At 40.4% G+C, this 72,089-nt stretch overlaps 2 protein-coding genes across 2 annotated transcripts; one reads left to right on the top strand and one right to left on the bottom strand.

Moving 5' to 3' along the window:
- The first annotated feature begins 18,499 nt into the window (after positions 1 to 18,499).
- Positions 18,500 to 49,496, top strand: LOC148026987 (integral membrane protein (Protein of unknown function DUF92, transmembrane)). The gene is made up of 6 exons (XM_087691528.1): positions 18,500 to 18,782; positions 23,240 to 23,356; positions 23,568 to 23,790; positions 48,749 to 48,997; positions 49,078 to 49,209; positions 49,299 to 49,496. Exons 1-5 carry the CDS (start codon positions 18,634 to 18,636, stop codon positions 49,207 to 49,209), a joined length of 870 nt encoding a protein of 289 aa, XP_087547654.1. The 5' UTR covers positions 18,500 to 18,633; the 3' UTR covers positions 49,299 to 49,496.
- LOC148026988 (uncharacterized) lies at positions 22,009 to 22,734 on the bottom strand. Its single transcript, XM_087690651.1, has one exon. The coding sequence runs from the start codon at positions 22,732 to 22,734 to the stop codon at positions 22,009 to 22,011; it is 726 nt and encodes a 241-aa protein (XP_087546777.1).
- Positions 49,497 to 72,089: the final 22,593 nt, after the last annotated feature.

Below are 72,089 nucleotides of genomic sequence, written 5' to 3'. Positions count from 1 at the left end.
CTCTTTGTGGGGTTGGTGGTCTTGTGGTGACTTGGACATTGAGCACTTTCATACAGAGACCTGTGTCATCCTGTATCCACTTGACAACAACTCGTGAGAGTACATGCAAGTCATATGCTTCAATCATAATGAACAGGTGTAGCTCAAAAAGACATCACTTATCTAAATCCCATAGTGTTGATTTCGATGCATATCACCTACACTTGATTACCATTGCTTGTGTGTGTGCTGGCTCTTTTTTTTTGTATTATCTATACATAGTCACAAAACTCATTGTTTATTTATGTACACATTTATGAATCCATGTCACTTCGTGAGGATAAAAACCACTTGTAGAACTCAGGATTGTACTGGAGAGTGGCACATGCATCCAGTACTCGTGGCAGCCTACTCAATAATAACAAATAATTTGCAACATCGAGTAGCATGGTACCTTGTCCAAGTCTACTTGCAACATGTAGCTCCTCCTCACAGTGAGAATTTTATCAATCAGAGAGTTCTCTTGGCTAGCTCCAGCTAAGTCCGTACCCTGAACAGTAGTTAGTACTCGAAAGGAAGTTGGCGCCACATAGGTTGGGTCTCTTTGTGTAACGTTTCACTCTCATTCCCACCCACACTCTAACATTTCAAGGAAACATCGATGCCCATCAAGTTTTATTTGCGTGCAATGAGTCGAGGACATATTCATCAAGTTAGTAAGCTAAGAAAGTTAGTAACAAAAGCTAGTTAGATAAGGTTTAGTGAGAAGTAAGTTAATAGGTTAGTAATACTTTAGAAGGTTAAAATGCTAGTTGTAAAGTTAATAAGGTGAGCTTAACAACAAGTTTAAAAGGAAAAAAAAAACTTACATGTCGTGCAGCCGCCACACGCCCATCGTCGTCGTCGCCATCTTGAGAACGCTACCATAGCATACACCTCGGTCGCTGCCACTTTGGAGATTCACCACCTTGACACCATTTATCATCACGATGATGATAATCATCATCATAATCATCACCATCAACTACAGGCTATCGTGGCAACCATGGATGAGCATGGCGGACATCTGTACGATGGGTGGAGAAGAGGACGTGGTGCGCAATGGGGAGATATCGATTCCCCCTCCTCCCACAGCCTATATAAAGGCTCTATTCTTCCCCCCCCCCCCCCCCCCATTAACACATATTCTCCATGTGGTTGGAACGATCAGATACTGTCGGGCTACCAATTGTGAATATTAGAAGGAGAGAGGGAGAGAGGTAGGGAGAAGTTAGAGGAAAAGATGACGATTAGTAAGAAAGAGAGAAGGTGGGAGTTAGGAATGACAAGATGCTGCTAGGTAGAAAACAAGGGAGAGAAGAGAGAGAAGAGGGAGAGAAGAGAGAGAAGGCGAAGAAGAAGAAGAAGAAGAAGAAGAACAACAACAACAACAACAACAACAACAACAACAAGAGGAAGAAGGAGAGAAGAGAGGGAAGGAGAAGAAGAAGAGAAGAAGAGGAAGAGGAGGAAGAATGAGGGAGAGAGGGAGAGAGGGAAGGGGAAAAAGAGAGAGAGAGAAGAAGAGAAGAAGGGAGAGAGAAGGAGAAGAAGAGGGAGAGAGAGGAGGAGAAGAAGAGGAAGAGAGAAGAAGAAGAAGAAGAAGAAGAAGAAGAAGAAGAAGAAGAAGAAGAAGAAGAAGAGGAAGAAGGAGAAGAAGAAGAAGAAGAAGAAGAAGAAGAAGAGGAAGAAGGAGAAGAAGAAGAAGAAGAGAAGAAGAGAGAGAGAGAGAGAGAGAAGAAGAGAAGAAGGGAGAGAAAGAAGGAGAAGAAGAGGGAGAGAGAAGGAGAGAGGAGGAGAAGAAGAGGAAGAGAGAGGAAAAGAAGAAGAGAAAGAAGAAGAGGGATAGAGAGAAGTGGCAGATTATTAGGGGAGGATATAGGGAGAGTGAGAGAGAAAGAGAGAGGGAGAGAAGACTATGAGATGGAGAGGGTGAGATAGATGGAAAACAAATTGGGGAGAGGGTAAAAGAAGAAGAAGAGTTATGTATGTTGAAGTCACATTGTTTGGCCTTAGATTCCTTGTGAACCCGCGTATCACTTCCTTCCGCCAAGGCAAGAGCGGTCGATTTACCTCAAGGGTTGCAAGACCAGGAACGCACAAGGATAGCACCCAAGAGACGAGTTACAAGGAGCACAAGTGCTAAAGTTGCAAATGGAGCTAGGAACATATCCAATGCAAGAGGAGACATGAATACCACCAACCCTCCAGCAACTATAGCTCATATCTAGGTTGTACCAAGATTTAGATTCTTCTCACGCAGCTTGAATTCTTAAATAGAGGTAGAATTGCATGCATTTGCCATTAAAGGGCTTAGGATGGGTTGATCTTCTACCCTAAATAGGTAGCCATGATTAATAAAGGTCAAGGTGAAATCACTTAGATCATTTAAAGGATCTAGAAGGAATTTGTTAAATTGACCTTGCGAAGCCCTAACTCAAGGGGGAGAGCGAACTTTAGGGTAATTGATTTATGCTAAGCATGTTGCTCGGAACTGTTGAAATGGTTTTAACAAAGGTTGATCTTGTTAAAGATAGAAAAAGTGATTGCTAGGCAGAGTGGTTACTTGCTGGATTAGGAAAGGATGTTTTTCTAGTTAAAGGATGTTAAGCTCGTTGTTTTAGCTTGATTTTTTTCGAAAGGATACTTAAGGATTGGTTGTGGTTTTGGATGAATATCCAAGTGATTATATTTTCATGGCGGGAACTGTAAGGATAAATTGCCATGGGAAAAAAAGAAATGTTTTCCCTAGTAAATGTTATTAAGCTGGTTGCTTTAGTTGTGGATGATTTCCTAAAGGGATAATTAAGGAAGGACGGCGTTAGCTACCCCCTGCGAACTGCCAAACCCTAACCAAGGGGGTTATGAATCCGCACCGGGAATGTGGACCGAACCCGCCACGAGAGGTCTCTCCGTGGAAATTACTTAGCATAGGAGGACGCTTGGGTGCCAGGGGGGCTCTGGCCGTAAATCCCAATGCCTCCAGACCCTACACAAGTGTTCTACGTGACTCGAGATGGGATCTCAAGGCCTTGATACTAGTTACAAGGCAGAATCTTGGTAGGATAAACCCTCGGGTTTTTATTGCCAGGAGACGGAAGGATTTTTCTACGGAGGCAGAAAGGGACACTTAATTCTCCTGTATGGTTAGGAGACAAACATTAATCTAAAGATAAGTTAAGGAAGTGTTTGATCTTGTTATCTTGTCTTCGTGTCTGCGCCCTAAATTACGTAAAGGAACCTGTGATTAACGAGTTAATTAAGGAAGTTGCTTTTATGTGTCAAACATAATGTGGTAGGTAATTAGATAACTAAAACAACCCCCGAGGGAAACGTGGTGGATGTGACCAATGGGTCTATCCTACGGAAGGGTGGTCTCGGTTAGCCGAGAGCTTTCCTTAATGGAATTTATTTGATGAGAACGTTAGTTAGACAAGGATCTTAGAACTTGTAAGTTGAAACCGTTAGTTAGACAAGGATCTTAGAACTTTTAAGTTGAAACCCTGATTCATACCGTTTTAGGGGACCGAAATGGGACTATGCCTTACGGGCAGAGAGGTCGAGCGATGCCTCTCTCTCGTTTCCCATTCTCTTTGAACCAAGTGCGGTATGAGTCTGCTTGGGTCCAGTTGTATCTACGCAAAGTGGAGCGGCTTTCGACCAACGCTAGAAGGCTATTAGGAAGACTCAACTACTAGGAACCCGGATCCTAGTGGGAACGGCCGGATAAGTTCCGTTGCGAGGCAAACTTGAGAGACCTTGGGAGTGCCGGGCAGTGTCTTCTAGATTGATCTCTCGATGCGCTGCTAAGACGTGTCCCGCAATTTGAGGGGCGGGCATGTTACACTTTGAGACCGCCATTTAGCCAGTCGCTCCTCTGAGACTGTCATAATCTAGGCTCCAAGTTCAGGCCATTGTAGCACGGTTGTCGAACCAATGTTTTTCAAATTGACTTGGACCCTCTGATTATCACTTTAGTTGCTCTATCTCTAAGAGATTTGGTTGGCAAAGCACTTCATTGAATGTCACAGTTAAGCGTAGCTCGATGGCTTCCTTATCAGAGATGAGTTATATGCATTCATGTAGGAGCTTGTCATAGTGCTTGTTAAGTTATTATTGCTATTGAGGCTCGAATTGCACTATATTAGTACTTTTATACCTTAGTACTAGCATACATGTAGAACCAGCATATGGAAAGTGACCTAAGATGTCATATGAAGCATTCAGGTTTTAACTTGACATTCAGGCGCCTTCCTGACAATCAGGAGTCTTGTGTCTTTGTATTCCTGCGTGATGAGAACTGTTGTATTCTTCAGGATAGCGCCTGATTCTAGTTGTTTATGTCTGGTTCTAATAATGTGTATCTATGTCCTGAATATCTGCGTTGTTTACTGCAAGTTATTGGATCAGGAGTGAATATGATGCTGATAAACTGCGTGATCGTTTTCAAGACAGTGGTTCAGCAATGACGAATATAATATGTAGTTCATGTTTGTATATTGTTCCTGAAGATTAAATATACAAAATGGCTGTAAATTGTGTCAGGAAGTTCCCTGCAGTGCTAATCTCCTGCATTTCCTGTTATGGTCCTGATGGTCCATAACACTTTGGCGATCCTGCCCACTTTCATGAGAATATTTTTCATGATTTAGGTATACGGCTTGGAAGGAATACCTACACAATTTGGCTGCACGAATTTAGGATGCTAATGGCATTGGAGATGTACAATGTGCCTTGTATGGGGAGTCTTTATGTCAGAGAATTATCCTCATTCCTCCAATCTTATTTTCACAAGGAGCAGATCTCGAGCATTGAGAGAGGTATTGTTAAGACAGCAACAGCAATCTATGAGGTCTGATGACATAGATGAAGTGGTGCAATTAGGCAGGCTAGATGAAGAGGAGTTCACAGATGTTGGACATAATCTTTTGGGGGTGGGTTCTGCTGAAGGCATTTCCATAGTATATCATTCTCCTGCCACCTCCACAGAGTCCATCCCTACACCTCCAACCCCTTCCAGCATACCAGATGTATTAGATAATGAGGAACCAGTATTACCTCCTGACTATCAGGGTACTCCCCCAAAATAGGCACTTGAAAGATTGCAGCATGCAGTTCTAGGGAGAACATTCATGTTAAGGAATGCAGGGGTTTTAGTTAATAAATCTTTGAATTTTAATCCTTTACCACCTCAAAGGAAGCCTAAGAAGAAATACACTATGAATCAAAATCAATTGTTCAACCCCAAGGTGAGGGCATCTAAATTTTCAGGCAGGAAGAAGGAAGATCCAGATTGTCATGTAGCTCAGTTTGAAACAAGGTGGACAGCAAGTGGATTTAATCAATTGTATGGAGGTCAGGTTAAAAAGCAGCAGTTCACAGCCACTTTGCAGGGAAAAGCCATGGACTAGTTTTTCAGTTATGGCATGGCAGCATTTAACACCTATGATGAATTGAAGAATGCATTTTTGGGCAGGTTCAGGAAAGACAAGACATCAGGAGATATTTTGAGGAAGCTAAAGAGAATTAAGCAAAAGAGGATGTTGGTGGAAGATTATGCTCAAAATTTCAGGAACCTCTTGAATAGGTTGAATAATGCTGATGCACCATCAGTGGAAATGCAAATTACTTATTTTATTAAGGGTTTGCAAAGTAAGATCAAGAATCCAATTGCTAATGTAGAATTCGGACAGAATGGTACACTGGATACCATGATTAGGGCTGCTATAAGAGTGGAGAGAAGGCTGGGTACTTCTCATTCAAAAAGACATAAAGAGGATGATTCTTCAGGATCAGAGTTTGACACAGATTCAAATTCAGAATCTGAAAGTGATATTAGTGATTATGATAGTGAAAATAGTTCAGATTCAGAAAATGATGTTAGTGATTCTGATAGTGAGACTTCTCGTAGGAAGAAACACAAGAAGAGGAAGGACAAGTCAGGATCAATCAAGTCCAGAAGGAAGAAAACAAAGACAGGAATGAAAGAAAAGCAGAGGAGACTAAACTAGATAGAAAGATCAAGCAGAAGTTGAAGGATTTAGGTCTTTCAAACACTAAGAGGAAAGAAAAGTATTGTGAGATATGCCAAATAAATGGCCATGAAACAAGGACATGCTGGTACAATCCTAATGTTAGGATGCCACAACAGATGCCAATGGGGCAGCCTAGGCTGAGGGCTTTGCAGCCAGTTGCAGTAAATCAGGTTATGACTGACATAGTACCTCAAAGACCTTTTAGGGGATCTGGAAGAATACATGCAAGACAGCCTTGGGGAAATTTAAGAACACAGCAGCAGACTACTCAAACGGGAGCATGCCATTATTGTGGGGGTCAAGGACACTTTGTCGGACCAAACTGTGAACTTTGGGCAAGGCATAGGACTGAGAGAGGAATGCCAGTAGCAAGGAACTGCAATGACGAGAGATCTGCAAGAGCATCTCATCTAGAGCATCCACCTGCCCCAGTTGCAGCAGTCCTAATAGAGTTACCTGAGCACGATGAGGAATGGCAAGGCCCTGCTGATACATGAGCTGTTAGTGGAAGGGAAATACAGCAAGAAGAGGTTCAAGAAGGTCAAGAGAGGGGTTCAGGTAACTTAAATGCTGCATGTATGCATATTCAGTGTGATTGTTTTAATTGTATTAAAGTTGAGGATTGTCCTGATGAAGCTATGGTATTAGCGGTTACTAGAAGCCATGTAGGCCGGAAGCTTGATTGGCAGGAACAAGAGGAAGCCAGGAGAAAGGTGACAAAACAGGTCAAAAGACTGCAGAAAATTGCAGAGAAAGACAGATTCGAAGAGCCTGAACATCAGGCAAAGTCAGGAACATTGTTTCATGATGATCAGGATCAGTCTCCTGAAGATAAAGAATTAGGAAAACTTCAGGAGGGAGGTTCAGCAGAACTATTTCAGGCTCTAGCAAAGTGTTCCTTGCAATTAACATTGGAGCAGATTTTGGATTTGATCCCAGGGTTCAAGGAGAAGTTACTCCTAAAGATCAGGGAAAAGCAGCAGGAGGTTATTGAAAGTATATCAGTTCAGGATCAGGTACTTCCTGACTGTCAAGCAGTTATACCAACTCAAAAGGAGGTGGTAGATTATCAAGTGCCTACTATTCAAGCTGAATATCATGGGAAGAAGTTTGATGATGTCCTATTGGATGGGGGTTCTGGAGTTAATATCCTTTTTGAATATACATATTTAGCAACTAAGTAAGAAGAGTTGCTACCAGCCCCATTTCAGGTCAGGATGGCAGACTAGAGGAGGTTACAACCTCTGGGAATTCTCAGGAACCAAGAAATTCAAGTTGCTGGTCTGAAGTTCAGGGTAAGCTTTGTGGTATTAAGAATGTCAGAGATTGGAGATTCTTACAAGATGCTGTTGGGAAGACCCTGGTTTAAGTTGGCTAAATTGAAGCAGGATTGGGGGAATGATTATGTTTGTATACCATGGGGATTGAAAGAGATCATATTATCAACTGTTAATAAGGTAATCTTGAAGAGTTCTTCTCGACCTGTGGTAGCTCAGACTATTAATTTGGCTAATGAAGTGGAAGATGATGAGAAGGAAATGTTTCTTCAAGCAAATCCTTCTGTAGTTCCAGTGTTTGAAATTGATGTGGATAATATTATTCAGAAATATCAAGATTCTTCACTATCTACGAGCTATAAAGTTCGGGACCATTCAGTGGTTCAATATGTAGGAGAAAACCAGTTAGGACAGCAACCTAAAGCATTTCCTGAAAGTCAGGAACAGCCTGATGTTCAGGAGAACTCAGGAAATGAAACTTATAATAGGATTCAGGATCAAGGCAGTAGTTATCCTGAAGAATTTCAGCCAGAGCAACTTGGAAATCAGCCTACGGAGGTGGATAAATGTAGGGACACTCCTGAAGTACTTGATGAAGAGGGACAAAAAGCAATTATTCAGGCTGAGTTGAGATATGAGCATACCTTGAGAACATCTGCAAGGGTGGTAGAAGATGAGGTGCAGGAAGTAATTTGGATCTTGAAGGGCAGGTTAAACACATTAAGGTCAATATTTTTGTGGAACAAGAGTTCAAGCAAAACCTTGTTCAGTTGTGCAAAGAGTTTCAGGATATCTTTGCGTGGGATTACACAGATATGAAGGGTTTTGATCCAGCTGTTTGTCAACATAGAATAAATCTTAAAAAAGATGCCAAGCCAATTGTTCAAAAAAGATATAGGATGAATCCCAATTATGCTAAGCAGGTCAAGGAAGAAATTGACAAGCTTCTGAGGGTGGGATTCATCAAACCAGTTAATGAGGTCACTTGGTTATCCCCTATAGTGGTGGTACCTAAAAAGAATGGCAAGATTTGGGTTTGTGTGGATTATAGGAAATTGAATGCAGCTACTATTACTGATCCTTTTCCTCTTCCTTTTACTGATTCTCTTCTTGATGATGTGGTTGGTCATGAAACGTATAGTTTTTTGGATGGTTTTTCAGGCTACAATCAAATAAGGATGCATCCGGATGATATGGATAAGACAGCCTTCATTACTGAATGGGGAGCATATGTTAGTACGGTCATGAATTTTGGATTGAAGAATGGGCCTCCTGAGTTTCAGGGACCTGCTCATAAGACCTTTGGGCCATATTTGACAACTTTTATGAGGGTGTTTATTGATGATTTCTGTGTTTTTGGCAGCACTAAAGATCATCTTCAACACCTTAGGTTATGTTTTGAGAGATGCAGAAAAATTGGCATGTCCTTAAATCCATTTAAATCCGTATTTGCAGCAAAGAGAGGAGTGATGTTAGGCCATATTCTCTCTGAGGAGGGCATGAGCATAGATCCAAGAAAGATTGCAGTGGTTCAGAAAGCTAAAGCTCCATCCAATGTGCGTGAAGTTATGAGATTTGTCGGGCAAGTGAAGTGGTATAGTAGGTACTTGAGGTATCTATATCATATATGTGCTCCTCTTACTAATTTAACCAAAAAGGGGATGCGGTTTGTCTGGAGGGAAGATCATGATAAGGCCCATATATGTGCTCCTCTTACTAATTTAACCAAAAAGGGGATGCAGTTTGTTTGGAGGGAAGATCATGATAAGGCCTTTGGTATTCTCAAGAAAATGCTTGTTGTGGCTCCTATATTGTAGCCTCCTACATGGGATTTACCTTTCCATATTTTTGTTGATGCTTCTGATCTTGCTGTGGGTGATGCCAGGAGGCATATTTCACGGTGGATTCCGTGCCACGGTGGATTCCATGAGGTTTTACGGTGGATTCCGTAAACTTTGATGACCGGGGCTCATACACAAAGTGGATTCTTTGTGCGAGAAGTTGATGGGGACGCCTATCCTTTTAGGGCGTTTCATTAATTTAGTGTGCACATGGGTGATTCCATAGCGGGTGATTCCGCAAAATGCATATTAAATTAATAAATGTTTATGAGTTTAGAGTGCGCACTCGTAATAAATTAAGGTTAGGATTGATTTCTAACCAGTTGATTTATTTATGTAGCTGAAGACTGCTAGGTATTCACTTTTGTCGGTTTAATTGTATTATTTTACTAACGATTGTGAATGCTTCAGTTGATGTGTAGAGATAGCAGCAGTGGCGAAGGAAAGCATTGGAGGATAGCGAGTATTCGATTTATCACTTATATTTTGATGGGCGCATACCTCAAGCATGGCACCTATATTTTATCGTGCCTATTTATTGAGGCGTTGGATATTTGTTTATTATTTTGTATGCGCATGGGTGCACGATTATGTTATTTGTACTTGGACATTGTATTGGGTATGCCTGACTTTTTGGGCACCGTCCATTAGCTTTATTTCTATTTTGTGCTAAAGCAAACTCAAAAGCCAAAAGCTTGCTATTTTGTAATTTGGGCTATTATTTGAGCTTGAAGATGATCAATACAAAAAAATACATGCTTTGTGGAGCGCTCACACAAGGCATGGGGAGAGATTGCACCCAATTGGTCTCTTGTTCATGTCGTGCATGCTTTTTACCTTGAGTTTTGTGCAAAAAGTAGAGTTCTTTTGTTCTTGGGGACCTTCCGGCATTCACTACGCGAGCGTACAGCATCCGATCTGCACACCAGTGGGAGCTGTTTTGATGCAAGATAAGGTGCCTGGATGGTATAGACCTATTTACTATGCAAGTCGGAGATTGAGTACTGCTGAAAAGAATTATTCAGTAATGGAAAGAGAAGCACTTGGTATGGTGTACTCAGTTCAGAAATTTAGACATTATTTGCTTGGGAATCAGGTTATATTTCATGTGGATCATCAGGCCATTGTTGTTCCTGATCAATAAACCTCAGTTAACAGGTAGACTTGCTAGATGGATGTTGCTATTGCAAGAATTTGATTTCAGGGTTATTCATACTCCTGGGAAAGAGCATGTTGTAGCTGATTATCTTAGCAGATTGGACAATGCTGATATGGAAGCAGGAGTTCCTAATCAGTTGCCTGATATACTGAACTTTTTGAAGTTCGGGCTATAGATCTTGACTCTTATTATGATCAGTTACTGCATTTCTTGCAGGAAGGAGTGATGCCTGCACACCTTACAGTAGATCAGAGAAGGAGATTAGCTTTGAAGAGTCGGTCCTTTCAGGTTATTCTGAATCTTTTGTACAAGAGAGGAGTTGATAATGTGTTGAGGAGGTGTGTTCCTGAATTTGAGCAACCAGCAATTCTTCATGAAGCTCATTCCGGACTGTCAGGAGGTCACTTTTCTGGAGAAATTATAGGCAGGAAAATACTACAAGCAGGTTTATGGTGGCCTACTATGTTGAAGGATGCTCATCAATATGCTAAGGAGTGTTTGCAATGCTTAAAGGAAGGTCAACCTCTTGACAGGGATAGAATGCTGGATCATCCTGTATTACCACTTGAACCATTTCAGAAATGGGGATTTGATTTTGTTGGACCTATCAAACCAGCAGCTAAAAACACATGTAACAAGTATATTTTGGTTTGCACAAACTATGCCACAAAGTGGGTGGAAGCACAAGCCCTCAAGGATAATAAAGCAGTTAGTGTGGCCAAATTTTTTTATACTAACATTATGACTAGGTTTGGATGTCCTATTGAGCTGGTCAGTGATAGGGGTAAACATTTTTTGAATCAAGTTATTTGGGACCTGACTGTCAGGCATATGATCCTTCACAAGAAGTCAACTCCATACCATCCTCAGGCTAATGGGCAAGCTGAGAGTTCCAACAAGATCCTACTCCGTATCTTGAAGAAGATCATTGAAGATAACAGAAAGGATTGGGATGTCAAGTTGGATTCTGCTTTGTGGCCTTTCCGGACTGCATACAAGGTGACAACCGGATTAACACATTTCATTGGAAGCTGTTGTCCCTATGGAATTTGTGGTTCCCAGTTTAAGAGTTGCTATTGAACATAAGTTGGATCCCGAACAGTCAGTGCAGCATCGGATGGAACAGCTCCTGAAGTTGGAGGAAGACAGAGTGTTAGTTGCTTATGTGTCAAGAATCACGCAGCAAAGGAGATAGGCTTGGGTAAATCGACACATCCGCAAGAAAATTTTTGAAGAGGGGGATTGGGTAGTTATTTATAATTCTCGGTTGGGAAAATTTCCCGGCAAATTGAAGCTTAGATATGCTAGACCATTTATTATTTATAAAGATATTGGGCAAGGTACATTTCTGCTCAAAAATTTGCAGGGCACTATCCTGAAGCCTGCTGTCAATGGTTTTCGACTTAAAAGACTACTGCAACCTTATTATTCACATGTTAATTTAATTTTTCCTATTAATGTAAGGGAATCAACTTGTGAAGGTTACATGTGTGAAGGGTCACTTGTGCATGATGTTGACATGACATTTGGCACACAACACAGTTCACTTGCAGAAGACTTGGACTTTACTTTTCAAATGGAGAAGGAAGCAGGCATTCTTCGTGATTCTCCTCTTTCTCCATCACCGTGTGATGTGCGCCCTGTTCGTGCCGACATGACACATACACGCTGAAGTTCTGCCCGGAAGCTGGTTCTTCCAAAGCGTGCTCGTCAAGAGGAGGAGGACGATGACGAGTATGAGCTGTCGGAAGATGATCGGCTTGGTCGACACAAGGAGGACACATCAACACCGATGTCGGTTTCTCAGCTGTCAAGCCCGAGTGCTCTGAGTACACCATTTGTTGATTCTTCCCTGGTCCTTGATGTGGATGATGCAGTTCATAGCGCTTAGCTGCAGCACATTGGGTTATATGCGTTTTCATGTTTGCCATGGTCTCGATGGGTTGCCAATGCTAATGCATCCGCCTAATTGGACATGATGAGGCAAAGTCAGGGAATGATTGCAGGCCGTTTGGAATTGACTGTTGCAATCGTTGCACGAGTCTTTGCATTACCCATGAATGAAAATCCAACTTTGTGGAAATGTAGTGATGAGCAGATGTATCAGGCCTTTGGGGAGCCTGCTGGTCCTCGGCATGTTTACATTTTGAAGAGAGTTGAGGCTGTCCGAAAATTGCAGCTACGATGGTTTATTGAGCGTTTCATGTTATTCATCAAAACTGACAGCATAGCGCGAGAGACTTATGGTGTTATTTATTATGCCAAGAATGTGGGTATGCCAAATTGGGCAGGCTTGATGTTTGATAGGCTTATGGCTAAGATTAATATCTCTAAGCCCAAGAAAGTTTTTCAGAAGTCGCGTATGGGATGCTATTTGGTTGCTCTTTATGAGTATGCACAATCCAAATTTCCTAATGTTGTTTTGGAGAACGTGTCTGATTCGAAACCATTCTCTTCAGTGGATAATGCAGTGCATGTTGATGATCAACATGTCGAGTCTGGTTCTCATCAAAAGGATGCTGACAGTGATAAGGGTTTTGCCGGCCAAGAGCAGCAGGCAGGCTATATACAGGGACTTGATGCAGGTCGGTTATGATGAAGCCTATGCTCGTAAAGTTGCTTTGGATTTTGTTCCAAAGGATTTTGTCTCTTTGGATGATGTAGCACTTCATGAAAACAAGGATAAGGAAGATTTCCTTAAGTCTGCTGGTTATGGGCATGCTTAAAAGAAACCTAGAATTGGTAAGATTTGGTTGAGAAACATGCAGAAGCCTCAGGTTCAGCAGTAGATTTTTTCTAAAGACCTTGTGGTATCTGTAGCATCTTTGGATGTTAAAGAGTGGGTAGATGTTGTTCAGCCCAGTGTTCCCTTGGTTCCAGATTGCTCTCGGGTGGACGAAATTGCTGTCAGTAGTGTGTCAGATGCTTGGACTGTTATGAAAAAGGTGATGTCATTTTTTGAGCAGGCTGACAAAAATAGTGCTCAAACTGCAGCTGAATGTAAACAGGTCAAGTTCCAGTTAGATTTTCAGCAGAAGCAGTATGATGCCTTGGTTAAACAGTTGAAGATTAAGCAAGATGAGTATGATGCTTTGCAAACAGAGTTTCTTGGCAAAATTGCAGCTTTACAGCAGTTAGTGGATAATAGAAAAATGTCAACTGCTTTGTTTGAGAAATGGACTCAAGAGTTGCAAGATAAGTGTATGCATCAGTTGCAAACTTTTGTTGATATGCATGCTAAATTGCAGGTTGATCATAAACTATTGTTGGAGAGGTTTCAGCCTCTTAAACATGTTGAAGAGCAGATTTTGAAGAATTTGGAAGTAGATGTGGATGCCTCGGTTGTATTGAAGTCTGAATTTTCTGAGACGCAACAAGCTTTGATTAATGATGTTAGAAACAATTGGCAACTGGTGATGGGAAAATTTGACACTTTGGTTTCTAGACATTATAATATGCTTAAAAACGCTTTTGTTCCAGCTGAGTTTGATGCATTAATTCAGGAAAAGGATGTATTGCTTCAGCAAGTTGCAGATTTGCAAGCTGTTAAAGTGGATCTTACTGCTACGTTGCAGTATGCTTTGGATGAGAAGAGAAAAAGTGATGACTATGTAGCATCTCTTTTGCAGCAGAAGGATTTTAAGTTGGAAGATAGGGATGCTACTTTGCAGCAAGTTCTGTATGAGGTGCATGAAGAGATTAAGGTTACTAGTAGTACATCTGTTGAAGACTATGCTATTGCACGTTCGGAGTGTCAGATTTCTACTTGCACAGATATTATTCTGTACACTCCTAGTTGGTTTACTACTTGACTTTGATATGTATCTTCTTTTTGCTCATGACATGATGTAATGACTTTTGTTAACACTTAGGATCAATTATGCAACTGCACAAGAGGACTATGAGTATCCTAGAGGGGCTCTACTCATGGTTGCTCAGTGTGGCTTGTCAAGGGGTGCAAGGCCTCTGGCAGGGCATAATTGTATTCTCTGGGTTATTTCTTACTTTGTATGCTTTTCGTTATATAGCTACATACTTGTGGGTTCGAGTCTTGAGTATCCCAGTCATCCACCGAGCTGTGCCAGGTGTTGAGGCTCAAATTGCACTATATTAGTACTTTTATACCTTAGTACTAGCATACATGTAGAACCAGCATATGGAAAGTGACCTAAGATGTCATATGAAGCATTCAGGTTTTTACCTGACATTCAGGCACCTTCCTGACAATCAGGAGTCTTGTGTCTTTTGTATTCCTGCGTGATGAGAACTGATGTATTCTTCAGGACAGCGCCTGATTCTGGTTGTTTATGTCTGGTTCTAATAATGTGTATCTATGTCCTGAATATTTGCGTTGTTTACTGCAAGTTATTGGATCAGGAGTGAATATGATGCTGATAAACTGTGATATCGTTTTCAGGATAGTGGTTCAGCAATGACGAATATAATATGTAGTTCATGTTTGTATATTGTTCCTGAAGATTAAATATACGAAATGGCTGTAAATTGTGTCAGGAAGTTCCCTGCAGTGCTAATTTCCTGCATTTCCTGTTATGGTCCTGATGGTCCATAACAATTGCTCTTCCTAGGATAGCGCAAATAATTTGAGTTTAGCCTCCCACTCAGTCAAGCACTTTGTGACACTTCTATGTTCTATGAAGGCTTGCTCGGTTTCTATCTCATGCAAGGTTTTGGGAGTTTTCCTAGGCTTTAGCATAGCTAGGGGCTCATGCCTAGATGAGCAAGATTGGTCAATGCTAGGATTGCTTTTGTCCTCGTGGTTTTCATGTTTCTCCTAAGGCTTTGTTGCTATTGTGTCACGGTTCTCCTCGGATGTGACTGGTATACTTTTGTCAACATGTTGTGACAATGTTGTATCCACTCTTGATTGGTCAATGCAAGTTTTGTTGTTGGTGGATTGAGTGTTGCAAGCAACAGTTGATGGTAATGGTTGCTTTGACCTATCGAAACACACGGATGTATCTGAGGTTTCACCGTTGTTAGGAGATATGGCAATGGGTTCATTCTTTTGTGGATTCAATGCTTTATTCCTCAGCTCTTCAACACTCTTGGTCTCAATCTTCTTGGCATCTACAACTACTTGTAAAACTGCCGTTGTTTTTGTTGTTTTCTCCTCTTTTTCTTGGGAAATTGAGGTGTATCCTTTAAAGATTCTGGACCCTAAACTAGGTCAGTCGCCATTGGTGTGCTTGGTTGGGCCTTAGCGTTCTCTTTTGCTAGTGTGTCCTCATAGGACATAGCCGCGGCCTATTGGAAAGCCTCGCTAGGTTGTGAGGGCACAACTGCCTCTCTTTTTTAAGAGTCTAGTTCTTCAACTAATTCTCCTCTATTTAGCTCCTCCTCCGATTCCTGATTTTGGAACTGATAGCCGCTAGTTCAGCGGACTGGCTATTGTTGGTGGATTGAAGTGCCAAGTACTTAGGTAGATTAGAAGTGGTCATGTCTTTTGTTGCCCTTTGAGCATTCACTTGTGTAGATCGAGAACCAGTTGAGCTAGTCACAGTGGGTTGCACAAGCATATCTTTAGGCTGAGAGTTAAGGGTGGTGTCATGTCGTCCCACCTCTTGGACATTTGGAAGCTTGGCTGGAGATAGAGATCGAGACTGAGTAGCTGCACTTGGCGACTGTTATTGTGCTTCCTATGTCCGTTTAGGGAAAGAGCATGTAGGAGATTTGGGACTCCTAGATGGACTTAGCACTAGCCGGAAGATTTGCTCATGGCTATTAGATGATTCTGCCATTTGCTTTGTTGAGCAATCAACCTCACCATGAGCAATGTTTCGCCTATGATGCTTGTTATCCTCTTGGGAAATCAAAGGCTCCTTGGGCACTGGTGGTCTTTGTGTATACCCAATAGTTACATCAGATATTTGCTTGTTAAGCACGCTAGGCTAAGGATCTACCTTTCGAATAGTCCTATTTGGTTTCTTGATTTCAATCGTGAGGGGCTTAGTCATTCCAACCTTGTTGAGTGAAGTCTGGGATTTTCGTTTAGATTTCCTTCTGTGCTTCTTCGCTCTTGATATGATCTTAGCTGATAGAGGTGGTTTAGCCAGGGGTTTTGGCACCCAAATCCATCGGTTACCAGCATAATACCCTTGAGTATGTAGCAACGCTTTGGATATCCATCGCAGCATTGTGCTAGCTCTCCATTGATACCTTCATCTATAAGGCTTGGGCTTCTTTTATGGTCTTCTACGATATTTGTAAGTCCAAAGCCTGTCCTTGGTATTATCTCCTGACCTTCTAGTTTCAAGCATGGCCTCGCTCACTGGTTCTCTCTGTTCAACATACGCTTGTACCAACTCTTTCAACAAGTCCTTGATCTCGTTACTAGGCTTGCCTGGTATGTCAGAATGTTCATTGCCTTTCCCTCGAGGTTTGATGAGATCACCTTTACTAAAGGTTATGACTATCCTCACACCCGGTAGTGTCAAGTGTATCCTCTGTGCTACATAATCGGCCTCACACTTTGTCACCCTTTTGAAGGGTCGTCCTAAGAGGGTTTCCTTTCCACAATTAGCACTATTTGGAGGAACATGGAATAGGACATGCAAGCTTTCAATTTCAATAGTTACAAGGATTTTGCACTTCCCTATAAGTGCTTGTGGGTGTCCCCCGTAATAACTAAGAGTTGCATTAGTCAGTGTGAGCTTTGGTTGGCCTAGTAGGGTCCATGCTTCATAGGTCAGGATATTAAAATCCGCTCCTTCGTTGATGAGAGCACTGACACAATGCTCTCCTTTTGCGGTAAGTTTGACCCTAAGATAAGCAAGTGGTACTATGTCTTCATCTTCCAATCTTGGCTTATAAATTTAAGCCTTCTCATGCATGCCTTTGAGTCCCCACCTTCTCTCCTTCTCTTGCATGCACACAAAGTGATGCTTCCTTCACCTCTCCCACACCTAAGGAGAGGTTGCTCTTTTATAGGCTTTAAGAGCTTCTCTTCTTGGAGAGAGACTTGAGTGCCAAGATTGGAAAGGTTGATATTCATGCAAGATGTGGCTGTTCCAGGACCTACTCTACAACACCAATTTCGAAATATCTCTATGTGTGTTGCTCGGATGGAAAAACGTCAAACACAAAAGTTGTAGGTCTTGCCGTTTTTGATAACCCTTGAGAACCATTTTTAGAGATCAGCTTTCTATCGCGAGATATTTTAAAAATAGATTCACCATGTCTATTTTAAGAAAAATAACTTTTTAATCTCTATTCTTAACTTATAGTGATTGCAACTTATAGTCCATGCAACCACCTTGAGCCATAGATAAGGAGAGTTCATTAGATTGCTTTGGGCCTCAACTTTAAGATTGACTTCCACACAAAAGCTTGTGTCATCTTAGACCTTAGAAAGAGAATCACTTCTCTCCTCACTTCCAGAGGATCGCGTCTCTCATCTTTCTTAGTAAGAGAATTACCTCTCTTGTTTTTCTTAGTGAAAGAATTACTTCTCTCATTAATTCATTAAGAGAGAAAATACCTTAAACTTTGACTTGTAAGGGAGAGGATGACCCCAAATGAATGCAATGCTCATTACATACAAGTAAACGTTTCTAGGCATTCCTGGATGCACACATAAGTACATATACACAATGCTGATGCACTTTCTCTTCTTAGAATTCAATCCATCTTCATTTATGTATAACTCCTTGGTTCTTGTGTACACTCTTACACTTGGCAGACATTTCATTCCCTCTTCATAATTTATACTGCCTATACTAGCTATTCCCGTCACTCACAGTGCTTTGATCACCCCATTAAGTGATGCATCAGGGATATTGGTCTCTAAATGGTCTTGTGGCTATGCTAAATCATCATCAACACTTAAAGAAAAGCGAGTCATTAGTTTATTAGTTTATTGATATAAATTTACTAAATAGAAAATACGTAATAAGCAATCAATTTAATGACAGACAGACACTTGTCATGAGATATTGGCTTCTCTTTAATGATTGCATTTAATGATTAAAGGCAATTAATGTGCAATAATCCTATTCAAGAGTCTCGATGAGAACACCCTTAGTGCAATATAAGTTGGCCTTCTAATAGACGTAAAAATTTTGGGCTAAAGGTTTTTGTAGCAAAAACGATGTTAGTGAACACTGGATGTGAGGGACACCCAAGAAAGGGAAGGCCGACGGACGCCGTCAACGGAGCGTCTGAGAAAAAAAATTCCTCTGTTTTGGCCCCTTAAACACTAAAAAGGTGGACGGGCATGGCTGCTGGCGTGAGTCTTTGCGATCCTTCTCATCATTATCAGCAGCAGCAGCTGACCGGCAGGAGTGATGGCAGGCTTGAATCTGCTTTGGGCATCCGCCTCTCTGCTCATCGCTGCCTTCGTTGCGCACAGAGCCCTGCGCCGCAGGTCCCTCTCCAAATCAGGCGCCATTGCCGGCTTCCTCGTCCTCTTCCTGTCCATCTTGTCAGGCGCTCGGTAAGCCAACCTCAATTCCACACATCCACGGAGTCTCGGAAACAAGAGAAGGTCGTTTTGTTTTAAGAAATTTCTCATTGATTCGTTTCTTAATGTTTGTGGTATAATCCCGAAGAGTCTTACAATCAGCCGAATGGCATTTCTGAGAGCAATTTCTAAATGAGCTGTTCCCTATCCATTCGTGAATAAATTTTATTTTAAAGTGTAAGTTCTATCAGTAATGATCAAGGCCTGTTCACTTCATTGGATGCTTAATATTCCTCTCACGACCAAGTCAGTGATACGACAGAAGTCAAATCGAGTAAACAATATTAACACGAGCTGTTTCTTTGTATCGATAAATTAATTTCAGCGTCAGAATGTGACCTCTACAAGTCAGAATGTGACCTCTACATGTACAAGTTCTGTCGCATCATGGGATGGTTAATATCCCTCTTGAAAGATCAAGCTAGTGATGCAAATCCTGTAGAATTTATTGTTACTCAGCTGGTAGAAGATGTAGAAAGTGGCACAGAATTGTGGAAGATTGGAACACTGAACTTGTGTGGCAGGAACTTACTAAAGAATCGGGTTAAAACAGCCCATATGATATACGGTAGAATTACACTTTTTTACCCATATCAGTAGACATGTCTGCAATTTGTATGATGTTATGTTTTCCATTGCAAAGGTTTGACAACTGGGCATCCCTTTTCATTCCATTCTCATGCCTTGTATTTCCACCGAGTGCACAAGGTGGTGCTTTTGTGAGAATGTGCAATGGAAGAGGAACACGAAGACAGAGAGAAAAGGAGAAGAGAGAAGACAGTAGGAATGAAAGAGAAATCTGCACTGATCTGGAAAGATTTTTCAATGATGGACTGATCAGTCCCTGCATGTAGCCCAAAATGTCAGTGAGGGCACTGGACCAGGCTGGAAAATCATGACAGCACTGGAGACGGTGACTAAGACGGAGTGTGCAGCCAGCAGTCCCTGCAAGAGGCTAGAAGAATGCTTCAGTCAGATTGTGCACCTGCAGAACAGGAGGAAGAATGATTTGCCCCAACATCTGCTATTTATAGTATAAAATGCAGCAAACTGGTGGACTGCTGCAATAAATGCAGTCGGTTGCATCAAAACTGGCCAACCATGCTTATGTAGCAGGCAGTAAATGCTGACAGGGCATTGGAAAAGCAAATCACAGTCTAGTAGGGCTGATCACAGCCTGTAGGAGCTGCATGGGCTGACAAGTGCTTGGCAAAACCAAGCACATCTAAACTGATTGAGAAAAGAAATGCATGCTTTGAATAGAGCTGCCTCCTCCATCAAAGCACGACATACACGCTCAAGTTCCTAATGTCTCCGTTTGACTCAAACCAAGGCTCATAGGCAGGAGATGATAATGTATGACAAACATGACTATTAATACCCCCTCTCAGATCCCGGATGTGTTTGAAGACTGGAGAAGATGTGAATGCGAGGGTGATAGGAAGAGTGTGAATGCTGATGAAGTCCATTGATGTGGACCGCTGATGAAGATGCTCCTCATGATCCTAGGAATCCCCCTTTTAAACACTAGGGGCCAGGAAGTCCACAAAACTTGTGAAATAAACGGCGCACAAGTGAGATTAAGTGCAGCACTAGATAATTGCCTTGGAGGACCTTGCATAAGGGAAGGGGAATGGAGCCTGTAAAGCCCTCTCTCCTACCAACTTGTCGCTAAAAGAGCTCTTGTAGAAGAATCCCCAACAAAACAGGTTTGCTCGGTGAAGACACCTGGGGTATTAAGTCATGAAACGCCCAAGTTTGGAATATGCAGGACTTTCGAAATGGAGCTCGATGAATGGGCTAGCGATAATAGCAAAGTGTCAACACCACTAAAAGGCACCGAACAAATGTCACCAACAGTGATAAGACCCTCAGATGGACGAAGATCATGTGGCAAAACTCCTTGTGGAGTTATATGACTTGAAGCATCACTGTCAATAAGCCGAGGCCTTTGGGAAGATGAAGGATCCATTGAAGAAGGCTCCTCCAATGACATTAAGAGAGTTCTTTAGGCTCTGACATAGATTTAGAGAAGCTTTGATGTCCACATTGTGGAAAGGGGACACACCCTAAGGAGAAATGTTGGAAGAAATACCCTCATCTTCGTCCAAGAGCCAAGGATGGAGCGAAATCATCTGAGTCTTCCTCTACCTCTACACTAGCTATTACTCATGAGTTTGTGTTCCTTCATATTCATAACATGCTTGGTACGTTTTATGAGTGGCTCAAAATCTTCAGAATCAGAATTTGGAACCATCTCCTCCTCTTCCAAATCCTGACCCAAGGCCTCCATTGCTTGGTCAATGAAAGCTTTGTTTAGTTCAGCCATGATGCGAGGTGGTTGATCACAAACTTCTCTTTGATCTGCACTGCAGGTATGCCCTACATATCAGGGCTGTAACTGTTCTCTCTCTCTCTCTCTCTCTCTCTCTCTCTCTCTCTCTCTCTCACACACACACACACACACACACACACACACACACACACACATGCCTCTAGACCATAGAAACATGAAACGGGGAACAGGAACGGGGACGAGAACGGTGACGGGAACACCAAACCTAGGGAACGGGGACGTGGGAACAGAAACGACATTTAAAAAATTAAAATTCATGAAAAAAAATTAATATTTCACTCATAATCCATGTGGACTCTGGAGTGTTAAAACTTAAAACCAAGGTATATAATTCACAAGGACAAATCATTTTAAGTTTTAACTTTAAGATATCATGCATCATTTTAAAACTACTCATTAGAAATTGAATTGCAACTTACAAGGCTCAAGAGGTAAGCTATTCAATTATAAATAATAAAATACATAATACATATGCCATAAATGATAAAACAATGAACAATGAACTAAGCTTTAAAGTCTAAGTTGAAAGAACATGCCTATGGTTCCATTGCCAAAAAACTTAAAAGATTACAAATATGAAATTGAAGTCTAATCTTTGAAAGAACATGCTCATTGCTCCAAAAAAGACTACAAATATAAAGTCTAATCTCTAGACTGAAGCAAAATGCGGCATACCAAAATAGCCCAAAGGGCAACTGCAAGACTGCAAGACTCAAGTACAAATATAATATCGGCATGGCACAACTGTCAACAGCCCAAGTGTTACTCTGCCATCAATGATCATAATATCATATACAATGTACATGTGCCATGTATCATGAAACTCATGATAAGTAAACTAAATCAAAGATCATGATCATGATCTGAGGTTGCTCTAGCTACTCCTGAAGTGCCAGCCTCATCATCACGTATACCATGAATTGCTGCATCTCCCTCAACATCAGCATGTGTCTCCTCTTCTTGCTGCATCTCCCACTTTGTGAATGGATCGGGCTTTGTTGTCATACTGTTACATAACATCCTCAAATTAGCACTAACGAATACTAGATTGTTTGCCCTCTCCACACCAAGAGGGTTCCTCTTCTTTGAAGCAATGCAAGCGTATGTACTCCACAATTGCTCCAAACAAGAGGAGCTAACTGACTGACTCAAAATACGGATGGCTAGTTGCTGCAACTCAGGACCATCCGAACCATAGTCCTCCCACCATAAAGCTGCCCCAATCTTACAACGATCCTCTTGTGCATCCCCACAACCAAAAGAACCCCGAAAGGTCCTATAACATGAAAGTTGATCTCTGATCTTTCGCCTAGTGCCATGATCAGGCACTAGACGAGACAATACAAGTCTCCATGCATCCATAACCTCAGTGTCATTCTCCTGACCTTTGCCTTGGAACTCAGGATCCACAACAAATGCAGCTGCATGCATGGGTGAGCTATAAGAGTTCCACCTCGTCACAACTAAATGGCGTATCTCCTCATATGCCTCATCATTTGGTGCCAACTCTTGCAACTTTTCATTCAGCCTATCCATAGCCTCATATACCTTGCCAATGCAAGGTTGCATTGCATCCGTAACCCTCAATAAATGTACAATAGGTGATAACAGCCATCAGATGTACATAACAATAACCTTTCTTGATATGCATCTCAAGTTATTAGACTGTGAAAAGGCATGTAACTTTTCATGTCTATATAGTATATATTGATTATCAAGATAAGATCAAGCTTCTATGGGGAAGCTTGTCTGCAATTTATGAGCCAAGGGAGGGACCTATGGAATCTCTGTTTTTACTCTTTTCAGCATTTCCTACTGGACAGTGTAACACAATTTCTCCTCATTCTCTCTCTCTCAGGTATGATTCATTACTCCGTTCTTATACACAGTATTAGGCTAAGCATGGATGGCTCTCATGTCTGTAAGAAGCAGAGACAAGTATACTCCATCTGAAAAGATCATTCTGTGGCTATCTCACAAAGTGTGAGTTCATAAGCATGCTACCAAGCAATTGTTCTTTAAACAACTTTACATATTTTGAAATGGGACTGAGAGGGATTGTCTTGCCTTGCAGGTTTGGTGCATTGATTCTCGCCTTCTTTTTCAGCTCCTCTAGACTCACTAAGTATGGATCTGAAGAGAAGAAGAAGATGGAGCGGGATGAATTTAAAGAAGGCGGCCAACGGGATTGGTGCGAATTTTTGAGATTGATGAAAAGAATGATATCTATCTAGTATTCATCAATGGATCATAAAATCTCTTCTGAAGTTCTTGCCAATGTGGCAATCAATTAGGCATCTTATTATTTCTTTTCTGGAAAGATATAAATTATTCATCATATATGTACTTGGTTTTGCTGGTTCCACTCACTTTCTAACATGGAATCTCATATATGTAATCAGGGTGCAAGTGCTCGTAAACAGCATCATTGCCACTACATTGTCATTGATCATCGCATTATATAGTAACTGGGAAGATCGATGCTTGGATTCACAACATGATCCTCTTATAACAGGTCTTTTAGGGGGCATTTTGGGGCACTATGCTTGCGCTAATGGAGATACATGGTCATCAGAAGTTGGAGTTTTAAGTAGTGATCAACCGAGACTTATTACTACAATGCGGGTAAGGAGCATGCTATGGCTGTTTATGATTAAGATTCCTGGCTGTAAAGTTGTATTGCACATAAATAAAAAATTAATATTTTGGGAGGGGATTCAATTGCATGTACCAGGGTATTCTCTTCACACCTGTAAAAGGGTATACAAAATTTAATTTGGACAAGCAAGTTGCTAAGATACGTATACTAGAATTATAAGAGGTGCCTATCAGAGCAAGTGTAAACAATAATAGAGAGAGAGAAAGGGAGGTCATCTATGATAGGACCAAAGTCTATGAGTATTTTGAAAATTCCTAGAATGCTTAATTTAGTGTCTTTGAATATTTTAAGCAGTAATGGTAATACATAACTAGCAATAGAATCTACTGGAATGCAGAACCATCTAATTATGTAATCTGTCTGAGATCAGTTGGAAATCGTCAACAGGTTATATGGCATAAGTACAAAGCCTCTCTAGGTGGTTTGGGTGGGATGGGGGATCAATGTCAGGGCAGAGGATGTAATACCACTGAGGGTTCCCATCCTATAGGGTGAAGATCAGGCTATGATAATCCCCAGTGTGAGGAAACAAACTCTGAAGCTCCTAACTGTATTGAGAGTCTCCCTGGAGCTGCTTTTGCAGACCATGGAGGGAGTTCATAATGGATGATCGGAGCTTTGGTAGGGTGGTGTATACGTGTGGATTCTATCTGCTGAAGACAAGCTGGCAGCAAGCCTCCTAGATATGCCAGTGTGCCACCCTTTAAGGCTCATTACAAGTCCCTAGACCTTCAATTGTGATGTTGATGGCTGTAGCACTTATGGGATGGGCAAGGCATCCACACCAACCACTGCACAAGAGCCAGCCTGCATTGTGCAGATCATGTCTTGCATCTCAGCCTCTCAGAGCAAATGCTGATCTTGACTAATTGACTGCAGGAGAAGACCCCCCAGGGTGATACAACTAGGCTCTATCTGACAGAATCCTGTTGCACCAAATAGGGATCCTTGCATGACTAGAGACATTGTTTCAGGGTCTTGACTCTTTGTGCACTACAATGGATAGAAATGGCATCTCCTGTTTTGGTGCATCTGAGCCAATGAGCTACTCAGGAAGAATGTGGCCCTCCTCGGCAGGCAGCTATCCCATAGGTGCCTCCAGAAAGTGTATTTAAAAGGGTTCATGTTGCTTTGCTTTGCCCAATGCTTGCTATGCTTTCGTCTTGCATTAGGATGTGCTTGCCCTAAACCACCAGCTTACCAACAGGGCAGGAATTTGATGCTCTAGGTGTATGATCCCCTAGCCTCTCTTTGTTCTAAGTCAAATGATAGTTTGCTACTCTACCTTAGCTTTGAATTGGACCATAAGAAATTATGTTTTAGGTGGCACTGTTGAGCAGTAGATGTTGCTAAGAAACACTGAAGGAAGCTACACACCACCAGGCTATTGCCAACAAGGCCTGGTTGATCACAGAACTTTGGTCACAAGGGAGAAGCGCATTTTCCTCTAGTATGGTAGGTTCCTTCAGATGGAGGTAGTCCCACTAGTCTAAGTTGCTAGGTCGCTGTGATAGTGGGCCCTATTTGGAACATGAGGATTTAATTGTTTACCCTTTGCTTATCCATTCGAAGCCTAGATGACTAGTCTTGCAAGGCTAATCACACCCTCTTTAGTATCACTATCTCATCCTCTAAAGTAAAGGTTGTTTTATTAGTATACTTTGAGCCCCCTTAGCCTAGTGGCTCTAGAGCATAGGAAGCAAGAATTGCCTCCACAAAGATTAAGAAAAAGAAATGTAGGGGGCTAGGGGACAACCTTGCTTGATTGATCTCTCTAGGTGGAACTCCTTTACCTCCCATCTACATATGATGGCTTTGCGGCTGGTAGGTGTAAAAAGTGCTGATATGCTGCTGATCATTTGCCAAGGAAAGTCTAATAAAGAGGTCTAGGAGTAGCATTGTTGGCCACTGTTGGGGCCACTTTGTTGTTGGACATGGAATGTGCGAGGAAGAAGCTTAGCTATGGAGGATGGAATCACATGCGCGATATGTGTGTGTGTGTGTGTGCACATACACGTATGTATGTATTTATGTATGTGTGTGTGTGTGTGTGTGTACACAGTGTACACATACACACATACATATATATGTGTGTGTGTGTGTGTCTACACACACATATACATGTATGTATGTATGTATGTATGTAGAGAGAGAGAGAGAGAGAGAGAGAGAGAGAGATTCAATCAGCCTATGAGACATATCCATATACAAGAGGACATCCTTATAGTATCTGTTATGAGGACATGTAGTTTTGAGCCTTACATAACATGTGGATTAATTTTTAATCACATGGTTAAGTAAATGTTGCACATGTGAGGTGTAATTGGGGTTAGAGTAAATTTACGAGCCTGGGACCCAAGGAAATCATGGAATGTCAAAGGCAAAAGTTGCTATAAGTTATGTTGCATAGGTACCTGGTAGTATTTGGTGCCAGTTGTTGCCCTAGGTCATTCATTTTGCCATAAGTGTTAGTTTTATGACACTAGAGAAGTGGCGTTTAATGGTATCTAACGTCAATGTGATGGTCAAAGATGGTGCAGAGACACTCAGGAATGGAAGTTGCCTAGTCAATTTAATTATTGGCCAGTCGCATTATTTTTTTGGGCATTGAAATAATTATTAGATTAATTTTTAGTATTTAAAGAATAAAATTTAATATTTAATTATGGATAATATTGTCAGAGTGAAGCAATGCGGAAGCGAATGACCAAGACAAAGAGTGAACAGAGAGAGAAGAGAGAAAGAGAAAGAGATAGTGAAACACATAAAATTTGCAGTGAAGAATGCTATATAAGGATGCAAAAATATGCATGGGTGTAGAGAGAATGTCTGCGTATGTCTCAACATCGAAGATCTCAATCTCCGTCAGCCCTAAGGGCAGTCTCCACTGTCTGTAGTGTGAAAACTGGGAGCACAACTGAAGAAGACTGCAAAAACCGAGGCCAATAAATAGGCCACCCAAAAAGGCCCAGAAATAGCAGGTTGGATGCATTAACAGCAGTCGACTGGTCAGCAAACTGGCCGACCACCAACCTGCAACTTGCAATCTGCTTGACATGTGGTAGCTGCCATGTGGCACTCTTGCATAAATCAGTGGGTGAGATAACTGTTGTACCTGTTGCTTGTCCGAGGGATGTCCCAACTCTAACACCTCCTTGTAGATCTTGGACACAGCAGAAGGCTAAGGGATCTAGAGTGCTGTCAAACAAGGCTGCAAGATTGTCCTCTGTCTGAATAGACCAAGGAAATAGTCTCATTCAGAATCTTCTTCCGAATGAAATGGTATTGGATCTCAATATGCTTCGTTTGAGTATGGAACATAGGATTCCTGGCCAAGGCGATGCAAGTTTCATTGTCGCATTGGAGAACAGTAGGACCGCTCTGTGAGCATCTCGTATCTATATCTACAGTCCAAGTTGTGGGATCCTTCATATCCTATCGAGTCTTGTTGTCTATACCTACGGTCCTAGGTTGTGGGATTTTCCATATCTTGTTAAGTTATCATTGTACCTTGTGCCCCTACATGGGACTATCTTGTAATCAGAAATCTCGTAACAAATCTTGCATCTAGTCTAGTCTCTTGAGCACAGTCTAGTGCTCCCATAATATTTTGGCAAGACTATCTTCTAGCCCTATTGAGCACCATGGAGGTGAACCTTGAAAGAATTGTGGCCTCCCTTCAAAACCTTCAACAATAAATTCAAGACTTGAATGAACGACGAGCACAACTTCAAATAGAATACCCTATGCATCGAGGCCCTGCGCTTCAAGAGATGGAAGATTGGATATGAGACTTGTAGAACGATGGAGGAAGTGATCAGATGATTCCGTGCGTTTATCAACCCCCAACAAGAGAATCCAGGATCAGTATGTTGGAGAAGTTCAATGGTGGTCATTCAAAGTTCAAGGGATTCCTGCTGTATATCCGCATGCAACCGGATAGGTATCCAGATGATGCTTCCAAGGTGGGATTCATTGGGACTTTGCTTTGTGGTCAAGCTTTATCATGGTTCGTCCTAATCTTGGAAAAGAATATGCCAGTACTTCATACCTATGAGGTATTTCTTTGCGAGCTCACTTCCACATTTGGAGATGCAAATAGTGATTGAGTAGCAAAAACAAAACTTTAGAAGCTACGACAAGGTAACCGCCCTACCTCTTATGCATTTGAATTTAGGCAATTGATCTGTGACCTCACTGGGTCTTGAAATGACATCAAGAACCTCATGCTCACTATGCTCGAGGCAAAAATACTCAACGACTATATCATGCAAGTCATCGAGTGTGATAATAGATTGTTTGAGAGGAAGCAAGAAAAGCGAGAAGAATTAAGGCCTTGCCAATGGAACCCAGCCCCAATCTCAGACCCAATCAAAGAAGAAACCAAGGCCGAATTGATGCAAATAGATAATACCAAATTCCAGCCCTTGACCCCACAAGAAAAGCAAAGACGAAGAGAGAATCATCTATGCCTATATTATGGAAACCCTAAACACATTGCCCTAAATTGCCCAAATAAGAGATTAAGAACTCTAGGTGTTGCTATAACCATCCTCCAGCAAGAAAACAAGGATGTCGGGTTGTAAATGAGACTATACAATTGGATCTTAATATAAGAAAAGATCTCTTGATCCCAGCCACACCCATGGAAACTTTCCTTGTCACAGTTCAGATGATCCTACCGAGAAAGACCCTTTTTCTCAAAGCCCTGGTCGACTCTAGGATCTCCGCATGTCTCATTGATGATGGTTTTGTGAATAGTTACCAAATTTTAGTACTTCAAAAGGCCAATCCTGTAATAGCTAATAAAGTTGTGGATGGAAGACCTTTAGCATCTGGAGTATTATCGAGGAAACCCGACCACTCATGGTAACTCTTGGTGGCGATCACAAATCTCATGTATGCTTCAATGTCAAATCGAGTTCCATGAATCCAATAATCCTTTGGGATGCCTTGGCTAAAGCAACACAACCTAGAAATCGATTGGGTTAAGCAAAAGATTACATGTCATGAAAATCAAGGAAAGTCGGTATATCTAGGAGCCAAAGCATTTATGCACACAACAAGATAGGAACTGACCTACATGATGTATCATATACCAGCTCAAGAATCTAGTAAGGATGAGTTGGTCAAGTTACCAAGTAAGTATCAAGAATTCCAAGATGTCTTTGAAAAATAGATTGTAGATCTCTTGTCCGAACACATACCACATGATTGTGCTATAGAACTCCATGAGGGGGACTCAACTACCTTTTGGACCCATCTACAGGCTTTCCCCTGATGAACTAGCTGAACTACGCAAGAACATTGATGAGAACTTAGCCAAGGGGTCCATTAGGTACTCAAAGTCTCCTGTTAGAGCTCCAATTTTGTTCGTGAAGAAGAAAGACGAGACACTTCGAATGTGTGGATTATCGAGGACTCAACAAGCTAACAATCAAGAATCGATACCCTTTCTTGTTGATACCAGAGCTCTTGGAACGCCTTGGAAAAGCCAAGATCTTCACAAAGATTGATCTATGAGGGGCTTACAATCTTGTATGGATCAAAGGAGATGAATGGAAGGCAGCCTTCTATACAAGGTATGGCCGATTTGAGTATGTTGTTATGCCATTCGGTCTCACCAATGCTCATGCAGTGTTTCAACATATGATGAATGATATCTTCCGAGAGTATCTAGATGATTTTGTAGTTATATACTTGGATGATATCTTGATATTCTCAAAATATCCAAAGAAGCATGAGCACCATGTAAAATTAGTTTTGGAAAAGCTCAGAGAAAAAGGACTATATGTAAAACTTGAGAAGTGTTTTTTCCATCAGACAGAAATGGAATTCTTGGGATACAATGTTTTCCAAAGAGGAATCTTTATGGACCCCAAGAAGATCGAGACTATTTTTGACTGGGAGACATCCACATGTATCCGCGACATCCAATGTTTCCTTGGCTTTGTCAACTTCTACAGGATATTTATCAAGGATTACTCAGAGATAGTTACACCACTCACCAGACTCACAGGAAACTAAAAGCTCTCATGGACCCCAGAAGCTGAGAAGGCCTTTCAAACCTTGAAGACCGCTTTCACCACTGCCCCAATCCTAGTCCACCCAGATCCTACTAAGCCATTTTTCTTAGAGACCGATACATCAAACTAAGGCAGCCATGTTGTTCTAGCATGGAGATGATGGCCATATGCATCGAGTGGCATTTCACTCAAGGAAGTTTTCCCCTCTAGAGATAAACTATGAGATCCATGACAAAGAACTCTTGGCCATTGTAGATGCCTTTGATACTTGGTGTCATCATCTAGAGGATGTAGCCCATAAAGTTATTGCCTATACAGATCACAAAAATCTAAAATATTTTATGACAATCTGCATCCTCAATCGAAGATAATCCTGTTGGAGTAACTTCTTATCTAGGTTTGACTTTGTCATCACCTATCACCTAGGACGTCAACAATGCCGATCAGATGCTATCAAGAAGATCCTACTTGGCACCTAAGAAGGGAGAAGAAGCTTTTGATCAACAACGAGCAATACTGCTCAAGCCAGAGCATCTCCGGCTAGCAACCATTTCGAGTTGTCACCAAGATGACCCTACCTTGATCCAGTTAATCCATGAAGCCTTGCCGCACGATGATTTGGCTAACAATGTCAAGAGAAAAAATTAAGAGTGAAAAGTAAATGAAGTTTGTGAGTTTCAAGAACTAATGGATTGTTATATTATAAGGATCTACTTTACATTCCTCCAAGAAAGCCGAGACTCTAGGTACTCTATCAATGCCATGACACCCTAGCAATAGGACACTTTGGAGTTAATAAGACCTTCAAGCTTATTTCAAGAGATTTTTGGTGGCCCCAAATGTGAAAAGAAGTTTAAAAATATATAAAATCATGTGATACTTGCAATAGGGCCAAGGTACCTCGTCACAAACCACATGGTCCCTTGTAACCCTTGCCTATTCGAGCATGACCCTGGTCTTCTCTGTCCATGGATCTCATAACAGAGATTTCCAAATCAGACAAATATGGCTTTGTTTTTGTTGTGGTAGATAGGTTCACAAAAAAGGCACATTTCATTTCTACCACTAAGATCATCACAGGTGTAACTATCGCTAGACTCTTCCATAGATACATTTTCAGATTACATGGACTCCCAAACAACATCATCAGCGATCGGGGTCCCCAATTCATATCTAGTTTTTGGAAGAGCCTTTGTAACCTCGTTGGAGTCCAAGTTAAGTTATCCACAACCACAGAGACTGATGGTCAAACAGAATGGGTGAATCAAGTCTTGGAACAATATCTCTGTTGCACCATCAGTTGCCATCAAAATGATTGGATTGAGCTCTTGCCCTTTGCAGAGTTTGCTTATAATAATAGTATCCATGCATCTACCAAGCAAACTCCTTTCTTTGCAAACTATGGCCAGCATCCAAGGATGGATGTTTATCTCTCCAATCAAGTAAAGAACCTTGCCGCCCGAGATAAAGCTCCGAGTTAAAGCTCAACACCTAGCAGATATACACTAAAAGCTCAAGCAACAAATCCAAAAGGCTTAGAATCAGTACAAGCACTATGTGGACCAGAATTGTTTTCAACATCCAATATATAAAGTTGGTGATAAAGTCTAGTTACTCAGGCCTAACCTCCAGACAACAAGGCCCTCTACTAAGCTGGACTACTAGAGACTTGGGTCCTTCACTATCGTAGCCCAAATCAATCCAGGTGCTTGTTGACTCCAATGTCCCAGCACTATGAAGATCCACCCAGTCTTCCATGTTTCCTTGCTTGAGCCATACCATAGCTCACCAGGGGAGAGATCTAACCTTCCATCACCTGTCTAGATTGAAGATCATGAAGAATTTGAGGTCAAGCATGTCTTAGACTTAAGGATCTTCTGAGGTCGATTGGAATACCTTGTTCACTGGAAAGGATATAACATCAATGATCGCACTTGGAAACCTACAGAATATCTCTAAAGAGTACCTCTCAAAGTTAAAGAATTTTACAAGAGGAATCCAATGAAACTTGGATCAAATCACCAAGCCGCTTCTTGTGGAATTCGTCGCTAGAGAATGAGGTGATGTCACATACATGCCATGATTAAGTGTACGGATTACTTCTTGCTCATGCCACATAAATCCACACTCCATGAACAAGACATCCTTGAGCCAACGATGCAAACCCATCCTTGCCACATAGAACCTTCTAGAAGATATGCCGTGTCATCGCTTGCATCATCGATGATATCATCATGGAACATTCTAGAAGATCTTTAGCTGCTCCCCAACACCTCCTTTTAGTGCCAAATTCCAATGCCAGTCTTGGGAGCTCAAGGAGTCGGGACCTCCAAGTAAGCAACTTCGAGTTCTAGTTCTTGTTCTTGTCTAGTCATAGTAGTTTTGTCTTTCATTATACTCTTGTTGTCTTATCACCTTGTAATCTCGCAGTATGAGATCTCATCTAGTACTGTCTTGTATCTTGTTCAACCCCATCCGAGGGAGATCTTGTAATTCTGATATCTCGTATCCATACCTACGGTCCGGGTTGTGGGATGTTTCATATCCTATCGAGTCCTGTTGTCTATACCTAGGTCCTGGGTTGTTGGATTTTTCGTATCTTGTTGAGTTGTCATTGTATCTTGTGCCCTGACGTGGGATTATCTTGTAATCAGAATTCTTGTAACAAATCTTGCATCTAGTCTAGTCTCTTGAGCATAGTCTAGTGCTTTCATAACATGGTCTTCCCAAGGGAGGCGACGCCCATAGGTCTGCAAAGGTCGGTGTGTACCAACTCAAGCGGTGTAGAAGCCCTTTGAATGGCAATCTATGGATGTGGCTACCTATGCTGCTTATCCCTCAAACGGCTAGGGCACAAAGTATGAATAGGAGGAAAATGAGAAAGTCCCTCCACCGAATTTTTTTGAGAAGCTCATCGGATAGTATCAAAGTTTAGATGACCATAAGGAGTATGCCAAAGTAGCCCAAGCTCATGGGAAGACCTTGTGGCTAAGGCTATGAGCATGTAAAGCCATCCTCCTCAGATCCTGTCCAAAGAATGACATGTAGAATCATCCTCCATTGTCACTGCATCTTGAGTAAAGACCATGCGGATACCAAGCTACGTAAGACCAAAACAAATAAGAGGTTAAAAACCTAAATCTGGCCGATACATAGAGAACTTTGGTCAAAGAAGACAAGTAATAAAGGAATAGTCCACACTCCTCAAACGAGAACTGTAGAGTTGTCATCAATGGTGACACTGTTTCCTTTGGCAGTCATATCTTGAAGCCAATCCTATCTGTAGGTCATGTCAGGAGGCTCCACTATCCATGAGCCAAGGCTTCTCTTGAGCAGAAGAAGTAAGAGCTATATCTTCCTCGACAAATATATACACAAAGATAGTCTTTGTTGTAGCGGGGGTGGCCTTCGTATCCTTTGAATCCTTCTCCTTTAGCTTCAAACAGGGGTACATTTGCCAACACTTCTCTTCGGGATGAGTACTCTTCCCACAGTGTGGGTACTTAGGCTGCTGCTTCTTATTCTCATCTTTCTTGTTCTCTTGCTTCTTGTCCTCGGCTTGCGCCGCCGCCTTCTTTCCTCCCCGTGTACTTGCAATAAATGTCTTGGTGGAGCTAGAATCATTGGCTCCAATCTCTTTGAGTCGTTTTTCATGCTTCAAGACAAGCAGTGAAAGCTCCTCCCATAAGAGTGTCTCGTGGGTCCTTGATGTGATAAGGGTGGCATGGAAAACATTGAATTGAGGAAATGGCATCTGAGTCAAAAGGATTATAGCCGAGGAAATGGTCCGGACCAAGAGAGGCAAGCTTATCCCTCATGGATGTCCCCCATCTTTTGTGCTCCTTCATAGAGGAGTCATCAAGATTGAGCATCTGCAACTTCTTCTCAAGGAAAATCTTGTGGACAAATGTTTTGTGTTGATATAAAGATGCAAGCTTCTTCTACACTTCAGCCGTGGTCTTCAATTTGCGAATATACACAAGGATAGAATCATGCGAACTCATAGAGAGAAAGGATTTAGTCCAAGAGTTGAGTTGATCCCACAAGGCTGCTTAGTTCGTAGAAGTCCCATTTGTGGGATCCTCCTTGGGACGAGGAATAGAATAAAAAACAAGAGCCCAAAGATTGAAGGTGTCGGGTATGCACTCCACCTTACAGGACCATAATGAATAGTTGGAACCATTGAGTTTGTCTTCTTTAGGTAATGAAGGTAAGACAAGCACGTGCATTGAGAGTATCAAGGATGGCATCTTTACTTCCGAGGAAGTCCTCTTTGACAAATGAATAGAAGAGGGACGGGTGCAAATGGAAGTCTCCTCCTGCCAACGACAATTGCGTCTCTGCTCAGAGGAGTGTGTGGAAAGAAGCTCCTCCTTTGAGTCATCAAAGCCTATAAACTGATAAGACATCTTCGATCTTGCAATCACTCAAAAAGCTGTGTTTGGATGGAAACAACACGGAAAAATAGAAGATAGTTAACTATAATGTTTGTAGATTTGATGTCTGTCCGCAGAAACTTGTTGCATGCCACCTGTCACAAGGATGTGAAATTTTGAGATGCTTTAATCTTGCTGACAACATTTGATTAAGTTATTAATCAAATGTGCAAGGTTGTTTAAGCACATGTGCATTGTAGTTATTTCATGGTAACGGGGCAAGGACCCTTAGGATATAGTGGGTGTCAAAGGCAAAAGTTGTGATTAGTTATGCTAGTTGGGCTTTAGGGGTTAGTTGGTATCAGTTTTGACCTTGAGATAGTTATTTGGCCAATAAGTGTGAGTGGTGATACTAGGGATTAGCATTAATTAATTAATTAATGCTAGTTTAAGGTTCAACAAAGGTTGACCACTCCAGGTTGCAAATGGCCTAGCCGATTTAATTATGGATGGACATATTTGTTAAGAAGACTTCTAGGGTTTGCACCGAGGACACACAGAGTGTACGACCACGACAGAAACACAAAGACACAGACACAGACACAGAGGGCAAAACTCAAACCCTAAACGCAAAACTCAAAACTCAAACACAAGCAGAAGAAGGGAGAGAGAGAACACAACTCTAAAGTGAATGAATGTTGTAAATGAATGTAAGAGTGTATAGTGTGATCAAGGGTAGAGCAATGTCGGAGTGTGACGTCCACCGAAGACGGATCCCAAGTTTGTGACCACCAGTCGGAGTGTAGGACTGCTGAATAGTGAATGGCAGCAGGCTGGTCACCAAAACGCAGCAGTCTGGAGGCTGTAAACTGGTAAACGCAGCAGTGTACCACCAATCGGGGGCTGGAAACTGTGCACAGTCTGCTGTAAACAGCAGGCTGAAACAGAGTTTGAGAGTGTCAGGGCCTGCAATGCTGAAAATGCAGGCTCGCTGACCTTGGAGATGATGGACAGCAGACTGAACAACAGTCTGGGATAGTTTGGAGCAGTTGCCAGCAGTTGAGAGTTGTCGGCTACAGCAATGGATAGGCTGAAGATGATGTGGCTGTAGTCGATGATGGCTGGACAGCAGATGGAGGCGGGCTGTAGGCTGGAAACTGGGCGCCAACAGCAGCAGAGGGTGTGTGGGCTGTTGTAATATGCAAAACAAGGATGATGGTTAAATGGGGGCAGCCTGTCTATATATAGATGTGGAAGGGCGTCCCAAAAATTAGGGTTTCCACTAAACTTTCTCGAACCGCTTCCCTTTTTAGGGTTTCCATTGAACTCTCTCGAACCGCTCTCCATTTTAGGGTTTTACTCTAAAAGAGCATTTTTAGTGTGTTTTGGGGCTTTTAAGAGGCTAATCAACAGGTAATGCATATTTTAGCTCAACACCCCCTCTCAGGCCCAAAATTGAGCCGAAAGGTTAGGCCAGCCATTGTGATGTTGATGTATCCCAAGGCGTCCCATCCCAAAGCAGCCAAGGCATCGGACAAAGGGTACACGTCGGCTGCCTAGTGGCCTACCAAAACTACAGAGGTGAAGGTTATCTTACCAAGGGAATCCAAGTAGTCACCCTAGAGAGGACAGGGCATCGGACAAAGGGTGCATGTCGGCTGCCCAGTGGCCTACCAAGCCCTACAAAGGCGGGTGGAACCACATGGAACTTTTGTGTGTGTGTGTGTGTTTTTTTTTTTTTTTGAATAAGTGTGGTAAATTTTATGGGATGTGGCCGATTGAGAAATAGTGACCCAGAAGATGAGAGTAGGGAGGATACATCCAACACATCACAAAATAGTACAAGCTAACCCATCCACTCAGGGTATCGATGACGAGGAAAAAGTAGGTGATGAGGTATCCATGTGATGAAGAAGGATGGTGGTGTGGTAACAACAGTTGCCGGTGGAAACAACTTAGGATCCGCTCAAGTGGTGCTCTGCACAATGAGATGCAAAGTATGCTACATGCTGAAGAATGCTCATGCAGCAGGTGCCACTTAGACAGTGTCCCTTATGGGGAAATTGTTCACTTGCCCAAGCGCCCCAGTACAAAGATGATGAAATCATGCAATGCAAAGGGTAAGGTACAACAGGGGGGAGAAGCCGATGTCGAAGATAAAGTGCTGAAGCTTGTAGAATACCAAGAAGGGTAGGAACCCTCTCTCAACCTGGATGTAGATGCCGAAGAAGGAAGAGGAGCTTGATGTCGGTCTTCGTGTGGTGCCGAGAACCATAAGGAATGAAGAGGAGGAGGAAGTATCCCAGCTGGAAGAGCTAGGTAGAAGTCACTGCCATGATAGCATCAAGAGAGATACTGTATGATCTGCCTCGGGAGGGGAAGCCTCCATGCTGATAGAAGAGTAAAACTCCAAGGATGACGAAACCATGAAGGAACGACACACATCCCAAGTCTCCAACCTAGGTAGGATTGGGCAAACTTGCATGTTAGCCCTACACTGAAAACAAAATCTATAAAGGAGGTCAAAGTCTGCAATCACAGAGGTTAGTAGTGAGATATTCCAAAAAAAAAACAAAACTAAAATGAAAAGCTAATTGAATGAACAAGTGCAAAGATGCAAATGTGTATGTGTGTGTGAGTAAATGCAGTGGAAGACTTAAAATGTAGAGATAAAAGTCCTATGGGCACGACTCTAAGAGTGCGAAAAATGAATGCTAGACTAACCTAGGGTATCCGAAAGGACCTAGAGACATGCTAGTCTAAGAAGGTGGCCACCATCCCAAGGGAACGCCTTATGAGGTGGGGAGGAAGGTGAGATAGATACATAAAGTGGAACGGGATCGGAACCTGTAGACCAATTAACCAATCCTTCAGGAGTAGAGAAGGGTGGTCGTTGAGGCTGTCTGGGTGCCACATGTCCAGCAGTCGCTGTGGGGGCTGGAGGGGCAGATGGGGCAGTAGCGGAAGGCGCAGTCCCATTGGACTGTGAAGTCGCAGCGGTCTGCTGAGGCTTTTTAGGTGGAAGACCTTGGGCCTTGGAGCGACACTCCTCATCCACATGGCTTGCTCTCTGGCAGAGTGTGCAAAACCGGTTTTTCTTAGGGAGTTGCTGCTAGATAGATCTTTGGTTCCATCGGAGGAAGAGGAGTCACCCTTTGATTGGCTTGCCTTCGCATCTAGCGAGTTCTTGCCACTGGTGGTTTTCCCTCCCGAAGAAGAAGCAACCAACCCCCTCTGCTCTGAATAAGGCTGTGATGAGGATTTCTTGTGGACTTGATCATGCAACCTTGCGTAACGCAAGAACTGGCACTTAAACTCGTAGAAGGTTGGCAATAGAGGTTGGGAGATGATGTGTTGAATGAAATTGAAGTATTTTGCGGGCAACTTATTCAAGAAGAATGTAACCTGATCGTCATCTGACTTTGGAGAGCTAGTAGTGGCGAACTCACAGCCAGCTTGACTTTCAGATCATCCCCTTTCTTAAGAGAGAACTCTTGAAGCTCAAAGTCGAGATTGATGCACCGAGTACGATCACAAGCCGCATAGTGGTCGAGAAGGTGACTCCAACGCTTTGACGTGAGCGGGAAGTGCTGCAACTGAGAGTGAAACTCAAGAAGCAATCCTTGCATCAGCTCAACATTGGTTGTAGCATTGTAGACTCTCCATTGACGGATGTAGTCAGGGTGAGCTAGTCGAGGGTCCGGCATAGGCTCTAGACCAATGACGAGGTCCCAAAGACCCTGAGACTCAAGCACTTGTTGCATGAAATTCGACCAAGTAGTGAAATTTGACCCGTTAAAACATGTCTTATCCGTGAAGGCATTCTTGACCGTTGCAACAGGAGTGATAGTGCTCGGAGATGGATAGTGTGAAAAAGTGTAATGGGGGTAGGATGGGGGAGTGGAGTACACTTGGGAATGGGCCCCAGAGTGCCCACTAGGCATGTGGGTAGTGTGCAAGGTGGATTTATAGGTAGGCTGACTAAGCATGGGCATGGTAGCCACATGAGGAACCCAAGCAGGTGGGATTGGAACATGGGGAGCAGAAGATGGGAATCCCTGCGTAGGTGTAACCCAAGGAGAGCGTGAAGACGTACCATAAGCTGAGGATGGAAACCCCTACGTATGAGTGGTCATGGGAGATGTGAAGCTGGGGATAGTGAGGGGGATGCCCATCACAGTCGACCCAGGAGTGATGGGTGTGTTCATTTGCTGAAAGGTGAGAGGCATTGTGTTAAAGGGTGGCATTCCCCCTAACGAAGTACCATGGTACAAAGAGGTAGAGAATGGGGTGGAGAAGGTGTAGGAGTCGATGAGGCTTGGAGATAGAGGTAGACAGACCTTACGCTTTGAGAGAGACAGAGAGAGTGCGAGTAAGCAGAGTAGAGAGTGAACACGTTTTTCGGTACAATGACGGGTGTACCACTTTAGGTTTTAGATAGATATATATATATGAAAGTACAATGTGCTAAGGGTGTGTTCACATCCGTGTACATATAAAAGGCACGATGGCCCTTTATTCCCAACAATCTCCCATCTAAAGGCAATGTGCCTTAAGAGGAGAAAAGAATCAACTAAGTCAAAGTATGTACAAAGTTGAAATAAATATATCTATCCTCTGCTGGAAGACCCTTCGTGAGAAGGTCTGCAGGATTATCATCTGTATGCACTTTGACAAGCTCAATGCTCTTACTGTCAAGTATATCTCTAATGAAGTGATATTTCACCTGTATGTGCAATGAAAGACAGGATTGTGTGCTAGCATGATAGCACTCTGACTAAGTGGCAGCTACATACTCTGCCTCTGTATTAGACAATGCAACACACTTTTGTAGCCTGGAGATCCAAGAGACCGCTCCTCCTATGAAAGTAAACACATACCCAGAAGTGACGAGCATAGTTTGCATCCGTAAAGCCAACAACAGATGCCTTCTGCTTTCCAAAGCAGATGCACAACTCCTTTGTGTCTTTGAGGTATCTCATAATACCTTTCACTGTATCCCAATGCTTCTTGCCAGGGGTTGCCATGTATGTGCTAACCACTCCCATTGCAAAAGCAATGTCAGGATGTATAGCAACCATAGCATACATCAAACTGCCAACAGCTGAAGCATATGGTATCTTGGCCATTTCGGCCTTCTCATCATTAGATGTAGGGCTATCCTCTGCACCGAGTTTCACATATGGAGGCAATGGAACCCCAATTGTTTTCCCCCCCCTCCATATTGAAATGCTGCAAAATTTTGGAGATATACTCCTGCTGAGATAGATAGAGTAAACCTTTAGATCTATCTCTGAGTATTCGCATGCCAAGAATGTGATTTGCATCACCCAGATCCTTCATGTCAAAGCTGCCATGAAGACTTTGCTTCAATGAATCCAAGGCATGTGTAACCCTAGATTTAGGTCATCAACATACAAAACCAAGATAATCAGGCTGTCATCTGCTGCCTTCTTGGTGTATAGGCAGTGATCCACTTGACTTCTATGAAAGCCTTGGGACTGCATGAATGTATCAAACTTATGATACCATTCTCTTGGTGCTTGTTTCAGCCCATACAAACTCCTTTTGAGTTTACAGACCATTTGTTCTTTCCCTTGTTCAACAAACCCTTCAGGCTGCTGCATATATATATTTTCATGCAGATCACCATGTAAAAACACAGTCTTTACATCCATCTTTACATCCATCTGTATGAGCTCCATATCCTCAACTGCAACCAAGCCCAAAATGGTTCTCAATGTAGTCATCTTGACTACAGGAGAGAAAATCTCATCAAAATCAATTTCATGCTCCTGCTTGTACCCCTTTGCAACCGATCTTTCTTTGTACTTTGGTGAGGAACCAGAAGTGACCTTCATTTTGTAAACCCATTTGCATGGAAGGGTTTTCTGCCCTTTAGGCAATTGCACTAAGTCCCAAGTGCCATTTTTATCAAGTGATTCCATTTCTGACAGCATGGCTTTATACCATTTCTTGCTATCCTGTCTGTCCATTGCTTCCTTGAAGCAAGTCGGTTCACCACAGTCTGTCAACATGACATACTTAGCCACATTAATTGCACCAGGAACAAATCTGTCAGGTTGTCTAGTAGCCCTAGACGATCTTCTAACCCAATGGTCATTGTTTGCTGGCTGTTCTTGCAAATTTCCATTTTCAGCATGCTGTCCTAGCATTTCAGCTTGCAAATCAGCATTAACAGCTTGCTGTCCTGGCTGTTCCTGCACATGTAATGGCTCATGTTCATGGGCAATAGCTTGCCACAAAATGCCTGAAAGGATTTGGACACATATTCCCTACCATTGTCAGAGCGAAGACACTTAAGTGTCTTATCTGTCTGATTTTCAGCCAATTCCAAGAAATTTTTAAACTTGTCAAGCACTTCATTCTCGCTATGAATAGGGTAAACCCATACTTTCCGTGTAGCATCATCAACAGGGGTGACAAAATATTTCTTTCCCCCTAAAGATAATCCTGGCATTTGACATACATCTGAATGTACTAACTCTAGAGGAGAAGATTTCAAAGAAAGAGACTTTTTGTGAGAAGTTTGTGCATGTTTGCCATAAATACAATGATCACATCGCTCAAAATCAGCATAACGAAGACAAGGCAAGTAACCCAAACGAGAAAGCACTTTCATTCCTGTTTGACTCATGTGTCCTAACCGGCCATGCCACAAAGAAACACTTGGCTGCTCGGTCACGGTAACAACATGGTCACGCACACTAGATACATGAAGTGGATACAACGTATCACTCTTGCAACCTGTGGCAATAACCCTAGATCCCTTACAGATCTTCCGTTTTCCATCACCGAAGGTGGTATGAAAACCATCATCATCTAGCTGCTCTGTGCTGATCAAGCTCTTCTTGAGCTGAGATACATGCCGTACATACTGAAGTGTAAAGATAGAGCCATGCTGAAACTGTAACTGCACACTGCCAATACTTGCAATCTCACATGCATAGTTGTCCCCAAGATGGACAACACCATGTCGACCCGCTATATATGCGGAAAACCACTCACGATGAGGGGTGACATGAAAAGAAGCACTTGAATCAAGAATCCAGGTATGCATGTCATTGTCTGTATCTGCAAGTAGAGCATGTGTACCAAAATGTGAAGAGACAAAGAGTATATCACTCCCACTGTCACTGTCATGAGTGACTACATTCACCTCTTCAATTTTTACACTGTTTTTCTTAGGCTGAATATCCTTTTTCTCTTCCTTGCAATCATCTGTCTTCTTGCCTTTTCCTTTCTCTTTCTTCCATTTGTAGCAGTCACGTTTAAAGTGACCCTTCTTGCCACAATGATGGCATTCAACATCTTTGCCACGTGATTTACTATGTTCCTTGCCATCATATTTGCCCTTTTGCTGTGATCTTTCCCTAGTATGCAAAGCACTGGAAGACTTGTTGGATGCATGGTTCTGCCGATTCATCTCTTCCATAAGTAGAGTACTCTCTACATCAGCATACAAAAGGATCACATTAGAATTGCTCATGGCAGTCTTGAATGTATCCCAACTCTCTGGTAGAGTGCAAAGCAAGAAAGTAGCCTTAAATTCCTCATCAATCATGAACTTCAAGGCAACCAACTGGCTGAAAATGGAGTTAAACTCACTTAAGTGAGTAGACATTGTTGTACCTTCTTTCATACGTAAATCTATAAGCTTTTTCAGCCAATACACTTTACTTGCAGCGCTCTTCTGTGCATACAGTTCTTCCAGTCTAGTCCATATAGCATATGCAGAATCCAAACCTTCAATGTCGAAGAGCAAGGCATCAGAAATTGATAGCTCTATGGTTGAGCGTGCAAGCTCATTCAACTCATCCCAGTCGTCCTGATCCATGTCCACAGGCTTTGCCCCTTTAGTTTTGATCGGCTTTGCCTGCTTCTTTTGTAACAGGATATTGTAGCACCGTTTTTGCCACACTGCAAAATTATGTGCACCTTCAAGCTTCTTTATATGCATCAAATTACTGCTGTCATTGCTGCCAGCCATGGTTTTCAGCTCAAAAGTGAACAAAAAACCAGTAAATGCAGGCCCAAATTGTCACCCAAGTGACCAAAGTACAAACAAATACCAATCAGCAATAAATGACCATGCAGAAATACAGATTTCAGATCTGTAATTCAGTTTTCAGAAGCACCAAACCAAGTGCTACAGCATTATCCAACAGATTACAGCTGTTCCAAAGGGCATGTGCATCACATTACATGAGAAATCCCAAAACTTCAGCTGCAATTTTTGTTATACGTGTACCCACGGTCATGAAATTTGACACGAACGGTCAAAAGCCCCAAAATTTTGTGCTCAAAAGCATCAAACACATTTGCATTTCCTCTGTCATGCATAGGGCTGTCCAATTTTGCCAAAATGAAGCAATTTCAGCAAAACCCCCAAATTCCACCAAGTGTTGATGTCCAATTTGTGCGGAATTCAACCTGCATGTACATAAAATGACCAAATGTTGCACAAATTTTGCCTAAATTGCAAAAGCCCCAAATTGCACGGGGTCCAATGTGCCTCAATGTCAAGAAATTTGGTTAATTTCAGCCCAATTTGTACATGTACATGAAAAGCCCCAAATGTCAGGGACAAAATGTCACAAATTCCTGCAATTTCTGAGATAATTTTTCTTGTCTTGCATCAAATGTCCCAAATCTGGGAAAAGCCCCAAATTTTTGGGCAAAATGTTGAGAAATTTCACTCAGATAAGCAAAATTTCAACAATTTTGGTGAAATCCCCAATTCAAATGCGCACAATGTCTGCAATTGTGACGCAGATGCCTCAATTTTCCACGAACAATACTCAATCTGGCAAAGCCCAAGCTTTCCGGGCCAAAATTGCACAAGGTTGATGTTTTGTGCTTGCACGCGAGAACCTCGGTTAGGGGAAGGAGTTTGAGATTTTTTTTTTTTTTTTTTTTTTTGGGGTGAAAAAAAAGGTTTGAACAACAGGTCCGTTGACTCATCAGGCCTCCCCATTGCACGCTTGACCGATGGCCCCATCACGCGTTGCGCCCCGTCAGGTCTCCTTGCCCACTGGCGTCGCGCGTTGACTGCTGCCCACTATCGCCTGTCAGTTGCAGCTGCCTTGGTCCACGTTGGACCTCGACCAGTCGCAGCCCGCTATTGCCCGTGCAGTCGACTATTACCCGCCAGCGATTCCTACTCGCCCTGCCTCTTACCGGCTCCTCGGCGACACCTCTCAACAGCAGTGAGCCATTGGCTCTGATACCAGTTTGTAGGAGTCGATGAGGCTTGGAGATAGAGGTAGATGGACCTTACACTCTGAGAGAGAGACAGAGAGAGTGCAAGTAAGCAGAGTAGAGAGTGAACACGTTTTTCGGTACAATGACGAATGTACCACTTTAGGCTTTAGATAGATATATGTATGAAAGTACAATGTGCTAAGGCTGTGTTCAGACCCGTGCACATATAAAAGGCACGATGGCCCTTTATTCCCAACAGAAGGAAAAGGTGCTAGGAGCGGAGATGGAAGATCCAATCTCTAGGGTGTGTGATGTAAATGTGGAGTATAATCCAAGATTTTGGAAAGATGATGAGAGATGATCAAGGTGTGATATAAAAGAGGGTGGGATGGGAGGGAAGTGAGAAGTGTGTGTGATATGCTCAAATGAAATAGAAGAAGTAGATGCACTTGAATTTTGTCTGCTTCGTGAGCCCCCTCTATTGAAGTTCACATATGCAAAGCCATTCAGATCCTGTACCTCAAAAGAAGAAACAGGCGAGGGTTTTTATTCATGCAACACAAAAGAATTGTACAAACCTGACATTGGACCTGACGGAGATGATGAAGATGGATCGCCAGACGTTCCTAATGCCGTATGTCCTCCATGATCGGAGAGGTGGCCAGCCTCACCAACCGGTCCGAATGTGGTAGCAGAACTGGTAGGAGGGGTGTAAACATCACTGTACTTGTTGTGATAGTACTCCCAAAGTCCTCCTCTGTCATGTTAGTGAAATCTGGTGAAGGTGGAGTGTCGCCCTCCTCACCGAGTCCATAATGCCGTCTCAGGGCCTCCAATGATGGAGAAGCCTGATAAGACATCATAGGAATGGAGAAGGTGTCTGGGACATTGTGATTCAGTTAACGAGTCGTATTGTGTGCCTTGCACAAAGACTAGCTCTCAACAATATCCGCAGGATACTCTTTACAAGAGCACTGGCTCTGATACCATGTTAAGAAGACTGCTAGGGTTTGCACTGAGGACACAAAGAGTGTACGACCACGACAGAAACACACAGACACAGACACAGACGTAGAGGGCAAAACTTAAACCCTAAACGCAAAACTCAAAACTCAAACACAAACAGAAGAAGGGAGAGAGAGAACACAACTCTGAAGTGAATGAATGCTGTAAATGAATGTAAGAGTGTACAGTGTGCTCAAGGGCAGAGCAATGTCGGAGTGTGACGTCCATTGAAGACAGATCCCAAGTCTGTGACCACCAGTCGGAGTGTAGGAGTGTTGAATAGTGAATGGTAGCAGGCTGGTCACCAAAACGCAGCAGTCTGGAGGTTGGAAACTGGTGAATGCAGCAGTGTACCACCGATCGGGGGCTGGAAACTATGCACAATGTGCTGTAAACAGCAGGCTGAAACAGTGTTTGAGAGTGTCAGGGCCTGCAATGCTGAAAACGCAAACTGGTTGACCCTGGAGATGATGGACAGTAGGCTAAACAACAGTCTGGGACAGTTTGGAGTAGTTGCCAGCAGCTGAGAGCTGTCGCCTACAGCAATGGACAGGCTGAAGATGATGTGGCTGCAGTCGATGATGGCTGGACAGCAGATGGAGGCGGACTGCAGGTTGGAAACTGGGCGCCAACAGTAGCAGAGGGTGTGTGGGCCGGTGTAACCTGCAAAACAAGGATGATGGTTGAATGGGGGCAGCTTGTCTATTTATAGATGTGGAAGGACATCCCAAAAATTAGGGTTTCCACTAAACTTTCTTGAACCGCTCCCCGTTTTAGGGTTTCCACTGAACTCTCTCGAACCGCTCCCCGTTTTAGGGTTTTACTCTAAAAGAGTATTTTTAGTGTGTTTTGGGGCTGTTTAAGAGGCTAATCAGCAAGTAATGCATATTTTAGCTCAACGATATTTAATTTTGGATAGGGTCAGAAGGGCTGAAATTAATTTTCATGATTATTTAAATTTGAAAATTAATTAAATGACTAGATAATGTTGAAAAATGAGTTTAGAAGGCTACCACTTGGCAGAAATGCCCATGCAAACTAAGAAAACGTTTTTTGGGGGTTGGGTTTCAGCCATTCAGTCAATTTATAGCTTGGGAGAGGGAGAGAGAGAGAGCACTGTTGGTCCATTTTTTGATCAGAGAACAACAATTTACTACAGAAGACAGCCATTTGGGGGCCTCAACAAGCAGGGGATTGCAGAGAGTCACCTTCTAGGGGATGGCAACATTGTTGATTAGGGGATAGCATTTTGGAGGTCCTTGATAGTAGGTGACTGCATTAAATGCAAGTTGGACCAGGCAGCAAGTAGAATTTAGGGTTTTCTCACGAAGAAAATTAGATTTCTCTCATCTTGGCTTTCTCTCGCCTTCTCCAACCCATTCTCAAGAGATCTCAGCATTTCTCAGCTAAATTTGATGGACAATAGAGAGATCTCTGTTGTAAACTCTAAATTTATGCAAAAATTAGGGTTTAGTAGCCACCTTGGGACTTGTGCCAATAGGAGAAGGCATCATACACTAAAATTAGCACCTGAAATTTGTGGATTTGATAGGGATTTTAGATGCTAGACCATCATCCATTGTGAATTGGGGCAACATTTGGCTAGCTAGTGGTTCCATTTGTGCAATTCCTGGGTGAAAATCAGGAGGCAATTGCCCAAATTGCTTGATGATTATATGTACAGCAAGGGGCTTTAGGATCAACAAAGGAGATTGTGGAATCTCAACTTGTATTCAATCCATTAGCAATTAAAGTTAAAGAAGTGTTGAAAGGGGCGCCAGTTTTGGGGCCAATCGGGTGTTTATTGTTCAAGATTATTAAGGTAAATTGCACATTTCAATTCATGTTTATTTGCTGATTGCTGTAATTAAGTGCTTAATCAAGGAATTGCCACCCTTTCCAAGAAAGAAGGCTGGCTTTACCACTAGGGAGCTGTCGCCTAAACAAGAAGCAGTCGCCTACAGTAGGGAAATCATGTTTTTAGCAAAATGCAGGAAATAGGAGCCACATAATGCTTGCTAGATGCTATTGTTGTGTCCCAGATGTTGTTGCTTAGCCGCTTGGAGAAGTTGCCTGGCTGTCAGGAAGGTCGAATGGGCATTGGACCACTTCTAGGGGTTGTAAAGGTAGCAAACACAAGCTGAAAATCTGTGTTTTGAAGATTTGGGCTGCTCCTCCGTGATGAATGCTTGCTCCTCTGCAATAAATCTCCAAATTATGCATTCACTTAGGCGATGATACCTTGTGAGAGTGGGCAATGGAAGAGAAATGCGAACACACACACACACACACACACACACACACACAAAAGAATACTGCATTGACTGAAGAAGAATGCTGATACAATAGGGATAGATTGATCAGTCCTTGCATGCAGCCCATAGCATTAGTGAGGGCACTTGACCAGGCTGATGACGATGGTAGCACCAAGCATGCAGTGAAGAGTGTGCACCTGCAAATAGAAGACTGAAGATTGAAGGGTGTGTGTTTGCCAAGTGGGGGGTTAGGTTATAAATAGCCAAGAAACCCAAAATCTGGCCGGCCATGCACCAATAGGTGCTAAAAAACTGGCCGACCAACATTAAATGCTGGTCACACTATAGAAAATGCCAGAAAAACTAGGAAAGGCCCCGAAAAAATTTGAGATGACAACGACAATGTTTGGTAGGGAGAGGCAGACTCTGGAAAGCAGAAACTGGCCTAGGAATGCACACAAGAAGTTGACAATTGAAGAAAATGCACCTAAATTGCTAGAACTCCTCTATGTCTTTGTCAGACTTTGATAGGAGCTCACAACTAGGAGATGACAGATTGACATGATTAACATAGGCAAGCTAACAAGACTTGTATTAACAATATTAACAAGAAATATCCATCTTATTTTTGGGGGATAGCTCAAGCAAAGGACCCATTATTGATTTAAACACAAGGAAAATATTCTATCATAAGTATTTTAAAAATTTAATGGAGGAAAAGTTCCCCTCAATGCTCAAGTATGTCGATCACTTGCATCATTGGCACTAAGTTGTGGATGCTCAGCAGATCATTTCAAGTCAATGGGTCAAGGCATATGATCTGTAGGACTTTCAATGTGATGTCCAGGGCTTGTATTTGATGGTAGCATGCTCAGATTTTTAAAAAATCGGAAGAAATGGTATAATTGCCCCTTAGAAGCAAGGAGTTAACCTTAAATCTTTTAATTCCGAAGGTTTAACATGTTGACTCTCTGGGTGCGGTGACTAATGCACCGTCCTTGGATCTGCTGATGTGGTGCATTGACTGGATGAGTTGGAGGAGATGATACGTGTAGATGTTGATGCACAAACTACTTGATCTGATGTGTAATTGGTAACATTTGATTGGTAATCAATTGGTGGCACATTGCTAGTAAGTGGGATGTCCTATGTGAAGACATTAATACTTCATATCTCAATACATTTGGAAAGAGATGTTTGACATGTGAAATAGATTTTACTGTAATGGATGAAAATTTGCAGAAAATTCACATTTATCATGTGCAAACTTTAGAAAGTACAACATAGCAGAATGTAAGTTTATGAAGCACAGCTCTAGTGTTTAAGTTAGACTCTTCTGTCCAGGTACCATTATCGGTGCCCAACACTATTGTACTATTCTAGATGCCTTTTAGTTACAAAGGAAAACAAATTTAATGAATAATCAAATATGCAAATTGAATAGAAGCATACTAAGTTCTTTTTTTGTGGGATTGTTGACATTTGCCTAGAGTGCTTGTTTTAATTTGCTATTACAATAGGTACTGATTTAGGATGAGACTTATTGTAGGCAACTGGGCCTTTATACTGTACAAACTACTCGGTACTACTTTTATTTTGAGCCGGCTTACTGCTTTTGATTTCATTGGATGATGTCCCAACTGATTCACCAAATAGTTGCCTGTCCAGGTTCTGCTCTTTGCACTCATGGCCATAGCCATTTGTTCATTGAAAATGTAATCTCAAGCATCAAATTCCAAACAATTAAGAAATATTGGAGTTTTTTGAGTGGTGACAATTCCATCTTCCATGTGTACACTGTCCACTAAGCCATTCATGCCCTGTTGTCTTCAGACTAGCGTGTTCAAGCACATGTTCTGTACTAGTATAGAGCATTTGTTTTGCACTTGCATGTGTTATTTTGTTTTTCTTTGTTTCCTAACAGTACCCGGTTGTGTCTCCTTTCAGATTATTAACGTTGTCTTAAGGAGTGTTCGTGATGTTGGATTGGCAATATTTTCAAGTTCTTAGTGACTGACACTGCTATCTCTTTTGCAGCGTGTTCAGCGTGGTGTGAATGGGGCAGTCACTTTATCAGGCTTATTAGCAGCAACAGCTGGTGGAGCTTTCATAGGCTTCATATTTGCATCTTTTGGATTGCTCACGGCAAAATGTGCAGGGATACTGGGTGTGAAGCAGTGGCTAGCTCTTCCAGTGGGTGCCCTAGCAGGCCTTTTTGGGAGCTTATGTGATTCTCTGCTAGGTGCAACTGTTCAGTACAGTGGGTATTGTGCTGTAAGAAAGAAGGTGAGAGAACAATTTGTTTTTAAAAAGAACGTGAGGATTTTGAAATTTTCAGTGACTGAGCAGTTGCACTTGTTGAGCAGATTGTTGAGAAGCCAGGTCCAACTGTGAAAAGAGTAGCAGGGCAAGATATCCTTGATAACAATGGAGTAAATTTTGTATCTGTGTTGATTACAACTATAGCCACTGCTGCAGTTTTCTCATACATTTTTTAGGTATGCCTGATGGAACACACATAAGCAATCCATGATAATAGAGAACATGCTGATGGATTCTTCTTTCTCTAATGTTTTGTTGTGAACAGATGCTGGGGTCAAACTTGGTAATTGGTTCCTATCAACTGGACTTCTCCAAATAGAGGAAATTGTGTAATACTTCATTTCTCTATTTGAACAATATTAATAGACTGCCCAGCAAAGTCTGCTGTAAAATGAAATTTATGCATATGTATCAGGGCACCAATGTATCATTCTTGATGCAGTAAAGGCTTAAAGTTTTTGGGGATCCTGTTAGTTTTTCTGCAAATTTTTAGTGAGCTTTCAATCAAGAGGTAAAAGCTTGAATGAGGTAAATTACTCGATTAAAGCTGGTCGGAAAATTTCAATGACTAGTCACATGACATCACATACCATTAGAAGCGTTTCATTTATATACAGTAAACTTTCAAGCTAAATGAACTTAATTTTCCTTACCTATATACACATCTTTGCAAAAATCTAGGCACGTGTCCATGTTTTAGGAGTATTAGGCACTTACAGATATTTGTGCTGCTAGAGAAATGCAGCCTGGGATTTGAAACCCACCCACCTATGATGCTCAACCTATACTTCAACCAAAGGAAGCAATATTGAACAATGGGTTTGTTATTGCTTGTCCTTACATCCGTCATGTCTTGTTATAAACCAAGTCACTTAAGTCACGCTGATGGCCTAAGTAACCCAAGTGAGCAATGGTTGACATTGGCAAAAGTTGTATAAAGTTGTAGTGGAGAGGTACTTGTGGGTGGCTGGTGTCTATTTGGGTCTAGGTCATTAGTTGGGCCATTAAAATGTTGAGTTGGTGACATTGGAAACTAAGCATTAATTAGTTAATTAATGCTAGTCCTAGGCCAATTAATGTTTGGAACAATTCAATGTTCCATGGGGATTAGCACATTAAATGTGAATGGGCACTAGCTCATGCTTGGGTAGGGATGAATGAATAATTAATTAAGTTTTAAATTAATTAATTAATACTAAGATTTACATTCAAAAGGTTGCCAAGTGACAAACTTGCCCATGCAAGCTGAGAGAAGGTTGTTCGGGGGGTTGGTGGAGTGTGGAGGTAGCCTTTTGGAGATTGAGGAAGGAGTGATTGGATTAGCTTTGAGATGGGTGATAGTTGATTGCATAGAGCAATAGGGCAAAGTCATTATATTTCTTTCTTCACTTTAGTGAGAGATGACGATTGAAGAGGTGGGCTCGCAAATTACATTGGGGTTTTACTCCCCTTTTGAATTTGTTAGTGCCATTAGAATTGCCGTTAGAGCTCTCAATAGTTCTTAGTAGTTCTTAGTCACTTTTAGGTCTAGGAGGTATGAATTGAAAAAATTGTTGCTAAAGCCATAATTTTGGGAGATGAAAATTTTGTGATTGATTTGAGGAGTGAGTCCCTTCTCCATTCATTGTGGCATGTATGTAAGAGATTGAAGATCCAATTGTGCTTGGATTGTAGAACAATCAAGGGGAAAATTGATCTCAAGAGGTATTGGTTATTTATGGTAGCCATTGTTTTGAAGATTGAAGGAGGTAAGTCTATATCTCATTGTATTGCAATCTTTGGCAATACAAATTAAAGAATTATTGCAAGGGATGGCAATTGTTGGGGCCAATTAAGTGTTGTGGTTGTCCAAGATTGATGTGATATATTTTTAATTGTGCGATTATTATTTATTGTAATTTGTGGTAAATTAGGTCATCTATCATCCTTGCCAAGTAGGAAGGTTGGTTTTAGACAAAGTGGTTTACCATTGTGAATTGGACCATCCTACTCTTTGTATAATATTGCATCTTGGAATAAGAAATTAGCTTTACAACTATAGACAACGTGGTTTATTGCTTGGATAAAGTTTGGTTTTGTTTTTCATGTACTTGAAATGAGCATTAAATCTCTTTCATTGATGTAAACTTACAACACATTAATCTTTGTCCACCTAATGGTCAAATGTTTGACACTATGTAATCTCAATTGTGGAGGCCATGGTTAATGGTGATAGCACTCTCACAAAAGAAAAATCCCTCTATGCATATTTATTATAGGAAAAAGCTTTCATGTGTAAGATCATTATACAATTTATAATGAACAAAAGAAAATATGAAAGATCTGAATGTTACTTAATATGAAGTTTTTCATTAGTATAATGAGAGTTTATACAATACATATGATTCTAATCATATTACTTTGCAAAGAAGTCAATTAAATAGCTTTTTGTATTTGAGATTGATGATTTTTATGATACATGTGATTATTTATTGCTTTATAGAGCGGTCAATCAAATAGCCTCTATTTGGATCTTTCTCTATGTTTTAATTCTATTGTAGATTATTTAATGATATTTTATGTCAAGGTTTGCTTTATAGAAAATGTGAACATCTTGGCAAGGGATTTTGCTTTTGTTAGTCTATCGCCATGTCTTATAGTTCTAATGTAAAATATTCTTGCTTCGTAGTGGAACTTCTCAATGCCTTGTATATTCCATATTGATAATGGTCCATAGGTCATTCCATCTATGGCTAAAATGGTTATTTTTCATGCCTTTATAACATGTGAAGCATAAGAAAAAGTCTTGTTAAGGCTTTAAGAAAATAAATTTACAAAAAGATACTTAACTTATTGGTAAAATGATGTATTTTTAAACCCAAGCTTTTACCATTGTTTCTCCTAGAATGTTTATTGCCTTTTTGAAGCTTGAGGCATAGCCCATACTATTTCTTCTTTGCCTCAAAAGCCATATGAAGTTATCAAGTTTTATTACCTTTATGTAATTGTTTGCTATTAGGGGGTCACTAGCCACCTTGGTTATATACTCACATAGTTCTCTCCAATATTCTCAAATTGCACTAAGTTGGATATTATCCTCTGCCCCTTCCATTGATATAGTGCTTAATACGTCACTTGATTTTCTTGATTATTGTGTATCCTTTTGAATGTGGATATGGTCCCTATGAGTCCATTTTTGAAAGGATTTCTTCATGTTTCTTAATACACATCTAAAACCAATGTAAGCTTGATAGAGTAAATACTTAGTAAGTATGATGCAAATGTAAAGTTACAAGCCATGATCAATACCTTTTCATACGACGTATAAATATGTACTCTTTTAATGGAATTGGCAAGATGCCTTTCCAGGTTGGATCTTGTAATCATTGGAGTTTACCTCTTTGTATTTATTTTGCTTCACTAGTTAGGGTGTTATTCTTCTTTTTTCTTTATCCCTCGTGTAATGAACTCTTTTAATGGGATTGGCGAGATGGCTTTCCAGGTTGGATCTTGTAATCATTGGAGTTTACCTCTTTGTATTTATTTTGCTTCACTAGTTAGGGTGTTATTCTTTTTTTTAAATTTATCCCTCGTGTAATGAGGAAGACTAGTGAGGAGAGAGAAGAGTGTAGAGAGGGAGAAAAGAGGAGGGAGAAAGATTGAGGAGGAGAGAGAAAGACTAGAAGAAGAGGAAAGAGGTGAGAGAATCCATGAAAGCTTGGAGAAGTTGGAGAGATGAATGAAAAATTATAAGTCTCTTATATTGTAATACCTATGACATGGCATTATTTCCCACATACTAAAATATAAATCTCTTTCCGATTTCTTACATTACATCCCTCCCCTAAGGTTTTTGTCCACAAAAACAAGAATGGGAAGTTATTACAATGGCTAAATATATGGACATTATAAGTATTACTTTGTTTTACAACCTTTTGAAATAATAAAAAAATATTTGAAAAAAAATTAAATCTTTGGTTGAGATGAAGACTAGGGAAAAAGCTTCGATAAGAAATTTGAATCATAAAATTTTCATGGAAAGGTGTTTGTGATCAATAGACAGCTTGCAAAATCTATATAACTTTTCAAGGCATAGTCCAAATAGGGCATGCAACGCATCAATACAAAGCTCGTGAAGATTATTTTCAACATATATAGGTGAAAATTTACTAAAAATAGGACATAATAAAATCTATTCTAAAACATACTACTGTCTTGGTGCTATTTGCAACAAATCTAGCCCAATTCTAACTATACTTCAATCAATAAAGCATCCCGAAATCCATGATAGATGCAAGCCTCCATGAAGCTTCTTGAAGTGGTAATTCTCTTCACTTAATTAAATACTCAGTGATAAACTTGGAGTGAAGCTTCTTTTCATGCTGTTCCATGATCTTCTCAAGGTTATACTATATAAGACCTTCTTTATCAATGGGAGGTAGCTCTTCCACTGTCTCAAGTTGGGTACCAAAAAATGGTTTGAGTTGACTAACATTGTAATACACCGTGAATGTTAGTAGAAGAGGGAAGTTTCAATTTGTAGTACAAGTTTCCTATGTGCTCAATAATCCTATATGGCCCATAAAACTTACGAGCAAGCTTATTGTTAGAGCCATCTTTCAAAATGGAACAATGAGACTTGGGTACTTTTAACAAAACCAACTCTCCTTCTTGGAACTACATTGGATGCCTCTTCTCATCAGCATATATCTTTTTCTCCTCTTAAGCTTTCCTAAGATTCACTTTACACAGTTGAAGATGGGTGAGGATCTGCTCTAACTCTTTTTTCCCATGAAGGTAAATCTTCTCATTGAAGAGAATTATGGGAAGGGGCACTTTATATCCATACAAGGCTTTGGAGGGAGAAACTCCAATACTGACATTTATTGTAGGAAAACTCAGCCAAGTGTAGACAAGAGTCCCACGCATGCTGCACATCATGACAGAAGTGTCTAAGTTAGGTCTCCAACCACTTGTTGACCATTTCTATATGGCCATCAATTTGCAGGTGATAGGTTGTAGAGGGTGCCAACTTTGTACCCATGTAGGTGAATACTGTCATCTGCCAGAAGTTCCTCATGAACTTAGAGTTTCTGTCATGTATAGTAACTTGCAGTGATCCACACAACTTGAAGATGTGCCCCATGAACTAACTAGCCACCTATGATGTAGTAAATTACATCTTTGTGGGAATGAGTGGGCTACCTTGGTGAGTCAGTCCATCAGCACATAGATATTGTTCCATCCCTTCTTAGTCATAGGCAAGCTAGTAATAAAATCCATGGTTATATGCGTCCACTTTCCTTCAAGAATGGGTAAGGGATGAAACAAACCACTTGGCTTATAAGTGCTGTTCCTTATTCTGCTAACATGGAATGCACCTTGTGGTATAATCTTTTACATCCTTCCACAATCCTTTGCAATGAAAACTCTTGGAGATCTTATAATTGGTTTTAAACACGCCTAAGTGTCCAGGTGAAGAATGCATCTCCTCCATAATTTTCAACTTGAAATGAGAAGAATAAGGGATGACAATCTTGGCATTGAACTCAATGAGCCCATTCTTAAACTAAAAATGAGATTTTCCCTCCATAAGTCCTTACTATAATTTCTGAAATACATGGCTGACCTCTTCATCCAAAAGATAGACTTTATATAGCTCTTTAAACCAATTACTATGAAACTAAGTAAAGGCTAAAACTTTGCATGCCCACATCCTAGAAAGAGAATCGGACATTGTATTATCCTTGTCCCATGTATGTGTGATGCCAAAATCATAATTTTGTAGTGTAGCCACTCACTTGCACTGCTTAGGAGTGAGATTTGACTAAGTAAGAAAATACTTAAGGACCGTGTGATTGTTCTCTTGAAAGTGATAATACCATGCTCCTATAACAATACACCACCTATGCCTTTAATTAGACTCTGGTTAACTTAAACAACAAAATCAAGAAAATGGTAAAGTCCACAATAAGTCCTAAAGGCTATTTTCACAATTTGTAAGATATCTTACAACAAAATCAAGAAATGGTAAATCCCACGATAAGTCCTAAAGTATAACCTTCTAATCTTGAGGAATGACAACCCATTGAGTCTATTATTGATGTTATGCATGGCTTAATTGGGGAAGAAATGTACAAAGGCAAGAGAAAAATACAACACAGCTCGCAAATAATAAATATTTTTAATGATCATTCTTATATTATCCCTAAGATTCATGGCCAATGGGGAGCAATAACCTTGCTTTCTTTACTTGATTTTTAAAGCCTTGAGTGGTCTTTGCCAAGTCCCAGTCACTGGTGAGAGCTATAGATGTAAATTTTTTAAAAAGATACAATGAGTATTAAAACCTAATATCTCAAGCAGGCTAAGCGATAATACTTTGTTTATGCCTATCAATGTATTTATTGATTTCTTTTCCAATGCTAAGATAAGATGATCAAAGGCCATGTTGTTAGTCAAGACGTTGGCATATGCTCATGTCTTACAATTTGTGGATGAGGGGTAGGATAACATGATAGAAGGCAAGATAACTTGTAATATAGATCAAGACTCTGTTGCTTACAAATACATGCTTGCTACTTAATATTTAATCTTATCTTTTATTACAATGGATTGTATTATGTTGGTGGTAGTCTAGTTGCTTTGGATTAAAATTTTGAGGATTTTAGCAAAGGTCATATAGTGGATCTTGACATTTGGCTCAATGAGGACATTATTATGATAGTAAAGATTAAAATCATCATGTATACACTCAAATGAGGTTGGACTTACAGAATGAAGATATTGAATTTCCATGTTTATTTGCATACACTCTAGAATAATCTTTGGTTGTTTATATTGAAGAGTTTGTTTGACTATCCATTGAATTGGGATGAAGGTGAGGAGTTATAGTAGTCACTCTGATTCATTGGGCATGCACCCCTCCCTTTTTTGGCCTTATGCTCCATGCAGACTCTTTTTATGTAGCTTTCTTTAGATATATTTCTTATTCTTTTTATGGACTTACATTTTGTGATATTTATTGGGGTAGATTTCTTTGTTTTGGTTCCTCCTCCCTATCAGTTCATGTAGTTTTATGAAATGTTGTCTTGATATTGTAATTATTTGAAAATTGAATCAATGGACTCCTTTTTCCTAGCATCTCATAATGTATGTTTTTGGATAACAACTATATATTCATTTTGTAAATGATTTATGAAACATTTTTCAGTACATATGGTTGGAAAGCTGGTAGGTTACATACCTTGCCACCCAATTTTATTTTTCCTATAACTATCACTATTTGCATCGCAAGTAAACTTAAAACTGTCGCTATTTGCATCGCAAACCATTGTTATATGCATCACTATATAGCAACACAAATAAGGACGTATCTATAGAAACTCATATATCGATGTTTTTAGTGAGATGACAGAGGTAATTTTTTGCATGAATAATTCTATTTGTTTGAATGTCGATATGGGATATATATGTTATAGTGATAGAACACATGAGTATAAATAATTTTTTACTTTCAATATAAATATAAGTTCAAATATTGTAGCAAATTTGTATTTGCTTTCTTCATGATCTATATACATGAGGTTTTATAAGATGATATACAAAAGATATTTCTTTTTGTAAGGACCATCCTTTTTAGGAGTTCTCTTGCCTTTCTTTGATGCTTTGGTTGCCTTAAGTTTTGAGGGCTCCTCCTCTACTTTCACACTCTCTACCTCCTCCTTATCTGTGCCCTCCTTGTATCCTTGTTCTTCTTGTATATAATTAACAAGTATGTACTTGAAAATATTTGCTTGTATATATCAAACATGCTCACTATTATAACAATCATTGAAAAATTGTCACACATTTGAAAGAAAAGAAAGTTAGTTTAGTGTTATTTTGCAATGCACTATCTTTTGAGTGAAGCACTATCTTAAAGTCAAACATCTTCCAGATGACCTTTATTAAATTTTCATAATTAAGATAAATCAACATAACCAATCTTCTAGCATTGAAAATTACTCTCCAACCACAAGAATGACTATTATCTTGATGAGGGCTCTACAACCAACAACACAAAGTAAAATTATACAACTTACTCATGGTGGTTTATGGAATCAAATATCTTGATATATTTTGATAAAAAACTTGATGTAACTTGTCTATACTCCATTTGTGCAAGTAGATTAGAAGGTATATGAGACATTTTCTGTAGCACTTCAATCAATCTTTTTGCAGCTTTATATTAAAAACGAGTACTTACAATAAATAAAAGTTTAAATGATAAAGGAGCCTTGGGATTATTCAACTTACATCTTAGCATTTCCATAGATTCCTTTCAAATAATTGATAAAAAAACATTAGCTATCTACAAATCTATGGCAATTAGGCTCCAATGAGATTTGAAAATAATCATAGGTAAATAACTTAGGATAATAAACCATTTTGAAATTAGAAAAAAATACCAAACTACTTACTTTTTATTGTATGAAATCAAAACAAGCTCCAAGGTATCAAAATCAAATTGACTGAGTCAATGATCAAATGCATTTGCTTTAATCTCACTTAACCTTGTGTAATAATGGGAGATGGAAGGATCAAGAATCTCAAATTTTTGTTGTATATCAAAAGGGAGTTCATGCATCATACACTTAATAAAAGTAGTAAGATAGTGAATATGTAGGAAAATAGTTATTACTAGAAAAGTATCATTCTTGAGAACAAACAAATTTAGATATGTTAAACCTCAATCTAACAAGAACAATGGAGCCATTCACTTGTCTCTAGTATCCTTGAGGATTTGAACACATTTTGAGCCCAAAGCAACAACATCATTTCTCTTGCCTATGTCACTAAGCAAGAAGAAATATACATTGAGATATGTTGGACTAAAGCTCTCAAACATGTCAAAAAGGTCATCCTCTAGTGGTCCTAGTTGCTCTACTTCTTTTCCATTTGCTTTCTTCCTCTTATGCTCCCTCCATTTCTTTGCTTGCTCTATAGCCTTTTCTTTCTTCTCATACAATTTATGTCTATCTCATGTGTGACATTCTCCAATTTAGGACTCGTGTCCTCCTCCTCCTTCTTGTATGGTGGCACATTAAGAATATTGTATGTCTTCTCATTAAAGGAATTGGCTCTAAAACTTGGAGAATCTATATGTCAATCTTCTTAGGATAATCATATCCTTATCCATGAGTATCACCCTATGTGCATGGGCAACATAGATGTATGCATCCTTAAAAAAATCAATTAAGAAATCCTCCATAGCCTTGGATGCAATTGAGGGCACTTCTTGTCCACCTATAGCTAGTGAGGCTATGCCTATCACATATCTCTCTGGCCACCCTTTGGAATGGCAACTTTGGAACTGCATTGCCAAGATCCTTCATTGCCTTCATGATCTCTTAAGATATCTCATAGCCTTTGAAAATCTCATTTTATGCTTATTTGGTGGCTTGGATGGCTTCAAGGACTGATGGATCTTCTCAACAATATTCTTAGGATCAATCTTCTGCTTCCTTGTAGTAGCTTTAGTTTTACCCATAGCACAACACAACGATTGTAAGAAAAAAATAGAGAAATATAATTACTAACCACTCCTTGCACACTAATGTATGATACACAAAATCAACACCCTCCAATAATAAGAGGAACCTCTAAATCACCTTTCACCCAACAGCCCATCAAAGTCAGACTAAGAAAAATATGAAACACAAAAATAGAGCAGTGATAGGATGAAGCATGCATACTATTTCTTGTTTCACATATGACAAGAGCAACACAAGCAAGCAAGAGGATTTGAACATATGAAATGGGAGCATTGGACTCTATGTAGAAGGTCAACTACTTTAGTTGTGTTTAATTCGACATGTATACATTAAACAATTAGCAAAAAATTATTTCACCCATACTTGCTTGGATACTCTTGTTGGAGATGGGGAGCTTTGGAGTTTGAATCTTGATTGTAGAGGGCAGAGTCTTGCTTGGATATGCTTGCTAGATATGGAGAGCTTTCTATGTTTGAAACGAGCTTCCCTTGGAAAGGCTAGATAAAAATGAGTTTTGACTAGAAAGGCTTGGGAAAAATGCTCGAGTTTATCTCAGGATATAAAACACGAGTTTTGTAATGATATTCTTTGTTGGCTACAATTAAACTTGCATTTCATATGTCAAGCTCTTATTCTGTGCATATTCCACTTGATTTTTCAAATGTTCTTGCTCAATAGGGTTTACTTTGTAGTTATTTGTGTTTATAGGGTTAGAATGTCAAAGGGAAAGATATCCCTTGAGGGAATGAAGGAAGAGGAGTTGGAGGGCAATTGTGATGATTGACTCTTTGATTTTCTTTAGAAGACAAGAAACTCATCCAAGTTTATATATTTTAGGGATAAGATCAATGTCCCTTTTAATTTGCAAGAGCTCATGGGAGATTTTGAAGAGAAGCTTGAGGAGTATAGGGAATTTATGCTAGACATGTAGAGTCTCTCACAATTGATAACTATGTTTATTTTAGTGACATGATCCAAACAATGAATGCTCTCAGGGCAACTTTGATTACCAAGTATCTTATTGATGAGGAGTTTAGAAGGCGTGAAACAAACTGTCCTTTTCATAGGGATCATAATAGTGTCTTCAGATCCAAAAAGACAGGTTTTTTTGTGTTTCTCCAATATATGTAAGATTCTTCTTTAGAGAAAGAGCAAGCGAATAAGGGAAAAGATGTTGCATACATAGATTAGGAGATTGAAGAGAAGGCCTAGATGTTGAGAATTAGTTGGTACAAGGTTTTGACCTTGTTGTGTTTAAGAGTTAGAATATTGCAAAGGGATAAGAAGAGGAGATGGAATTGAGTACAGAGACTAAAGGAGGCCCTCTTGATCCCTGCATTTACTACCTACCTTATCAACAAAAAAAGGTATGTCTTGCTCAATGATATTCAACATTTGTTTGATCTTAGAGAATATTACTAGTTAGCCATCCTAGTAGCATGGGGCCAGATTGACAAGGATTTCATAAGTTGTGAACCATACCCTCGAGTGAGGGTGTTGATAAGATGAAAGATGTAGTAGGCTACCCTGTTATGCACGTGCCATATAAATAATGATAGCCACCTTGGAGGTGGAAATGACTTGGATGTAGTTCACTTCCATGAAATTATAAAATAGCGAGGTTACTCTTTCCTACTATAACTATACATAGCATTGTTGGAGACGACGGGCTATATTTCTACCCGTGCCATCTCCTCTTTGATATTTTGCACTTATCCCTGGGCACCAACATGATTCTAAATTCTCATGCCACTCTAAAGTAGCTCCCATCTCATCACAACAGCCCATTGTTAACAATAGTAGCAGTGGTGCTTCAAATTTCAGTGTGAAGCACCAAACTTAAACTGGTGCATAGTGCCAACCTCGGAGTGAAGCATTGGGAGGAAACTAGGCATTATTACTAGTCTTGCCTCCTCCTCTATCTTATATCTATCCCTTATATCTATCCCTTATATCTATCCCCCCTTAAATGGCCTCTCCCTTTGCTCTTCCAATCTTGTCTATGGTCCATCCATTCTATCTCCTCGATCTATCCCATCCTTTAAAGCCACAAACAAGGTTAAACCCTAGAAAAAAAATCTAGTTTGAGAATACATCTACAACAATGCCCTTTTTACATCTACAACCAAAACCCTTAACTTCAAGTATCTCTGGAGAATTTCATGGAGTCATCTTTCTTCCTCTATTGGGATGGATGAGTTTTTCTTGAGATTCCATGTTCAAAACAAAACCCTATCCCTTTAATGGTCCTTTTGAACTACATGAGGGAGTCATTCTTCTTTCTCTATTGGGATAGAGGAGCTATTCTTGTGATCCCTTGTTGAAGGCAGAACACTATACAAGTTTTTTAGTGTGGGAGTGTGACAAAGGCAAGAGTTTCCCTACTCTGGTGGTCATAGTTTTGGAGTCCATATACCCTACCATGGCTAGTCCTTATCATCATTGTCAATGGTTTGATCACTAATAAAAGTTTAAGTTTTTTGTGTTAGACAAGGTTCCTCTTTGACAAGATTTGCGAGGATTCGTCACATTTTAGTGTGGGAGGAAATGATGACACCCAAATAAGTGCAAAAAGAATGCACAAAGATATCCATACATACATCATATTTCCAATTTTTATAAAGAAAATAATAATCACATTGCTACAAAACCACTTAAAAGAGATCCCATATGAGGAGGCCACATCCACCATAAGTGAATGGTATGCATAAAAGTGTACACATGCATTTGTAAAGAGCTAAAAAGAATCAAAATATAAAGGTAAAAGCCTTACCTAAACCTTACAAATAGAAGTGTATCAAAAATAATAAAAATATTAAACGATTGTGTCTATTTGAGGGAAAAGGTGGGGTGGGGTCCATAGTTGATTTTCTGCCTCTTCTCTCCCCTTTCTTCCAAGTTTCACACATTCTCTTTTGTGTAGTGTAAAAAATTCTCTCTCTCTCTCTCTCTCTCTCTCTCTCTCTCTCTCCTCTGTGTAAACAATTGTTTTTTCTTATTTTCCCTTTCTTCTTTTCTTTTGTATAATGGAAACTATGGTTGAAGATGAATCTTTTCATTATTAAGAGCAAGATTTGTAGTTCTTTCAAGTTGCAAGATCAATGGCAAAGCCATACACATAGCCTTTGTGTGCTTCTACCTTGGATTTGTGTTCATTACTTGATCATTACTTGATGTGGGAAGGGTTCCTTCACTCATCAACATAGATCCTCTCCTCTTGAGGGTTGCTCTGGTTAGTTTAAAATTGTTAGGACTATGTCTCTTTACTCTTGCTTCCTAAGGTGCTCCTCCTCTTGTTTCTTTTGCCTTCATTCCTCTTCTTCCTTCTTAGATGATTTCTTTTTATTTTTCTAAGTCTTTCTCCTCTTCAACCATGCCCTTATATTATTCAGTTGACACTTTAATGATAGGTTTTCCCCCTTCTTTCCTTTTGATTGACAATGATTGTGGTTTCCATGGTTGTTGTTGGGTTTCTACCCTCTGATATAATGGATCTTAGAATCTCTTACTCCTCAGCTTAGGTGATCCCTCCAGCTGCATGGCTTGAGTTTGAATATAAGCTATTATATCCTCAATGTGATTCCTTGGTCACTTCATGTATAATGATTGATAGCAAACCTTCACATCCTACTATAGTGGCTTTGGTTGCTACCTTCTTCCTTCCTACCTCTTTGCTTGCTACTACTAACATAGGTAATGATTTATCAAACTCTTGTGCTCCAAAGATAAGTGCCTTTGCTGCACCATAGATTATTTTCAAAGATATTGAGGTTTTGATGTACAATGATCGAGAAACCACACTTTCCAACATTGCTATGTGGATCCTACTCATCATGGAGTTGTACCTATTTCAAGAGAATAGAGCATGTATTAGTTTAGCTTGAATTTTAACTCATGGATTTGGGATGTATTTCAACCTTATCCATCCCTAGCATGGCATAGCCATCTCTCTTTGGTTGCTTCTCCTTCTTTTCTAGCAGGTCAAGGCTTTGTGTACTACTTCTAGATTAAGAGGGACTTCCACTTGTTTTCATCCATTGTTGTTGCTTATTATGATTGACCCAACATGCATGCCAAGATCTTAGGTCATGATAAATTTTTTATAATTCTCCTAATTTATTTCCCCCTCAAAATTTTCTATGTACTTGTTCAACCCACATTGGGTCTAATAGTTCCCTAGCATTTGGATTTTTGGCCGACTGCCAATTCTTTTAGGTTGTGAATTTGTTTGTACCACAAGTGCCGATATCCCTTAACTTCCATGCTAAACTTCCAGTTCACTTGTCCTTTCTTGGAACATGGTGTTTGAGACTTGGTTGCCTTTTCTCGTGCAGCTTTTTCTCCTCATTGTGCCATATCCAAAGTCTAACATCATCTTGTGGTGGTGAGATTTTAAGAAGGATTGAATTTGTTAAGGTACATGTATGAATGAAAAAGCATATGTACACCTTGCCAAGAAAAATTAACCTAATATATTTTACACTTAAAAAATAAATTTTTGCATTTCAAGAAAACAATCAATCTTGCATTTTAGGGAAGCAATCGGTTTACAAAGTTTTTGCAAGTTGCAAGCCTAGACTGATTTGGCATAGGCAAGCTTGACAAGGTTTTTTGCTGTTTTGCTTGTGACCAATTGATGCCTAGTTAAATTCAAAATTATTTCAAAGAAAAAAGGGTCAACCCTATATTATGGCCATAAGATGGCCTTATTAAAATCCCATAAGGAATTAGGCCTTTGATTTGGTTGCTTGGACTTGGCATAAAGTCCAAAAGGGCAAGGACACTCTTCGACCGAAGTTAGGGCATGAGAGGCCTTACGCCACAAAATCAGCCATTTGAGCCCAATACAAGGCCTTTAAGGGCCTAAAATCTTCATACTTGGGGCAAGAGGCCAAGAACCATGACAATATTGCATTAAGTGCTCAAGGGTACTTGGTTTGACTACTTATGAGGGCCTAAAAAGACGAAATGTCAAGGTGGGAATCCTAATAGGTCTAAGGCAAGTTGTTAAGGCCTAGTAGCTAGGTGCCCATTACACACATCTTAGACCAAGAACTAAGGTTCTAAGTGAAATTAGGTCAGAAGCATCACAAAAGGCCCATGAAGGTGGGGACTACCCAAGTATTGGGAGGAAGATACATTTGACTTAAGCCCACGTATGGAAATCTTGGTGATTGTCACTCAAGTGACTTGCTTTCAAAGATCACACGGTTAACTATCCTATGTATTTGGATGAAAAGTGGACCATATAAGCACGTGTGAACCTTGTGTGGGAATCCTCAAGGTACAACTATGAACACACATCCGAGGGACATATCTCTTATCAAATCACTCTCTAGGATCAACCCACTATACCCTTGGGTACAGCTAGATGACCAAGAGCTAGGTGACGTAGGATACCTCGATGCCATTATTTTTGAGACTCCCTAGCCACAATCACTCAGATACCTATTGATGTAGGTTCATGAGTGATCGGAGCACTTGATCACCACCCATTTCACACACTTCTAGGAGCACATCTCTTCCATTAGTTACCCAAGCAAAGTGAAGAGGAGACACATCTTTGGTAGACCCAAGAGAGACCATAACCAATGCAACTAGCCCTTTCTAGTTTAAGGCCTAGTTTAGGATGTCTAGACCTAGAGACCCTAAACCACTTACGCACAAATGTTAGGCTATGACACAACAACTACTATGCATGCTCAATTCTAACTTATAGGAAGACCACACCTTGCATGTAGGGCATGCTACTTGGGGACCTTAGAATAGGACGACAACTAGGATAGGAGTCAAGGTGGAATTTTTGTATAAGGCACCCTAGAAAGCCATCAAAAGGAAAATTCATGCTAAGGATCATGATTCTCAAGATGACTATACCAGTAAAAATTGACTTACTTGGATAGACCCCTCAAAGAGTACAACCCTAGCCTAGCAAAGTATCCATCCTCAAGAGTATCTCATATCCCAACAACTCTAAGATTTCCACCTCTTCAAGTCTTTCTACAACCATTTCATGCAAGAGTAGCCCTCTTGAATCATAGCCTTATGGCATGTTTAAGTCAACAAAAAACCAATACCTAAATAGACACAACTTTTCCTTTTACCTAAGCTTAGTCACACTTTAGGTGACTCTACTTAGATACACTCAACATTATTACTATGTTGTCATATGTTAAACACACATTCAAAGTGTAGGCCAAAATCCATGTTTTTGGTTTTAGGCTTTCCAATCTCTCTCCCTTTTCTTTGCAACCATCATATTGCTTCGGAAAGGTTGGTCCCTCCTCCTTAGTTCATTTAGGATATAGTTGTGTGTGTGTGTGTGTGTGTGTGTGTGTGTGTGTGTGTGTGTGTGTGTGTGTGTGTGTGTGTGTGTGTGTGTGTGTGTGTGTGTGTGTGTGTGTGTGTGTGTGTGTGTGTGTGTGTGTGTGTGTGTGTGTGTGTGTGTGTGTGTGTGTGTGTGTGTGTGTGTGTGTGTGTGTGTGTGTGTGTGTGTGTGTGTGTGTGTGTGTGTGTGTGTGTGTGTGTGTGTGTGTGTGTGTGTGTGTGTGTGTGTGTGTGTGTGTGTGTGTGTGTGTGTGTGTGTGTGTGTGTGTGTGTGTGTGTGTGTGTGTGTGTGTGTGTGTGTGTGTGTGTGTGTGTGTGTTATTATAGGAAAAATTTCATTGTGTTTGTCAACCTAAATATTTCATGTATTAATCACCTAATACAAGTAGTTATTTTCTTTCTAGGTTCATTTGTCTCTTTTACTCTTGCTTTCCTGTATATCTTCATTAGTTTGGACCTAATATTAGATCAGCATTGACTAATATATTAGCTTCACTATCCTTTATTCTTACAGATTTGATCCATAATACTCCTCTAGGGCTTAATTATATTGAAATTCATAAAATATCTATATATTTTTTTACCATGCATGTACTTTTCTATCCCTACTTCACAAGTGGGAGGCAAAGTTGGCTCGAAAAGGGTTTTCACTCACAAGGTAGGTCCAAATCTTTTTCCCAAGAATGCACACCATTCAAGCAAAAAAGACATAGAGACCATTGTTACTAATAGTCTTATGAACTTATATTGTTTCTTTGAGAGCATTTGCATTTATGGGTACTAGAAATCAATAAGAGTAACATATTCAAAGATATCAATGAAATAGGGTCACCTTTTGTTAGTAGCCCACTTGTCACCTTGGAGTACCTTAATGCTTTGATAAAAGAAGAAGAAGATGATGAAGTTGATGCAGTTGTTGGCTTGCAATCAATCCTTCAATATTGCAGGAGATTTCCTCCCCAATTAAGTACCTTCTTTACCCATGAATCCCCACGTTACAATTGCTTACATAGAGGTGGTTGGCCTTTTGCCTCGAAATGATATCTCTCCCAATTTGTTCTTCCCTTCCTACTCTTCAACTTCTTGATAATTTCCTCTTGATGTAGTCTTCATGTTCCCCCAATGATGCCTATAGCAGCTGTCCCTTTTGCATTTCATTTTATCCTAAATTCATTCTCATCTCTTGATGCAATGGATGCCCCTATAATACATCATGGCATGATGCAATGACCTATACTTTTTCATTTTTTCGCACTTTTGGGAGGAGCCTTGACTACATAGCCTAGTGGCAATCTAGTCAATGTAGGAAGGGAAGAGAGTAAGCATAGGGTTATAGAGAACTCCAAAGAACCAATTGAGGCCTTAATTTTGATTCACTATAGCCCTATATATAGAGCCCTTAAGATTAATCAAGGCCGGGAGATGTAGCCCTTGTGAAAATAGAAATTTGGGATGCAGCAATCCAACACTCTGCTTATCACTTCTTATCCTAGAATAAGGATGCTTCTTTCTTCTTCAATTCTCCTAAGAAAATAGTCTCCAACCTAAATAGTTCTATCTTTTATGATCCACTATTGTAGCCACTTTATATTAGCAGTGTTCTATATCAAAATGCTGATGCTTCTCCCCTCTATAATGGCTCTGGAGACTTGCTCTTTGATCCTCCTTCCGATATTTCATTAAGATTGTAGTCTCCCCTACTCCAACAGGTGGCCAAATCATATAGAAGGTTTCCAAAGAACATCAAATTGTCACTTGAATCCTCAATTTCTCATGCACTTCTCATCCTAGGTTGACCAAGTAGAATATCATACTAGACTCCCTTCATGATAATAAAGTTCATTGAAAATTTGACACCTACAATTTTAATAGGACAATCCTTCAACATACCAATTAGTCTAACCTTTGTTCCATTGGCAAATGTGATGTTAAATCATGTAGTTTCTGTAGGTGGGTTTCCTAAAGGTTAAAAGACTATGTGGCTGAGGATGGTAACACCTCCTTCTTTGTCTACGAATCTCTTTTTGGTGGAATCTTCCCATGGTGGAATCTTCCCATGCAATGATAGGAATTTTTGCATGCATCTTCATTACTTTCCAAAAGGCATTTACTAGTAGGTTCCTAATTGTGGGATTCATAGTTAGACTAGATATATACATTCAATGGTGTGGTCTTGCGAGATTGGTGTTTCTGGATGTATTAGTCCTTCAATCCAGTTCTAAAATGCATTCTAGAGTGAAGGGACTTTCTTTGATAACAAATAGAGAGTAGGCTAACATTTGGTTTCTCATGCGTACATCCATCAATATCTTGTTTCCATTGGTCATGATATGGCTAATGCTAAGTTGTAGCTTTGCTTGGTTGTAAAGGAGATGCATCAGAGGCATGCCATTTTTCTCTGGTCCCATGTAGCCTAGGAGGAGTGTGTAGACTCATTGTTGACAAATCGGGTAATCCCTCTTCCATTATGGGTTCACTGTCTTGGAGGTGTGCCTAAGTTTGTTTTACCTAGCTTCTCACTTTATTAATATGTCCAATTCTTCCTTAGGGAGATTAGGGTATTCCCAAACTTTAACGCTCCCCCTACTATTTATTTTGGGAGTTGAAGTCTCTGCTTCTACATCAAGAACTTGTTTGCCTTTTGTTAACATTTGCATTGTTGGTTTCAAGTGTTAGCTTCACTTCAATTCTCTTCTTTCTTTTCTTTAGATTCTTTTTGCCTATGGATAAGGCATCCAAGTTGTTGGATTTGGGCATTGCAATGCCATGGTGTTTGGCTCGAACCCTAATCATGACATTTAAAGGGAGTGATATGGCATCCTCATTGTGTGTTTTGACACAAAAGAGTTCAAGTGGCATTGATAGTACAATCACCAAGCTAGTGGAGGATTTTCACCTCAGGAAACTAGCATATAGGCGTGTGATATAAATTCCAAACATCTAGATGATCCATGCCTTGCATGGCCTCATGTCCAATAGGTTAGAGATTCTTGCAGTGGGTTTCCTCCCATACCTCAACCTCATCCTCATCCTCATCCTCTACCTAAAGCCATGATTAGAATAGGTTGAAAATCCATCTAGAGAAGATATCCCTCTTCATCATAAGTGCTATACAACTTTATGTACAATGCATCTTCAATTGTTACAAAATAAAGGTCAAGTCAACTGTTATAGTTGTAGGTTAGATGTACCTCATGTGTGCTAATAAATGAGTTGGGATGACCGAACTAGAGTTAGCTACTGGGTGTTGAGAAATGTGCAATCACATCCACTATATCCTCTTTGTAAGGAACAGAAAGGCAAAGAATCACATTGCAAATAAAGCTTTAGACTAGGTCATGCATGCATGGGTTATTAAAATCATAGTTGGTGAATACCATGGTTCCTTTCCACATTTTTCCACCTACCAATACCATCTGTTGTAAGCCTATAAAAGGCACTCATCCCCACACTCATTTGACTAGTCATTATCATTTAATTATACTTGCATTATGCTTGGATAATATCAGTTGTTCTTCTTTATTATTGCTTATACATCATTTATGATGGTCTATTTTCTCATTAGTGATCCTCCTTAGCATGCATCCTCAATATTTTCACATGGTATCAAAGTGGGTTTCAAGTTAATGAGTCATTAGGCCATTGATTGGGTCACTTCAGTTTGAATTTCTGGCTCCCTCCATTTTTCCATGAATCTCTCACCTATCTCCATAGCCACCCACCTTCATTGGAGGGCTTGAATCTCTCAAATTAGGCCATTTTAGCTCATGCTTTTTCATGGAGAACTCTTCCTCTACTCTAGACACCCCTCCCTATCACCCCACAGAGCCAGACATTGTCATCTCTCTGCTCCAACATTGCACCTACAATAGCTTGTTGCCCAGATTGTGCCATCTCTGATTCGTATGACTCATTTTTCCTGCACACACAATGATGATGTCCATTACCATAGATTATTTGAAGCTATACATCTAAGCTATCTCTAGCTCAGAGGGTTTCTCAAATGGTTATCTCTATGAGTAGCAATAAGCAAAAAACAAAACCCTAAAGAGAGCAGCCATAGCCATGAATCTTTAAGCTTAGATTTTACTTCATCTTCTTACTTCCTTTAGCTTAGTGATGCCACTAACTCTTTGATCTGCTACAACATAGTACTCAGCAAAGCTACCACTTCAAATCAACAAGAAGAAGATTCAACATCAAGTACTTCAACTACATAGTATCTCTTGATACTATCTAGTGTTGATTAACACTAATCTTCTTGTGTCCTTTGACACACTCAAATTCAACTCTTTTGGAAGTTTATTCTCAGTTACTTGCTACTACTCGTGCCAACAAAATGGGCAAAGACTCACCCTCATGCCGATTCAACAGTGTTGTATTCCATACATGGCAAACTAGGATCAAATTGATCCTGATGAAGAAAGGCTTGTGGTCAATCACAACAAGTGGTCAAGAGAAGAAACCAAGGGAAGCTACACTTTTAGTCATATGGGATAAAAATGATGATAAGGCTCAAGATATTATCAAGATCAAACTTGATGATAGCTACATTCATCAAGTTGATGATTGTGAAACCTCTCAAGCAACATGGGATCAATTAGAAACCATGTTTGGAGCTCATTCAAAATCCTCCAAATATGTCTTACTGATTGAATTTTTTAGGCTTGACATGAAAAGTAGTACCTCACTTGCAACTCATTTGAATTATATGGAAAGCTTATTGACACAACTTTTAGGAATCAACTTGAAGATGGATGAAGATATTTGCATTGGAGTGCTTCTCAAAAGTCTTCCACTTGAGTTTGATAATGTGTCTACCACATTAATCAACATGCCAAAGCCGAAGCTTGTGGATATCAAAGCCTCTCCCTTGGAAGAGGAAAAGAAGATCAAGAGCAAGGGAGAAACAAGCATCCCAAGAGGAGACCAACAACTCCTCTACGTGAAAGGAAAGAAGAGCATAGTTTGTGATTTTTGTAAGAAAATTGGGCATATTGAGAAGTTTTTCCATGCTAAGAAAAGATCTCAAAGAGGATATCTTGCAATAGTCAAAGAAAATGAAGACAACAATGGAGAAGAAGAAGAAGAAGAAGAAGAAGACACCCAATAACAAAAGGATAGGACTCACCAGTCCCTCTTTTGTAGCTCTCATTTCCTGATAGACTTTTTAAAGTTTTAAATGTGTACTTGCCTAATGTTCTTGCCATAAGAATTTGTAATCCTCACGTAACCTTTGCACGCTACAGCCTCTATACACTTAATGAGACCTTGTGACAACCTCTAGCTTTATACGGTTGTTTCCTTCCATGTCTACACTTAGCAAGGTTCTACTCATGAGAGCCTCTGTATACTCAATGTCTTTCTTGGTTGTGATTGAGGAGGGTGGTTGAGAAATGTGCAATCACATCTACTATAGCCTCTTTGTAAGGAACAACAAGGCAAAGAATCACATTGCAAATAAAGCCTTAAACTAGGCCATGTATGCATGGTCTATTAAAACCATAGTTGGTGAGTAGTACCATGGTCCTTTTCCACATTTTTCCACCTACCAATACCACCTACTGTAAGCCTATAAAAGGCACTCATCCCCACACTCATTTGATTAGTCATTATCATTTAGTTGTACTTGAATTATGCTTGGATAATATCATTTTTTCTTCTTTGTTATTGCTTATGCCTCATTATGATTGTCTATTTGGTCATCAGTGATCCTCCTTAGCATGCATCCTCAATATTTTCACACTAAGTTAGGTATTTACACTATGGTTAGTGTACTTTGGTTTTTGCATGTTACTTGAATACAATGAATAATGAAGAAGATATAGAGAGCTGTTTGCTCTGTGAGATTGGCTCACTCTATGTCTCTCTCTCCCTCTGCAGCTTGAACATGGTATTAGAGCCATGAAGCTATGAGACCCTGAGAGCTTGTGATCTCAACATTGGTATTGCGGGAGCTAGAGTGTAAAGATAGGAGTTGCATTCGACTTGTAGCCTAATGGGATGTCAATAATTTCGAGCATTAATCACATTATAAGAAGCCTTGAATCAACCATATTAGGACAACACAAGTAGTCGTGAATTGCATCTAGATGTGATGACACTCTTGCAACTATGAAGTGATGAGTGGCCATACTAAAACATCATGGATGCTTGGAAAATGGTGTATGATTGTTAATGTATGCTTGGACTTGACATTGAAGGAGTTAAATGCTTAGATCTGTAATGTATTAGCAGGCTAAAAATTGTCTTGAAGTATGCCAATGAATACATGCACTCTGGGAAGCTTGTCATAGCTCGGTTGTTGCCTACCAATACTTGGATCTTGGTACATGTATGTTAGATGGTTTGTGGGCTGTAATGAGTATTGAATGCATAATCTATATTGAGTACACTGGTAGTTATATAGTGGGCTAGCTTTAACATGTGGGAAACTTGTTTGGCATTGCCCATTGGTCATATGAACCATTTTTGATGCTTGTGTGTACCTACAATGAACCCTAGGGATTATGCTACATGTCAAAAATGTTATGGGGCTATTTTGAGCTAAGAATACTTCAATTTGCATAGGGAACTTAGTATTGGTTATTCATAGACTCTTGTATATCAAAAGCTTTTGGAAGACACCTACATGGACTGTATGCAATAAATGAACTCTACTTAGAATAATACTACACACACGTGTTATGACATATGTTTGGAGATGTTTGATATGCTTTTGAGTTGAGAAATACCTAGTTATTGTAGGAAATTTATTGGCATAAATATTATGATTGAAACTATTCTATTTGAGTAGTGACTTGTATATGCAACTTGAAACTATTCTATTTGAGTAGTGACTTGTCTATTTGAGTAGTAATTGAGCTGAAATAGTTGCAAATGCATTTGTGTTGCTTGGATGTTATACGAGAATTTTGATCAATGAAAGATCAACTTGGCTAGCAAGGAGTTAGGCAGTGATAGTTAAGGACTGCAGTAATAGATAGAGCTGTAATCATGGCGAATGCTGAAAAGACTAACAATATCACTTAGAGAGTGGGTGAAAAGATGGAAAATAATAATTATGCTATCTGGCATATGGAGAAATTTCTCATTAGAAAAGGCTATTGGGATCTTGTGACAAGTGATGAAGCTGGACCTAAGCTTCCAGATAGATATCCAACTCATGAATAGTAGAAGGCACAGTGTGCCTGGCTTGAACATGCTCATAGAGT

Source organism: Lygodium microphyllum, chromosome 13 (genome assembly GCF_053477565.2).
Source record: "Lygodium microphyllum isolate KBCC chromosome 13, Lygodium_microphyllum_v1.1.10, whole genome shotgun sequence".
Taxonomy (NCBI): Eukaryota; Viridiplantae; Streptophyta; class Polypodiopsida; order Schizaeales; family Lygodiaceae; genus Lygodium; species Lygodium microphyllum.
Note: the sequence above shows the minus strand (reverse complement) of the source record. Positions and strands in the feature narration are given on the sequence as shown.

What these genes read in the sequence shown, in the direction of transcription:
- LOC148026987 (XM_087691528.1), top strand. Translation starts at nt 18,634, where the DNA reads ATGGCAGGCTTGAATCTGCTTTGGGCATCCGCCTCTCTGCTCATCGCT. An exon ending in TCCATCTTGTCAGGCGCTCG is followed by an intron (nt 18,783 to 23,239) that starts GTAAGCCAACCT and finishes CTTGCCTTGCAG; the next exon opens with GTTTGGTGCATTGATTCTCG. An exon ending in ATTGTGCTGTAAGAAAGAAG is followed by an intron (nt 48,998 to 49,077) that starts GTGAGAGAACAA and finishes CTTGTTGAGCAG; the next exon opens with ATTGTTGAGAAGCCAGGTCC.
- LOC148026988 (XM_087690651.1), bottom strand. Translation starts at nt 22,734, where the DNA reads ATGCAACCTTGCATTGGCAAGGTATATGAGGCTATGGATAGGCTGAAT.